A 66143-nucleotide genomic window follows, 5' to 3' on the forward strand; every position below is an offset into this window, starting at 1 on the left:
TTAATGCCAATCACCCCTGGAGACTTGGCCAAACTGACAGGGGACGATGGGGGGATCTGGGGGACACCACAAAAGGCCTGCCCCACTCAACCCCTTCAAGTATGGGAGGCTGCAATGATCGAGAAGGCATGCTTTCAGCATTCCTCCTAAGCCAGGGAGTTGCCTGGTGGAGCTTGCATTTCCCCTGAGCGCAACTGAGCTTTCCCCAAATAGCCACCAACTTGCTAAGCTGAGAAACTCCAGCGTGGGAACCTATCAAGTTTTGGCGAGAAGGGCCTCTGTGCTCCTCTGTGATTCGGCCGCACATGTGGGCTAGCCACCTGCCATAACGATACTGGTGGCTCCTGGTGGCGGTGGTGGTGGGAACGGGAGGAGTCCCTCTGGAGAATACTGCCTCTCCAAACAGTATGCACAGATTAAGTTTCTACAACACTGATTATACAAGCAATGGAAAAAATAAAAAGGTCGAGGAGACGTTAGTTCACAGCTTCACTACAGGTATCAAGGTTTTTAGCCCAAAAGGAGAAGCTGGATGGATGAGGGAGCGTCAAAGGAACATACACGCAAGAGGCACGAGGAGCTGCTCAGCAATTCGCCTAAGGGACAGACAAACCCACGGGGCATCTCAAGTGGCTGCGTTGGCTTAGGAAGAAGAGCAAAACGGTTGCATCTTTTATCCACAGCCAAGTTTTGAGATCGGAGGGGCCGAGTTTAGCAGGCAACAACACGGCCGACTGCTGTCATGTCCTGATCACCCTCCTCCCCTAAAGACTCTCTGACTCTTGGCGTATTATGCCGTTTTCTGGTAGGGGTGTCGGTCACCCAGAGGCCATTCTGCCACCAGGCGGTCCTGACCCACCTGTCAAAAGTTGGCCTGCAGGGTTGAAGGGATGGATGCTCGCCTCCACTCTAAAAGAGGGCAACGTTCAGGGTTATCTCCACCCTGCCTCACAGCATCCCTATGCCCAAAATGATTTCTCTCTCAAGGAAGTGGATTATGGCGGAACAATTGGCTTATTGTTCATTGGACATTTCAAGTGGGTCTGTCACTGATTTTTACATTCTGTGGCAGAACCCCAATAACTGCTTGCTCTGGGAAGCGGTTTTACTGCTTAATTATATATTTTAACCCACTGCCCTGCTTTTTCCTGTGATTTGCATGCTCCTCCTAGCCAATGTTCTTTCCAACAGGCTCAAGAATTCAAGGAGATCTCTTTGGGCGCTCAACGCTGCGCTCTCTCTGGTCCGTCAATTCAGGGGAGCGACTCAAGGCCGACCACCCCTTCCATGTCCTCTTTTGCTAGCGAATGAGGAGAGGGGTTTCCGGTGGCCAGGGCTCGAAGGCCCATCAGGATGACGACCAAGGGTTAGTTCCAATGCTTGTGACAATCAGAGCAGACCCACTGAAATCTGGGGCACGACTAACTCACGCCCATTTGGAAAAGCAGGACTGGCACGTAATTCCAACTCTACAATTCTATGACAATGTCCGCTTTGCACCTGTAAGAAATCGGAACTCCCTCCCTACAAGTTCCCCGAGTCCCTAAGTTTTTTGTTTAGGCGAAAGCATTACACATACAAGTTGATGCTCATTTTACTCTGTAATGTCGTCTTAGAAAGAATACTTTCAGCTGTCAATTTTCACAGAACTGTAGAGTTGGAAGGGACACCTATCTGGGTCCAACCCCCTGCAATGCAGGAATTTTATTCATTTTGCTTTTTTTTAATTAACCTGCTTTCAAAGTTGATTTTTACTGAAAATTCTAGTGAGCATTTTATACTCTTTGTAAGCAGCTTGTTTTATTTGCAGTTCAGCAGGATACAAATTTTGTTAAAACAGATAAACTAAAATTTAAACGGGTCTACTCGGAGAGTAGAACTTAACTGGGTACAACCCCAACACGGGAGCGAGAATTGCTGGCAGCACCTCATGCCCTGAAGAAAGCAGCTATAGTGGACAGAAAAAGACACAGCAAAACAGATTGAAATTGGTTATTTTCCTATTCAGTTTTTATTATTTTATGGCGGTTCTCTCATCCATGTCTCTGCTTTGGAGCTTCTGAAACAACCAAAGTAAGCAGAAATCCAAGATTCTGGCCACAGCCTTGTCAGTTTCAAGCGGGGGTGGGGTGGGGGGGGGCTCAAGCAATGTACACAACACATTGCAGTGACACCTGAATGCAATTTCACAGAAACCCACTTCAAAGGCAAAATGGGTCTCTGCTGAATTGCATCCTTTTTTTTTTACACAGAAAATACCAGGCTTCGTTTTTGTTTGCCTCGAGAGTCTCAGTTTGCAAGGCAGCCAAATGTTCCAACTCAAAAAAAATGGGGAAAGGGGGGGAATGTTAAAATGGAGCTTAAAAAACATTTAAAAGCTAAGGAGCGAAATTAAGTAAGGCACAACAACACCAACAACTTAAAAAAAGTGGGAATGTATCAAATGCATGGCAAAGGAAATATAAATTGCAAAAGGTAAAATGAAGCTAAAAGCTGGCAGGGGAAGGGGAGGGCAAGGAATCGAGACACCCATGAAGGGGACAGAAGCAACATTGTCACTCCAACTGAAGAGTTCTTAAAAAAAAAAGTCATGACATGCCAAAGGGAGAAACCAAAAGGGGAGGATCTGTGCTATTGTGAGGTCGACCCAAGTAGAGACAAAAGCTTAGTGGGAGATTTCACATTTTGAATTTTTCGCTGTTGGGAGTGACAGCAGACCAGCAAAACCTTTGCGCTTGTAAGCAAAGGAAGAGGGCAGCGGTTTATAAAAGTTTGCACCCATGTCTCTTCTAAGTCAGGGAACCTGTGGCGATGGGGAATCGGGGGGGTCCAGCAATGTCCGGGGAGCGGCAGCTTCCCCCCTTGCTTTAAGTCACCCACTTAAGAACTACATCGGGCTGCCCATTCATCCCCCCCCCTCATTTTATCGCATTCCAGTTCAGAGAAAAGGAAAGGTGTTCGGCATCGTGACGCTTCAGCATTAAAAAAAGTATTTCGTGAGAAGCGACCGGAGAGATAGGCGAGAGCAGAAAGTAACTGGAAGAAGCAAAAGGAAATAATGATAATAATAATAATAATAATAATAATAATATAAATATATATATGAGATATTTAAAAAGTTGGACAGAAGAAGATTTTATTACAAGGCTTCCACTAACCTCGGCGTTCAAATTGCTAACCAGCAGGACGGAGTTCCCGGCCCCGGAAAGGCCGGGAATCGAAATCCGCCCTGCGGCTGCCGCTGCGGCCGCTGCTGACGGGATACCCAAAGGAGCAAGAGCTCCGTGTACATTGGGGACTGAGAGGCCTGGAAAAATTAAAGCGTATTAACCAGTGAATGGAAGTGTCCACAGCACACCCTCTGCCGACTCGCCGTGGGGCTGACCCACGGGTGCTTCTTTGGAAAGGGGTTTGCGTCTCGGTGCCCCCATCCTCCCTCAACGCATTGGGCGAAAAAAAGGGGGCACAGAGGCTCTCCAGTTCCGGCATTTGCGCTCTCGGGCTACTGGCAAGAGTTTGGGGGGGGAGTAAGGAAAGACAATTTTTTCTCTCTCCTTGGGTGCTGCTTGGGGGGGGGGGGCAACCAGACAAGCTCTAGGTGTGCCTGGTTTTCGAACCGGATCTGGCAACATTCCACAGGCTTATCTAAAGCAAATAAATAAATAAATAAAATTCCACCACTGGGGAGAAAAGCAGGGGAAAGGGGAGGGGGGGGAAACACACACACAAAAGCTGTGCATTCCTAAGGGATCTTTTCCACCAATGCATGCCTGAAAGTGCCTCATTCCGTCGGATCATGCACATACCAAACCACAGCTGTGTGCATTCCAGGCATTTAAAATATATATATATATGTGCACATATATTCTACAAGGGTTTCGTTTTCAGAAGGGCGCCTTTCAAAAGCAGGCACCTGAATGCCGGCTTGTTTGAAATGCCCCCTTGCGTGTTACCACTCGTCAAAATTCCTCGCTCGAAACACCGAATGGCACGTTTTACCTCTTGTACGCCACAGCAGACAGATAAAGAGAGGAGGGGGGCTGGTTCTGCTGTTTTTCCATGGGATTATTACACCACGGGCAGTTGAGAGACGGGCACAGGGGCCGAGCATTATCAATATATGCGCCCGGACACACGAACCCCCGCCCCCCACCGACTGCTGTTATGTGCAGCAAGCTTCAGAAACAAAAAGAACCTCACCCTAGATTGCTATAGGGAGGCCTGCCTAGACACTTACACCTACTGCTACTGGGGTCCTTACCCCCCAAAAGCAGCAGTAAATCTCAGGACGGTCTTGTGACCCTTCCCACCCTCCAAAACTCTCCCCTCGATAACCCTGTAAAGTGCTTCGTCCAAACTTCCTTCGGCCAAATATCTGTTTGCTGCCGAAACCGTGCAACCTGTACAAAAGCCGAACCCTTAGCGGTTGGCAGAGTACGGGCAGGATCGTACCCACAAGGACGCTGGCATGCTTGGGGGAATCTCCCAGATTCTGCAAGCGGTACAAAAAGGACTTTGGGGAAATAGATGGGAGCCCCTGGCTATGGAATGCTGAGCATCTGTTGGGGAAATACAGATTTTTTTGGGGGGGTATCCTGGAATATGCTAGCTGGCACCCCTAAAAAGGAACACCCCATGCCACAGCATTTTGCCCTGGCTTCCCCCTGGAGCTTCCTTAGTTTGTGTTGAGCGTCATTCTAGCTATCTCTCCTTGCTCATTTTGGATGCCAGCTTAAGTATTCACTGGGCTTAAGTCTTCACTTCTGCACGGCTCCTACCTACCTCCTCTTTGTGAGATCAGTGTTGGGACATAGAAAGAGAGGAAACCAGCACTAATAACCAAAGAGGAAATTTGTCCCATGGGGATCTTCAAGGATGACAATTAAGTGTAACCGGATTGGAGTGGAAGCGTTAAGTTTTTTTTAAAAAAACAACAACAACGCCAGGGGCTCAAATGCTGAAGCCCCGAGGTCTGCCTAACGCAGATTATGCTCAAGGACTTTGTAATCTCTTCCTTTCCTCAGCTCCCCATACGGGTCGCCCCATATCTGCTGCCTGCGTTTTGGACTCTTACAGACCGCAAGGGCGAAGGGGAAGGAGCTGGCGGCGTCCGTACGGCAGAACCGTGCGAGTGGCGTTTGGGAAAAGGCAGCAACCTTGAGAAGGAACAGTACCTGCAGCTTGAGGAATCGCAAAAGCGGGCGGGAAGCCGGCCCCTGTGTAAGGATTGGCAGAAATAATCCCCGGAGCACCTACAAAAATAAAAAAAAAGAAACAAGGGGACCTGTTATTTAGATTTGGTACGGATGCGTGCATTAGAAAGGGGCGGCAAGAATGATATCGCAGCATTACAAAGCAGCATTCTGTAAGTGTCATGCAAGCTCAAGGGGGAAACTGCTCCCCCATCAGTTCTGAGTGCCTTCCTTGGGAGATCCAACAAAACGAACCTTGTCTCAAGAGGGCCAGAGGTTAGCCACCCCTGCTGTAAAACACTCAAAGGCATCTTCATGAGGGGGAACAGAAAGGGCCCTTTGGTTGCTTCTAGACAGTTGTATTTGCTGTCTTGTGGTGGGGATCCTTCATCTAGTAGTGGTGCCTTTTTACCACTCCCCCCCCCCTTTGCTAGTTCTCAGATGGCAGAAGCTAAGCTACGTGTGCTTAGGTAGCACAGGAAAACAACAGTTTGCAACTCTCTCTCTCTTGCACTGAGCATAGCCACAACTTTACTTATATAAATAAGGCACATACATGGAGTTTTAATTACAGTCGTACCCTGGAAGTCGAACAGAATCCATTCGACTTCCAAAAGCACAGCTTCTGATTGGCTGCAGGAAGCTCCTGCAGCCAATCGGAAGCCCCGCCAGACGTTTGGCTTCCAAAAATAGTTTGCAAACCAGAAAAGTCACTTCTGGGTTTGCGGCGTTCGGGAGCCAAAACGTTTGAGAACTAAGCTGTTCGAAAACCAAGGTACGACTGTATTCCTAGATTCCTAGTGTCAAAATTAAAGGGCGTTTCGCATTAAAGGGTCATGCTTCCTACAAGGTCTTTTTTGTTGGCTACCATGAGATTAGGATACTGGACAAATCCAGCAGGAGTCGACTCTTCCAAGCCGGACACGGAAAGGGGACTTGCAGCAATAGTCACTTTTCATGCTTTGCTATGGCGATGACTCTGTTCAACCACCCTGCAAGGTAGGACAATTACTACTGCTGCTAAGACACGCAGGGAGAAAAGGGCTGGAGTTGAGAGCAGCTTTCCCAGCCTCTGAATCTACAGCTAAGGGGAGATTTGGAAAACTCTTCCCAGTTCATAGCACGTGCCCTAAGCCAATCCCCACACACCCCATCACACACCCCAACCCGCCCCTCACCGAAAGCAGCTGCCATGGTCTGGTCGAGGGAGGGCTGGCTGTCTCCAGAAGGCAGATCTGGCCGGGTATAGTCCCTGCTCTTGTCGTTGTTGTACTTCACGTTGAGGCTGGTGAGCTTTGAGAAGTCAATGCGGAGTGTGCAGCAAGCGTTGTAGATGTTTTGTCCGTCGAGAGACTGCCGGGGGGGGGGGGGACGAGACGAGAGGGAGAGATAAAGAGCACGGGTTAGGTTCAAGCCAACCAGGGTGGCTTCAGGAAAAGACCGCCACTTGTCCAGGACGCGAAACTTGGGGAAATAATCGAAAGCGAATGCCTGAGGAGCGCATTTGCACTCTCTGTAAAGCAGTGCTTGAGTACATCCCCTTGTCCCCGATGAGGAATTATCCTTGCTAGGTCTCTCTGGGTAGATGATTAGGGAAAAAAGAAACACACCTTTGCAAGGTGGGAGCCCAACTTCATAGCCTGCATCTCTCCCAAAAGACTATGTGCTGTGTGCGAAATGATGAGGCCATTTCCCCCTTCATTCCGTTTTCAACTGAAACCGTAACATTCCACGTCTCATTTACAAATTTGCCTGTGCCATTTAGACCTCTTATCTCCGCCTCTTATAGGTAACTTAGCCGCCACCAGCATCCTGCAGGCTTGCAGTTCACACAAACATATATACATATGCAGAAATCAATGCCTTATCTTTGGCCGGTCCCCATGTTTGCTTCCAGATGGATAGAAGCACAACGGCCCAAGTTTGCTATTAAGATAAAATGACACCGATTCTAAAAAACAAAAGTGATTTATAGTTTCTGAATTTGCATGCGGTCTGTTGAAAACATCTGGTGCGCGTTTTAGTTGCCAATTCAGACCTCGCAATCGACTAAACCTTGGCTCCATGAACCCTTCTTTAACGGGATGCCCGGATTGGGCGAAGCAGCTAGCCAGGGCTCCCAACCTCCTGCCTGCCAATTCAAACTTCATAGAGCTCTTCTCTGGAGACGCAGCGGCGTCTAAGACTGTGCCTGCAACATCTGTGGTGCTGTTGCTAGCATCTGTGCATCTCGAGAGACAACGGAGTGTACCTAGTGACCTCCCCCAGTGTAGTGGGCTGACCAGACAACAAGACCCCCCCCCTTGGCCTCGCTGATGTGGTCCAAAGGAAAGCAGAGCAGGACATTTGTCACTGGCTTGGCTGCAGAAGGAGCCTGAAGGCAGCGTACAAGGCACCGTCCGGACTCCACTCCAGATTTGTGTGTAGTTTACTCCCGGAGCATTTCCGAAGGCAGCGGAGGTTTAAGATAAGCATTCTCCCCCTCCAAGATGGCCTGCCTTCCCAGATTGACAAGCCCCACCTGCCCCTCACTTCCCTCCTGGCCAACTCCCAAGAAACTGCAATCTACTCTCAGAGTTAAAGACTGGCAGTGATCTACCCCCTTTTTTGGGGTTCAGGGCAAAAATGTTGAACTTTTTTTAGGGGAGTCAAACTTGTTGAGCTTCACTGGGGGGCAGTCGGTGATCAACCACAGACGTCCAGCGATCTACCGGTAGATCACAATCTACCTGTTGAACGTGCCTGCTCTACAGCATGTGCAGAAACCGCCTTCTTGCCTGTTGGGCCCACTCTTGGTCTTCTCTGCTCACTCCTCCAGAGCCTGTCTTCGCATGCAGGGGAAGCCCCTAACTCACCGAGGGTTTAAGACCCAATCAGCTCCCCTCATCTGGTTCAGCTGGCCAGTCAAAGCTATTCCCTGGGTGTGGCCGGTTGCATGCTGACAGCTTCCAGGAGCCACGGGTGAGAGCATCCATGCTGCATGCTTTACTCTGCTTCTTCTGAACATGCTTTCCCTTGTGTTGTGGCAGATTCAAGACCGGAAGGAACCGCACAGAGCAGGACTCACCAATTTGGCGTGCTGGGCGCTCATCGGGTCCGCATACTGCAACAGCGCCTGGAACTGGTTGTTCTTTGTGAAGGTGATTATTTTCAGCACGGTGCCAAACTTGGAGAAAATCTGTGCGGGTGCAAAACAGAAAGTTGCCTAAGTAACTCGGGAAGCTGCGTTTTTCATCAGAGACTGAAACTCCCCATTTTGAAAGGGGAAAAGCATGAAAGCAACACAGCAGGAAGGCCGCAGCTGCTATGGATCTGCCAATTTGCCCAAGGCGCTTATTAAGTTTCATAGCAGAAAAGAAAAAAAAATGTAAGGAAAGCTCTCCCAATTTGCCTCACCAGGCAGATCAGAGGCCCCAAAGCCCCAGATTGAGCCTGGCAACTCTAGAGGGCAGCAGAGGCGTGTTGTAGGGAAACCTACAAATCTTTCTGCTTCTGGAGTGTAGTGCCTCTGCCCGGGCATTTCCTCCAGCGCTTATAGTGTCTACAGTGAACAGCTGGAGGCTGGGCTCTGTAGCAAGGGCAGGAAATGCAGAGCACGTCACCCACAGAGGCTTTTGTGACTTTTTAAAACAAGAGGACCACCCAGAGCAGGAAGAGACCTAATGGCAAATGGGGCCAGGGAAAGGAAAGGGGGGTGAGTCGTTTCCCATCTGACAGGAAAGGGAGTTTTTGCATATAAGCAATGTCAAGTGCGTGCAGCTGAGATGGGAGCCCTTTGCACCCTATCTGGGAGAGCTGAGCGAAGAAGCCAAACTTTGCGCAAGGAGTTATTGCGTCACAAGCAGCTTCAAGCACGGTTAACTTTTGAAAACGCGTTTCGACCTTCAGACTGGCGCTTTCAGAAGCCTACACCTTGCTTCCCCCCCCCCAAAAAAGACACAGCCAGAGAATGCAAGCTCAACTCCCTCTGTTCTGTGTCCTGAAAAGAAAGCAGAACTCTAGGACTTTGCACCCAGCGTTAGTCGCAAAAAATCAGCTGAAATTAAAGGGCACGCCTTACTTAGGCTCGTACACGTCAACGGGCCTCGTTGGAGACAAATTTAGTTGGGTGCCAGGCTCATGCGGTCATGCACAGGCCTCTACGCAGATAGCAAGACTTGCAGGCCATGGGAAACAGGCCCACAAACAAAAACTCAAAAGTGGGCAGACAAAAAAAGAGCTTTCTTCGCCCCGCAGCCACATTTTCTCTTCAACTCTCTTCCCTTGTGAGCCCCTACATGGCCAGAACACCAGGTGATCTTTTGGCCAGCAACCATCTAAGCCTATTTCATATGAGCTGTCGGGAGGAATTTTTTTAAACCCCGGAATCTCTCACCTGATGCAGGACATCCAGGGTGACGGGATAAAAGAGGTTTTCCACAATGATCCTCAGGACCGGGCTCTGCCCAGCCATGGCCATCCCAGCATCCACAGCTGCAGCGGTGGCAGACAGCGCGAGGTTCCCGGACTGCACGGAGTTCACCGCTTGCAGGGCTGCCTGAGCGCGCTGTGGAGCCAAACGTTTTCAGTACGTTAATAAGCAGAGAGGTGGAAAGAGAAAGATGCGAGCGCTCACTCGGCTTCAGAATCATGTTGCGCCCCCTGTTGAACAGGACACTGAATGACAGACAGACATGCAGGTGGGCCTTGGGAATCTGGCATTTAGCCTGAAGAGAGGAGCGGGGACGATGACAAAGATGTTTTCCTCATCCTGTACACAAAAGGACAGGGACCCTGCAGCACTCGAGATGCTGTTAAGACTCCCAGGAGCCAGCCAATGGCGCGGCTGACGCGAGCTGAAGTCCAAGCAACACCTGGAGGGCCACAGGTTCCCCTGCCCTGCTGCACGTTGAGTGCGAACTCTTCCAACAGCCACAGGTAAGACATTAACACCATCTATTTGTAATTCATTGAAACCGACGGCTTCCAGGGTCGGCATGCCCTGCTGCAACCAGAATGGAACATGCACGTTTATACACTTTACCATGTTGTGAGCCACAGAAAAATAAGCGAGACCTCAGTTCAAGTGTGGGTTCGATTCAGCTAGGTTTCACTGAAATTAATGACTGCAACTAACTTAGGTGCATTAATTTAAATGGGTAAACGTATTGTTGGACAGAATCCTTTGCTTCCATTATAAACTCACTAGGTCACCCTAGGCAAGCTACTTTCAGCTATATTATACCATTTCTGTATTTAGGTAGGAGTGCAATGTTGATCTAACCTACAGGGTTTTTTTTGTAATGCAATGTGGTGGGTTTTGAGCACCCTACAACACTAGAAAATGTGAAGGAGCATCATGAAATGATAGGTAAGGTTAAAAAAAAGGTAAAGGACCCCTGGATGGTTAAGTCCAGTCAAAGGCGACTATGGGGCTGTGGCGCTCATCTCGCTTTCAGGCCGAGGGAGCCGGTGTTTGTCCACGGACAGCTTTCTGGGTCATGTGGCCAGCAGGACTAAGCGCTTCTGGCACAACAGGACACTGTGGTTGGAAACCAGAGTGCACGGAAACGCCATTTACCTCCCCCCTGCAGTGGTACCCATTTATCTACTTGCACTGGCGGCTTTCGAACTGCTAGGTTGGCAAGAGCTGGGACAAAGCAATGGGAGCACACTCTGTCGTACGCATTTGAACCGCCGACCTTCCGATCGGCAAGCCCAAGAGGCTCCGTGGTTTACACCACAGCGCCACCTGCGTCCCTGCTAGGTAAGGACTTCAATCTGATCCAGAGTGAGTATTCTTAGTACACTCTTCCCTGCCTTACTTTACTTCACTGGGCTACAAAAATCATGTACACCTCTTCTCAGCAACGCAGCCGTCGTCTCTTTCCTCGGCAAATTTAAATACAGCCGAGGACACAGAACATTACCCCAAAGCCCACCGTTGCTTGAACTCCCTGCTCACCGCCTGGTTTGGAGAGTTGTCCGTCTTCAGCTCTTTGTGGTGGAGAACTGGATGTAGATGGCCTGGCTCCGAAGGACAGGAGTTACTGTGGTGTAGTAGCTAACCATGGTGTTAGCTGCTTCCTCCGTGTTCATTTCTATGAAAGCCTAATTGAGATCGACAGATGTAAAACACGTGCTGCATCAGCCTTAAGTAATCTTAGCCCAAAGGATGCAGTCAGGTTTCTGAACAAGTCATTCCTTCATACAGACAGAGCCCTTAAATACCAAATCACAATCTACTCTAATTTGGGCATATTTAAAGGGACATTAAAGTTGTGTTTTTTTTAAGGACCTGGTAGGCCTCATAGCCGTCCTACTTTCAGCAGTGCTTTCTGACTTGAGGCAGCTGTTGTAATCTCTGATTCAAGTAGAACTTCGAGACCCAGCAATTAGGATCCAGTTGCCATCAATTGACAAGAAAGATCCCTAACCCGTTTTTTTAAATGAGTGAGGATAGTGGCAGGTTAGTCTTCAACCAAAAAATGAAGCGAGGTCCACAGGCTGCATGTGGCTACCATTACCATTGCCTTTGCAAATCGTGTCTGAATTAAGCATGAGCCAAAAAAAAAAAAGGCACCCAGGCATCATGAGGTAGCCTCGCACAGCTGCTGCCTCCAAGCCCAGCCTCCACCTCAGCGCTCTCCTTCCTGATCTGCCCTCTTCCACAACCAGCAATGCATAGCTTTTATTATTTATAAATTGCTCTTCAGCGTTTCCATTTTCTGGGCAGCTTGCAAAACCAACCCGGTGGGCGAGAGCATTTACGTGAGCCTAGGCAAGACATTTTACCCAAGAGCTTCAAACTAGGGACGTCAACAACTAAGCAAACAACTTATACATGCAAGGGATGTGACTGACTTCCAGTCCCAAGGAAGTCAATACAGTCTCTTATCGAGTATCTCAAATTATCAGGTTACTGTTTGCCACTCACGGGAGAGAAAACCACAAGCCTGGGTTCAGACATAATGTTAAGCTAAGCCATAGCTTAGCCCCAGGTAAAAGGACTAGAGTAAAGAGTGCTGTGGCCAAGATTTTTGCTCCGAGAATCTGCATGTCTGCTCATTCCCTAGGCTATTATGCCTTCCACTTTACAGCCAGTTGAAACTTGGTGGCCTGCATTTGAAACTAGCTCCTTTATGTTAACCCAACCGGAATACGGTCCCTAAAATTGATATAAGCCCGTTTCTAGGCCTGCTTAGGAAGGAAAATGCCGGCCATCTACGCAAACGGTTTCACTCCTCCAAGCAGCTGCAAATCAAGCTATCGATTTGAAGGCTGAAACTGAAGCTTCTGCAGCTGAAAGTAAAGACTCCTATGGCGCAAGCTAATCACTTCTGCCCAAGTTAAATGGCTCCACGTGCACATACATACCTGATTCTTCCCTTTCAACATCAGTAGGTTAGTGACCTTGCCAAAAGGCAGCCCCAAGGAAATCACTTCGGCTTCCGTGACGTCACTGGGCAGCTTGCGGATGTGGATCACTCGCGACGGGATTCCTGCAGTTCTGCTGTCACCTTTGAACTTCTTGCTGTCGTTTCCATTGGCTGGAAGAGAGATCCGGCAGGGGCACGTTAGGTCTGGGGCAGTCCCTGGCAATTTCCTCGCCCATGGCAGTCAGATTGAGGAGTCGGGAAATGATGTCACTTCCTAGCCAGTTTATAACACTTTTCCGGTCACCATTTAGACCAGTGTGTATTAGAACCAGACTGCCCCAGTGGCTGTCTAGTATGGCTAGCTACTCCAGCAAGGCTGGGCAACGTAAGCATAAAGTTTAGCAGGCACACCAAGAGTAATCCAAGGAGGCCCTACCTCCTCTGGGGCTAAAAGGTAGTAAGTGAGCACAGGAGACACCTCTGAGACTTTCAGAGCTATTACACTGATGCTGTGGCCATGCAAAACTGCCCCACCCAACCCCCAGTTTAAGCCAACCCCTAGAACTCCACCCACCGCATGGGTTGAGCGTAGCTTCTTGCTGGCAGAAGCGATATAACCAGTGCAGCCAGTTGTGCCTTTGAAGATGGCTGTGCACAGCCTGAGAAACGTGCAAGCCAGCTGGTTACACAACCAGGAAAAACTTTTATGAATCCTTTCATATCTTCGCGTTCTTAAAACGCACAGCTAGCCTGCATTGTGACCCCTTCCCCTTCCAAATGCAGCTAGAAGAGGGGACTTGCTCAGCGGTGGACGCCACATTGCAGAGATGATACAATCTGGACTGACTGTGGCTCATGTAAATTTCAATTGCCTGCCATGCAGATTAGTTGCCAGAGGCCTGACAAATGCCAAATTAGGTTTGGTGGACTAGCAAACTCCTTGTGCTAACCGGCTTGGAGGCTACTCGAAACAGTGTCCCTAGGACATGGCATATTCCCCTAAGCCCCTGCTGTGACATCTAACATAGTGCCACGGTATGCTTCTTGCAAATGGCAGTGTTCGCACCAGTGTCAGGAATGAACGACGTGGCGCGTGTGGTTCTGCACATCACAGCAGTGGGTGGGAGAAGGACGCCTCTTTTCAAGTTGGCTCTGTGCTCTCAGCAACTTGCGGCGGCCAATCCTTTTAAAATTCCCACCCTTGCAAATGTGATGCGGTCACCGAAATGGGATTTTAAAGCAACACTGAGATCCTGAAATTTGCTACGGTAAATTTGGGCCCGTGGAGTGCCAAGAAGGGCTTTTGAGTTGCACCCTTGCAACGCTACGCCGACTGGCTAACCACAAACTTTAACCGCTTCGCTAAGGCTTTCAAATCCACAGGCGACCTGCCCAGAAGCCTAAGGACACAGAGCGGGACAGTGGGAAAGCAATAATACAAGGAAAGGAAGCTTCTGTTTAAAACCGAGGCCTCGTGGTCTGCCAGCTGGTTTGCCAAACGCCAGCGCAACAAGCATCGACGGCTTCTGCAAAATGCTCAGGCAAGTGTTCCAACACGCCACTGAATACTCTTCTACACTCATCTGACATTCAAATACTGCATGGGAGTTTTAATGTTAAAGAGGTGGGGGCTCAGAGTCAGTCGTGACTGTGGGCGCAACAGTGAGGGGCCAACAGAAAAAAGGCCAGGATCAAAAGCCAGCTCACCCCCGAATAAAGAGGCATCATTCAGTTCCCAGCTGTCAAGAAGCACCCTGTGTAGTGATCCTAGCAGCATGCCTGAAACAGCAGACCCAAAAAAACAGACCCCTTGTTAAACGCCAAAATATCAGGGTGTTTTGAAATGTATGCTTTGCAATCTTATCTCCTGCTGGTAACTGTCCTCTGCCCTTACCTGTGCGGGACGCTTTGCTAGTATAAACACATCTTTAATGAGATGCTCCGGGGCAGGTTAAGTCAAGGAATTCATTCTGGGGGTTGAAGGGGGGGAGGCTGCATGTCTGTTTAAACTCGTACAGTAAATCTAACAAGGCAGCAAAGGTTCCTTCCTCGGGGGCAGGGCTGCTCCTTTAATCTTTTCAAGGTGAATGAAGGAATAAGCATATGGGGGTGGGTGGGAGGGGGAATATAAGGAAGAGGGCTAACTTTCGCTGACAACTGGGCCCTTCAAGTAAGCGCTGGACTCCTCGGGCTAGCAATGTTTACCTGCAGAAGCAGAGTTGCTGCTCATGATAAAAGGTCCGTTAGTGACACAAGTAGAGAAAAGTTCGTCAGATCCCCGCTGGAAGAGAAAGAGAGAAGGAGAAAAAAAAAAAAAGGTAAGTTGACAGCACTTTTCTAAATTCTACACAGTAACTGCGAGAACAGGAGGACAACCCAGAGCTGAAGTGGTAGAGAAACCGAGCAGAAGGGCGGGGAAAGGGGGGAGCTTGGATTTCCAAGCCCTTGCCCTTCTTTCAACCACATGAAACGGAATCAGCAGAAGTCTGACGTTAAGAAACCTAGTAAGTAAAAGGGCAGAGCTACCCTGGTAAGTTCGCCTAACCAAGGGTAAAGCTTATTTTCTCAAAGGCAGCTTGCTATCCTTGCAGTTACAATATGTTGGACACCTCCTCAGACACGGTCAAGGCAAGGAAAGGCTATGAAGGCAGACTTGAAAGCCTATCCACACCATTTTAATGTGCTGCTGAACAGGTTGAAGTTGTGAAGTTGAAGAACACTCAACCAAACCTACCCAAATGGAGAACACACTTGCCACTGCAAGCAGCTGTTTGGAGGATTTGCTCACCCTCAAGCAGATAAGCCCTTCTTGCTGGCACTTTTATGTTTCTCGAAAACCTACCGTCGGCCTCCAAACATTCAGTGTATATGGTAACTAAGCACACACCCCAGAACAAGAAGCATGAATGCTACAGACGCACACTCTTCACAGCGCGCAAAAACTCACAAGGCAGGAGGGCATGGATTTGCTTCTCCACAACTGTGAAATGATCCCAATGAGACACTGAATCGGTTTGTGGCCAAACTGGCTCTGCAGTTAGAGCAGTCTTCTGCAATCTGGTGGCCTCTGGATGGCTTACGAATCCCCATTAGCCCCGGCTAACATGGCTGTGTCGTAGTCCAAACAACATGGAGGGCACCAGCTTGGGCAGGCATAGGCAAACTCGGCACTCCAGGTGTTTTGGGACTACAACTCCCATGATCCCTAGCTAACAGGACCAGTGGTCAGGGATGGTGGGAATTGTAGTCCCAAAACGTCTGGAGGGCCGAGTTTGCCTATGCCTGAGCTTGGGGAAAGTAGTTAAGAGCACTGACACTTTTGACCAGAGCAGTTCATAACCAGCAAATAGTCGTACCTTGGTTGTCAAATGCCTTGGTAATTGGGACGTTTTGGCCCCCAAACGCTGCAAACGCGGAAGCGAGTGTTCCAGTTTGTGAACACTTTTTGGAAACAGAAACGCCCGACACGGCTTCTGATTGAGTGCAGAAAGCTCCTGCAGCCAATCAGAAGCTGAGCCTTGGTTTTTTAACCATTCCGGGAGTCGAACTGACTAACTGATTAAGTTCGACAACCAAGGGTACCACTGTACATAGTCTGCTTAAGAGCCTCTAGCTTTCCATCCTCTCAAGGCAAACGCTGCAACGTGAAGGCAGAAAGTCAAGGACAGAAGCAGGGGTTCAATTTGCATTGAAGCGACAGTAGCAGGACTTCCAAGAAGGATGCAACTGACATTTGGGATAGGGAAGCCATGGACCTCTGGAGCTCATATGCAGACAAACTCAAGCACATGAACTGGAACTTTTTCCATGAACACACTTCTTCCAAAACAAATGGCCCAAGCTGAACTTCAGTGAAGATATGAGCTCCTACCCACTTGGACCGAGAGGTTTGGGAGAAATTTTCAAGAGCATGTCTGAGCTGGTCTTAAGGCCAATTATGCTTTATATAGACAGCATTCTATGTTCTAAGACAGTGAACCCAAAAGGCAATTGCTCTCAGGACTGTTTTTAGAACTGCCTACTAGCTTATCACATAGGAGGCTTCTCTTGCCTACTAAAATCAGCTACGATAAATCAGTTTCAGCTCAGCAGCTCTATGGGGGATGGCCAAACTTTTGTTTTCCCTTCAGCAAATTTAAAAGGCCAGAAAACGTACCTTCTCAGGGAACAAGAGAACTTGGAAAGTTGCGTTATTCAAAGCCAAGCGGTCATGAAACTGTAAAATCTAGTGTTAGGTTTAACGTTATTTGAGAGAAAATGTTATTTCATTAAATATATCACATATTCTTCTCAATCCAAGTTGCTTTAGGCCAGTTGGACAAACGCTGAAAACACCTATAAAGCAGGGTAATTTACTTTGGAGAGTTTTCTGGTGCCCTAGATGGAGGGGTCTAATTCAGCATGGTATTTTACTTGTGTTTAATAACTGAAGCTAAAAGCCTCAAAACTGCCAAGTTTCCCTAATATTCATTTGCAATTGGCATCCATTCATTATTACTACAGGCAACTCCCCATATTTATTTCGGGTCATTGCGTGCTTGTGTGAAATCGTGTATAACCGGATGCCAATTTAAAAACCCTGCAAACATCCCATTCCACCCCTTTTTGTGACTTTTTGGGTTAACTCCGTGTTTAGCGCGATACGGTCACACACACATCAGACGTGCGTGCCTAAAAGGGCCCCACTGCCTGTATATGAAACGAAAAATGTTGTGGGAAAATAAAGCACCGGGGAATTTTCCATCCCACATAGCTGGTTTCCTTTATTTCTACAGCAGTCTTCGGGGAAACAATCTGTGAAGATGACAGGTTCTGAGGGATTGTGTTCTTCTGGGTTGCTGAACCCAAAATAAACACCAACATTTGCTTCTAGAGAACTGTCAATAAGTCCTTGCGTTTCCTGGCCACAGGAGTGGCAAAATGAAGGTGGTTTTGAGTCCCTCTTCAAAGGCATTGCCTTCTTCCATTCAGCCTTCACTCACACATGTATGCTCTTCATCATCTCGGAGTCAGGTGTGACTAGGCAGTTCCACCTCGGAGCAGAGACTTGGAAGAGAACGATGCCTATTAACATTTCCGTGCAAGTCAGGAGACACACCCAGAACAGCAACAGTAGAGCTCCTTTCAGCACCTTATGCTTAACTGATGGCATTTATTATCTTCCAAGCTCCAACTGAAAACATCTAATGAAACCACAACTAGTAGCTTGTTCAGAGTTCCTTTGCCTTTTTTTGCTTACCATAAGTGTTTTTGCTGGAGATAACAAAGTTAAAGATTTGATACCTGGCATTGAAGTAATTTGCCCCCAACTAAGAATGTGCAGGGCAAATATACAGGAATCTGCGGCAGGAAGCAGTTAAGTAGTATTCCAACCCCCCAACATCCTTCAGCTGCTAAGGAAGAGCTGGTTTTTAACCTCAGAAGTGGCTGGAATAGCAACCGCAATCTGCACTACAGCCGCACCTTGGATCTCAGGCGCCTTGTCTACCGAACCAATTGGCTCCCGAATGATCGAAACCTGGAAGTGAGTGTTCCGGTTTTCGAACGACTTTTGGAAGCCGAACGTCTGGCGCAGCTTCTGATTGGCCACAGGAGCTTCCTGCGGCCAATCAGAAGCTGTGCTTTGGTTTTGGAAGTCGAATGGACTTCCGGAACGGATTCCGTCCGACTTGCAAGGTACGACTGTATAAACCTTAAACCAGCTTTTGACCCCTGTTCGAGTGTATCCATCAGGAGTCCTGCTGGGTTGTTCTCGGCAGCCCTGGGAGGTTTCTAAAACGGAGATCACAATAGCGCAGTTATGGCCATTGGATCTAAGTACCCCAAGACTAACAGACCCCTACTGGTGTAGGTAAATGAAATGGGTATAGCAGCACGTTTTAAATCAGAATGGGCCCCTCTCCCACCCCCCAAATTCTACGGCTCCGTTCTACGATTATCTTGTCCTAGATTTTCCAACTGGCCACACAATGGGGCCCTTGTTAACAAAGCTTGGTTGCTCTTCCCTTTCAGACTCCCCCGAAGCCGGACTGGGTGTCCCCTTTCCTATACAGCAGGAAAAGAAAGCTTTCTGTAGCTGAAACGCTACCTATTAGGTGCAGAACACAGCTGGCATTCCCAGCAGTTGCTGCTAGGTAAGCAGCCATTCAACACCTCCTACCTCTCACCATTACTTCACACCTCAAACCGGTTAAAATAGGCATGCAAGCAAGCTTCTTCGCCTTGATTTCCTTTGCCCAAAGCAAGCAGCAGGGCAATAGCCTCCGGGCAAAATCTCTGCTCCAGTTCTGAGCATGTACATTCTCTGTGGGCCATTCAGGCTTGCCATTTTGCCCCTATGGTTGCAGGCTGCACTATTCTCTACCAAGGACAGGTTAATTCCTGTATTTCCTGTGGGTGGCCGAATTGCAGGGGTCAAACATCACCGTGAACGATGGCTTGCCTTGGTCCTAGGCTGGAAGACAAGTGTTTCCAAACAGACAGCCAAACACACGTTTTTTAAAACTGATTCTCTGCTTTCCCCTAAGTGCTCAGCAACCCCAATTAAGACCTGCAAATCCACTTTCATATTTCATTTCCACGCCACTCCCATAGCAGCTGCCCGCCAGAGGAAGAGTGATAGCTTCAACTATGTCTCACCAAATGCATGCATCACAACAAACCATTGCTAAATACAATGCCTGAACTAAGGCAGCCATGTATAGTTTCGGAATGCATCGTAATTTCTTTACCCCATTCCAGATAAAAAAATCTTCTGCATTCAGCATGGGGGGAACACAGATCTCCACCAATGAGACTGCACATCCACTATAGACATAAAGCACTGTACTAGAATACTGTATTGCTGTTTCAAATGGTACGAAGGCCTATGATGTTTTGGTTTTTTAATGCCAGAGTAGGCAACAGCATATGCCTATTTCTTAAAAGTTCTGTTCACAACTACAGAGGAGCAAAGAGAAATAATGGTCTTACTCTGCTCTCCCTCCATGCCCCAGCCAGACTCCTTCCAGCTACTATGGAGACACGCCATGAAACAAACCTGCCCTTTGAGAGAGTCTGAGGGGTGTGGCTATTGTTATTAACCGCTCAGAATTCCTGAGCTCAGAGTAACCAAAGTTATGCAGTCATGCTTGTCTGATAGGGCACTCCACACCAAGCTAGCTGCCGCCAGCATTTACAATTAGGAGGGCAAGGCATGGTTCCGACCTAAATCAAATTTTAAAGCGCTTCTTAAAGCTGGCAAAACTCAGCTGCTGCACACCGAAAGGTGGGATCAGAAGTTCTAGGCAGGGTTGTTGAATCAAAGGGCCTGCATCAACTAAGTTCTGCTCAGAGTAAACCCAGGGAAATGAATGGGCTCAGTTACTCACGTCCTTCATTTATACAAGCTTACTCTGAGCCACGACTAACATGGCTGCAACCAAAGGTTAACATTTTAGCGTTATGTTGAAACCTCCCGCAAACTCACCTTGCCATCACACAATTAGGTGAACTTGCCAAAAAGCAGCTAGAGGGGAAACGTCACATCAGACATGATTCTAGGGCCCAGGCTGTGTAAGAATTGGGATGGCCCGATATTTAAAGGGCACGGACCACATCTGCACCTTTGCTATGGAGAAAGAGTATGATGATAGGGCAAAGGAGGAAGCAACTCGGCCCTTCGGGTCTATAGCGGGCCCAACTGGCCTGCCACACAGCTAGTTGCCAACCTGTGTTACAGGAGGGCTACAAACACGCCTCCCCCCCTTTGAAACGGAACAACAGAATCACGTTTTAGAACTATCACAGCACACTGTAGTGATTTAAAGTCTTCACCAAAGAACCAAGATGGACATTTGAAACTAGCCTGCTCGAGGCAAGTAGCGATACTAAGCTTATGGTAAAGGTAAAGGTAAAGGGACCCCTGACCGTTAGGTCCAGTCGTGGACGACTCTGGGGTTGCGGCGCTCATCTCACGTTACTGGCCGAGGGAGCCGGCGTCCAGCTTCCGGGTCACGTGGCCAGCAGGACTAAGCCGCTTCTGGCGAACCAGAGCAGCGCACGGAAACGCCGTTTACCTTCCCGCCGGGGCAGTACCTATTTATCTACTCTCACTTTTGACATGCTTTTGAACTGCTAGGTGGGCAGGAGCTGGGACCGAGCGACGGGAGCTCACCCCGTCAGTGCGGGGATTCGAACCGCCGACCTTCTGATCGGCAAGCCCTAGGCTCTGTGGTTTAACCCACAGCGCCACCCGCTCATGGTAACATGCCCCAAACTGTGCAGCACCCAAGCTCTGTGGCAAACGCAGGAGAAACCTGTGTCAGCTTCTGTTCCCAATAGCCCAGGCAGTCTTTAAAGGAGGACGGCCACCCAATAAAAGCTCAGGAATCCAAATAAAGCTTGCAGATCGAGCCCCAGCCAGAGTTGAGGCCAAGGTCACGGCAGAGAAGTGGGTTGCTTGAAAACCTTGGGACATGCTAGCAAGACAGGTTTAGCGATGAAGAAAACATGTGCCGAGCACATGGCATACACACAGTCAGGATGCTTCCTGCCTCAACTGATGCCAACAGAACTTGGGAACAAAATTACCACCTAACAGAGCCAGGGCAACTTGGGGTCTTCAGTTCTTACATGGTGCACCTAATTGCAATGCAAGTCCCTGCTTAGCTTTGCAAACTTCCTAGCCGTTTCCTTGCTCCACCGCTAGGTTTATTCAGAACCAATAGGACACTAGATAGAGCAATGGTCCGTCTCAGTATAAGGTGGCATTCCAAGTCACTTGGTACTTCTTCCACATGCTAAAAGGCCACTATTTTAAGGGGCCTTTCTACAGGGAAGGGAAGATCTGTACTGACTTGATGGCTGCAGCCTCACCCAAGGTAAAGCTCATGCTGAAGTGGAGTGAAAAGCTAAAGTACACAGTAGGCAGGATTGTTTGTCTGGAAGCTACACCAAATTGGAGCCAGGTACAAAAACACAAAACAAGATGACAAAGCAAAATGAACCACTTCAGGCTGAAGGTAAGGGCTATTATTTAAATTGCTCCCTTTACATCGACACACATACTGCAAATGGAAAGCCAGGCTGTTGTTGCATTACAAAACACAACTTTCTAGACCTTTCTGACTGCAAGTGGCTAGTTTTCCACTTGCAGGGAGTGTTGCATTTTACACAAGATGTAGCATCAAACATACACACACACACACCTGCAATTTGTGGAGGTAAGACCTTGCCTACCTTAACGTTTCCCAAATACTAGCACAGATGTAAATTAGGAAAATTCCTATTCCCAGTCACTCGAGTCATCTGTTCCCAGCAACGATTTCACTGAGAAAGCTGTGCCAGATATTTCAGAACCAAGGAAATGGGAGTTTCTCCATTTGCAGCACAGATGGGCATCTCCACACATATACAGCAACATTAACTGCATACCCTACGCGCTTCCCATATTTTTAGACTGCCAAGAAAAGGTCTGCGTGAGTCAATATCCCTTTGTGTCAGCACATGTGGCTCCCATCTGTGGCCAAGCCCGCTTCAGCGAGGCCTACCAAGAGCCAGCTTGTTGCAGCCTTTGAACTGAAGCCGTAAATTGAGGGGCCAGAATTCCTTCGCTCGCATTCTTGGCCTGTGGCCCGAAGCCGTAATTGCTGTTCCCATGGCAAAGATCCTGGCTTCCCTACAAAACCAGGTCTATCCGGCCAGGCGGAGCTAATTGCTCTCAAGCGCGGCTCGCAGAGGAGGGGACAATGAAGCGCGTTACAGAGCCTGTGCCATTTGTATAGTGGGACACAGGCAGTTCAGTCATCGTGGCAAGGGGGAGCCTTGGAAAACGCCATGGTTCCCCCCCACACACCCACCCAAGGCTCGGTGGTCCGCCATGAGGCATGACTTCACTTCTCTTTCCTGGATTAAGAGCAAGCTAGTGATTAAAAAAAAACATTCCTATTTCCTATGTTAGGTACCAGCCGGTGACTGAACAGCCACGGGCTCATTACTCAGTGATGGGCCAGGACTGAGAAAATGGAGGCACCAGCAGGCTTCAGTGTTTGATCACCTAGGATTTCAACAGGCCTGCACAGCTCATTATCTATCGAAAGTCAACAGTGCTTCCTGGTTCCCACCTCCCTTCCAAGTTGTGATTACAGCAGGCTGAACATTCACCCCCCCCCCTTGCCTTCAGGTGCGATTTTAACCAGCTTTTAGTAAACCAGTGGTCTTTTGCTGGGCAGGATTTTCTTTAGATTTCAAACTTAAAAGACAGGAGCCTGTTGCAAACTAGGTGCCACTCCTCTCAACTAAGTAAGGAACACATCTTTACACTCCTGTAAGTCTTGTCTTTTTACTACCTATCTTTCACAGTTAGCACATCCTATCCTTTACTTTCCTTGAGGTTTGCTGTCTCAGCTTTTATGCTGCTGCCAGTGCTGTTCCTACCACTGTCATTCTCTGTAGATAAAAGCTTTACTTCAAGGCTGGGTCGAAACCAGCAGGATAAAAGGCCAAGTGTTATTGCGCTCCCAGGATACAGGTGACGGTTTAATCGCAAACCAACTTTACAATACAGGCTTGGGGTGTGCACAAAGACAGCTGGACCATCCCTAAAATTAGGGACTGGTTCTTTCTCAGGCAGAAGTATGTCCAGATCTCTCCCCGGACATTTAATAGCAACGTTGATTTATATTTTCAATCACTAAGCTATCTACAAATTGTCAAGGACATCCTGCATACAACAGAACATTCAAGGACCACTCTAAGTGGTCAAAGTGGATGCGTGACTTGTGGTTAGGAGGAAATTGGCAAGGATTTCTGACTTTTAACACTAGCAACAAAACACTCTCTCATATTATACAGCTGAAATTAAGGAAGCTGCGTGTGTGAGTTAACCAGAAGTGGATTTTTCTGTAGAAAGACTGAGTACCATTATGTTCTGCTGCTTTGAACATATTCCTGTGCTTAGAATTCTATATTTCTAAGTGTATGTCTTTTGAACCTTTTGATGGATCTTGGGGTTCTAGCAAAAGCACAAATTGCTCAACATAAGCCTTAAGTCTGCCCACACCACAACTCTGCACACGCTGAACTGTGTGCCTGAAAACACACCGGACATTTCCCTACCATCGCGTGTTCCAGTTCCAACACAAGAGACATGCAGAAACGACTATATAAGCCTCATACCAGGTAACACAAGTCACAAAAAACCATTTTAAAAGCAGCTTGTTTCTGCAAGAATGCAGTGGTTTACAGGACAACATACATCTGCTGAAGCAATGAAAGAAAGGAAGAAGAATGCCTACCTTTGTACCAACTGTTATATCTTGGACAATGCTGTAAGAGAAGGAGAAGAAGTTAAAATATTACATTGGTTTTCAAATACAAGTGGTATAAAAACAACAACTATGCAATTCTTTGCAAGAAAAACTCTGTATGCTTAAAATAGTGACGAGGGACCAAGCACCAAAGGTATTCAGAAAATTACGAGGCAGGAAACTATTTCTTCCAACAGCAAAGTGCAAGCATATTTCTATTTCTAAGAATACAACACAACAGAACACAACTTCCAAGTCAAAGGGCAGTCACCACACCTCAGTTTGTAAGTCATAGTGGCAATTCACCCCCAAAAGGAGAATTGCTAGTTTGTTAATTTCTGTGAAGAAAACAAGAACTGTTTCAAATTGTACTCTTAACCTTCCACCCAGCTCTGTCCAGCTTAGCGAAGCAAGGTTTTTTGCAGTTAATGATGCATACAATAGTAAGTTGCTCTTTAAGGGACGTTGAGATCTTATCACCTTTTGCAGACACCCTTGTTATGAATACCTGTCTAGAATCAGGTCCTCTAATCTCACTGAGTCCATCTTTTTCCATTGTGTGTATCAAAGGGGAAAAACTACTCAAGAAACTTCCCAGCCCTGACTATAGAGCTTGGGCTCCCTACGCAATGGGGTCCGTACTTGTCCCAACAAATTATTTGGGTTCCCTCACCCCTTCCCCCCGCCCAGCATATCAAGACAGCAGTGCTGGGGGTAGAGGGAAAAGAGACAGAAGGAAAATGAGCAGGGCTGCACTGCAGGTTTTAAGGTCCCTCAGAGACGCGTGATCACAAAATGATCACTCCAAACAGCTAGGTCTCTCAGAATGGAGATCATGGCTGCAGTTGGTTAAGAGTGTGGTGCTGACAATGCCAAGGTTGTAGGTTCCATCCCCACATGGGACAGCTGCATATTCAGGTTGCACCAGGTGATCCTCGGGGTCCCTTCCAACTCTACGTGTCTATGAATTTAAATGGGTCTACCCCCTGGTTGTTTTGCCGCTGCACTAAGCCACCGTCTGGCTCAGGATGCTGAGTGCACCCAAACCACAAGCTGCAAACCACAGGACAAATCTTGGTTGCCGCTCATGGGGTCATGTGGAGAGTGCTCAGCCACAAGCCTGGGTTTGGACAACGCAGTAGCCAAACCATGGCTCAGCAGCACGTGGCTCCTTGCTCAAACCAAACCATGGTTTGGATTAGCATTTATGCGTGAAGGGGGCCAGACAGCCAACCCGTATTGCCATACACCTGGAGTTTTAAGACAAAAAGCTTACTTCACCACTCCCCTTGCTCACTTCAGTCAACTGATCCCATTTGGCAATTTCAAAGAAACCAGGCAGACTGCCTCTTATGTTTAACCCCAGCAAACCACTGGGCTCCCTTGCCCCAACTGCCTGCGCATTTCTTCTTCAGAAGGCAACTTCTGACTCCTCACCCCCAGCAGCTCACAGCTGGTGTTACATTTGATTCAGGACTGGCTGCCAGTGGTACTTACAAGCTAGCAGGAATTGCCATTGCGAACCACTGACTTTTTTTTTTTAAAGAAGAAAAAGCTCAGTGAGGGAACGCAGGATTTTTACAATCCCACTGGTGTTTAGAATTGCCAGCGGAGACAGATGGGTTTTGTTGGGATCTTGAATGCCTAGTTCAAGTGGACTAATTAAACCCATCTGTGAAATCAGTAGAGAAGCCCAACCAAAGAGATGCTTTTCACTGTTTCATCATGCGAATTGTGTAAGGGCTAAAAAAAATTAAAAAAATAAAAATACAGGGTTATTGGAAAGGCATTTTGCTTCTGTTCATCTATAGGAGGAAATTCCCAAGACAGACTAACTCTCAAAAGTCATTCTGAGAGCAATGACTCTTATTTCCTGCTTCTCTGGGGAAGGGCTCATTCAAGGATTATTTTTTTTTATACAACTGAGACAATGGTTTTAAACTGATCATAACCGAGCAACTGTTAGGTTCTGGAAAACCTCAGTAATACCGAATGAGAAATTGTAATTAGCTGCTTAGAAACTATTTTATGTAGTTTTTGCGTGCTCTTTGAGTCAAATCAACAAGCTCCATGAGAACATACTGAAGGAGTTATTTCCCGTGGAAGAGTCAAGGCTGGGGGTGGAATGGTGGGATACTTACAGGAAACTTAACATATGGAGTTACAGGTAGGTAGCCGTGTTGGTCTGCAAAATTAAAAAATCCTTCCAGTAGCACCTTAGAGACCCAACTAAGTTGTTCTTGGTATGAACTTTCGTGTGCATGCACACTTCTTCAGATACACTGAAACAGAATATATAAGGGTCTGGTGACTTCTGCTTCAGTGTATCTGAAGAAGTGTGCATGCACACAAAAGCTCATACCAAGAACAAACTTAGTTTGTCTCCAAGGTGCTACTGGAAGGATTTTTTTATTTTGTTTTAACTTATGACTTGGCCAGTCAAAGGAACTTTCTATCAGGACCAATTCTGAGGCTCAGCATTTTAACGGACAGATTCCTACCAAAGGAAATCCAACATTTTGCCTCCCACAGGAAACTTATTTTTTTATTTTTTGCAAAACCTACATCTATCAGTGGTAGTCAGCTATTCCGGTCTTTATCACTTCTTAAAGACAGAATTGCATCAAACAGAATGCATGTTTTGGGTCATCTGAGGGTCTGGATGCCATCACTATGCCCATACCCAGTTCTATTTCCTTTTATTCACCTGGTGCCACAGTGAGGCCGTGGAAATCCTCAATGAGTTGCCTAGATACACTCATTTATTTGATTTGGTCCAATAAGCTGAGGTTCATTCCTAACAAGGTAGAGGCTCTGTTGGAGAACAGACAGTGTGATCCAGGATTGGGAGTACAGCTGGTTCTGAATGGTGCTGCTCTCCTGCTGAGTAAAGGACTTCATGGGAGCTCAAGATGGAGAAGGGTTACTGATCATAGTTTAAGGAACCTATTCCCATTTATCTGAAAATATCCCTTGTTTCTACTGGATATTCCTTCCACATTCACCACAGACTACAACTTAAGGGTTGAAAAAGCATTAGTTTCCAAACATATAACACTTTACAGGGCTGGGGGTGTGTGTGGAAAAACATTCACCCCATCAATAGGAAATAGAAGTTGAAATCAACTGACAATTGACAGAGATTAATTCATTTTTGTGACGTGGCACAGGGGTCAAATACTTTCATGTACCCAGTCACACTGGAATTTAAACAAAATAGGAAATTCTATCCAGTAGCACCTTAGAGACCAACTGAGTTGTTCTTGGTATGAGCTTCCGTGTATCTGAAGAAGTGTGCATGCACACGAAAGCTCATACCAAGAACAAACTCAGTTGGTCTCTAAGGTGCTACTGAAAAGAATTCCTATTTGTTTCGACTATGGCAGACCAACACGGCTACCCACCTGTAACTGGAATTTTAAAGTGGCACTCACATGCGATGGTTCTTTTTTTTCAGTTATATACAGGGCTAGTGCCCAAAAAGTTTTATTTCTGGCTCAGAAATATTACTTCCCCTTGTTCAAGCTCTGAACCAAAAGCTCGCGTGGTTTTGTGGGGATGACTGAACAGTTTCGGTGGACAGGAACTGCCAGGACAATATACTGAAAAGTTCAGGCATGGACAAACTGCCCTCCAGATGTTTTGGGACTACAACTCCCATCATCCCTAGCTAACAGGACCAGTGGTCAGGGATGATGGGAGTTGTAGTCCCAAAACAACTGGAGAGCCGAGTTTGTCTATGCCTGGACTAGTTTATCATCACACAGTTTCTTATATTGGCTGTTAAGTTATACTTCCACCAGATAGTTATACTTTCACAGGGTTGTTTGCTACACAAACCGCCCCCACATAAGCACAATCTCCTGCCACCCACTTTCTTTGCATTCCCCCCCCCATTCTCAAGGTCACCTTTAAAAGGTGACTTCAAAAGAAAAGCAGAAGTCCCAGCCATACATTGCTCTCCACACCTAGGCAACAATCTCCACCCAGCTACGCCTGCAGGGAAACTTAAGATTCTCATGCAAATTGTAGGAGGAAGCATTTTCTAGGAGGTAAATGGAAGGAAGGGTGTGGCAGAAATAGGACCTTCCCAGCATGCCCTTTTGCAATGCATAGAAAAACAGGTGGGAAGCTTCCTGACACACTCACAAGTGGGAGGAAGCGCGAGGGAGCAGCCTTTGGGACACTGAATGGGCACCCACACAACAGAATGTGAAGCCACATGATGGACCAACTACTAGAAAACTAGAATTAAGTAGCAGGCAGGGAAGCAGTGAAACTGCACAAAAACTTTCATTTGCAAATAAGGCAGGGTTAAAATGGAGTATCGCTTTTCCCAAAAGCAAAGCAAAGGAGTACATAAGGGTGTCTCAGTGTGGAAGGAGGAGAAACACACACAGCGGAAATGGAAATGGAATTAACTTTTGACTAAGGCAGAGGATTTTGAACTGTGGTCTGAGTTCCATTTGGGTAGCCGGTGGAAAGGCTGCAACACAGTCAAATTATCTGTACTCAGCCCTGCACTTAACTTTCCTGCGGATGGAGGAGGACTGTGCGTGAGTCAGCTGGCTCAATGGAGATGTCAGTCGCCAGCCTGACACCCTGAAATCTCCATGTTGTCGCAACTGGACCCATGTCAATAGCAAAAAATGCCTGGGGAATTTTTATTAGGAGTATATTACTCCTGTTTGCTAGACTTCAGGATTCTAGGAGGTTTTTAATAGGTTTTTTAAAAAAGGTATCTTGCAAGCCAGCCTGCCCATGTTACAAAGTACTGCAACCAGGTTGCCTAGACAGTTACGTGCTTGCCACCAAGGCAATGAGAAAAACTATCTACAAAGTTGACCAAGGTCAATCAATGATCTCCAGGAAAGTATGCCGATAGTGGAACTCTGTGAGGGAGAGAGTTTAAAGTTCTCATCTATCCTGGCAGTAAGGAAGAAGCGAACGTGTTTTTAGTACATTCTTTCACCAGTGCGCAGTCAAGAGACCGAGGCAAGAGGGCCACAACCAAACACTTCAGGTACTCAGGGAGAAGGCGTTGGAGAAGGGTAGTTTCAGAAGCAAGATATCCAGATAAGGATAGTAAGTGGAGAAGCACACCACAGGCTTCATAAATGTAAGTTGAGAGGAGGAGGAGGCAGCTACCCTGACCCATAGAAGGCAGCAAAGCCTGCAAAGAAGATGGGACCTAGAGTACTGAGAATATGGGAACCAGTGGGACCCAGGTGGCGCTGTGGGTTAAACCACAGAGTCTAGGGCTTGCTGATCAGGAGAATATGGGAACCATGGGGGCGTGGGGAATGAAAGGTATACTCTGCATCAGGCTAACTAAGATAATCCAAATCACTAATTGTTCTGTAAGTACATTAAAGGGTGCCTCCATTAAAGGATTTCCTTCTTCATCCTTTCAGTTTTGCACCTCCTCATTTCTTCTTCCACACCCACCACTCAGTTCACATAGCTTTATTCCCAGTCACCATTGCTTCCTTTCTAACATAGCAGTGGGGTGGGGTGTGAGCCGTTTTATTTGTTCGCTTTGTTTACTCCTTTAAACTGCCCTGAGAACTCTCTGCATGCAAAAAGTCCCCAAAGTTCAACCTCTGGCATCTCCAGGATGGGTTGCGAGAGGCTCCCTGCCTGGGAAAGTGTGTGTGCATTCACTGCCCTGGTTTACTCAGGACTAAGCTGGTAAAAAAGGAGAAGGGAGGACAGAAGAGTAAGGACCATTAAGCATGTTCGTGCTGTTTTGGGAAGAGCCATTGCTCAACAGTAGAGAGTCTGCTTCCCATGCAGAAAGTCCCAGGATCAACCCCAAACATCTCCTTGTAGGCCTGGAAAAATCCCATCTGGAACCCAGGAAATTGTATCTGCTAATCACTGTAGATAACGCTGAGATAGATGGACCAGCCCTTCATTCAGAATCAGGAGGACTGCCATTTTAATTTTATTTTTTAAAGGAAGGCACAAAACTCGGTGCAGAAGCTCCCAGGTCTAGTCGCTGGCATCCCCAGGCAAGGCTGAGAATACCCTGTCTCTGAAAGTCTTAATCTGTTATGGGGTGGCGAGAATCACAGATCTGTTGGAAGGGACCACGAGGGTCATCTAGCCGAACCCTCTGCAGTGCTCGAATCTGTTGCCCAAGCGCCCACTGCCCTTTGCTAGACTTGTGGCTTCTCCACACTCCACAACTTCTCTTTTTAACCCACGTGCAAGACTGCACACATGGACTTCCCTTTTTCTTTTAGCTCCCTCGAAGGCCTTCCACCACCGCCTCATGTGATTTTGGGTTCATTCATGAGATAGGGCAAATATTCTTGCAACAGAAGGCCGAACCTGAGTGCATCACAGTTCAGCAGGATTTAACCCCTAGTTAAGGATCCCTGCATCCTTAAGAGACATATGCAGACCCTCCAAGTGTCCTTATTTTCCAGGGAATGTCCTGGATTCACAGAAGCCCTCCCAGTTGATCCCAGAACGTCCCGCTTTTCCTTAGGACGCCCCTATTTTCACGGGAGAAACGTTGGAGGGTATGCATATGTAAGCCCACCCCCGGGGGGGGAAAAAAGGCTTGGAGGGGGGCAGAGTAAGAAAGAGGAAGGGGGGGAATTAGGAGGAAAGGAAGAGGAGAGAGAGAGAGAGAGAAGAGGGCGTGGCTAAGAGAAGACTTAGCAGAGACAGACACTCGGGAACAAAGTTTCAGGGGTGGGTTTGAAATACAGACGGAGCGAGCATCCACGGGTGGGGGGGGCGTTAGATGGGTGTTGAAGCGCATGCGCCTTCTTCCGACGATTTCTCCCCCCCCCCTTTACACACAACGCCCCCTTAATTCGGCGGAGGAGGAGGAGGAGGAGCGAGAAGAACTTTAGTTTAGAACGTTTGAGCCTGGGCGGTCGCGCGCGCGAATCGAACGTTGCCGGAGGAGCCGCGGGAGCGCGCTCGCTCTCCCCCCCCCACCCCCACCCACGCTCGGAGCTTCAGAACGTTCACCGAACGGGAGCGGGTGGGGGAGGGGGCGCGCAGTAGCGGGCGCGCGCGCCGGTTAGAACTTTCGCGTGGGGGGGGGAGGGGAAAAGGGGAGTGCATATGCGCGCGCATATAGAACTTCTTTCAAAGGAGAGGAAGAGGAGGAGGAGGGAGGGGGAGACGGGAGAGGGGGGTGGCGCGCGCGCGCGCGTGCCCGCTCCTCTTCTCTTCTCTCCCCCTCCCTCCCCCCCAACTTTCTACTTCAGAAAGCCATTCGCCTCAACTTTCAGGGGGGGGGAAAGCGGGGCCTAGTTTTCACGCACACACACACACGCCCGCCTCACGGAACCCGATACCAACTCCCCTCAGGCGGGACTTTCCCCCCTCACGAGTCCCTCCTCGACGCCGTCAGGTAAGCTCCGCGCTTCGCTTTTCCCCTCTCAACCGCCCCTCCCCCCCTTCTCTCTCTCTCTTTCTCTGAGGTGATTTCCCCTCACAAACCGCTCCCCTTCCCTTCCGCTCACCCGTCCATGGCACACGAAGGCGACCCGAAAGGGAAGCGGAGTTGGGACGCGCTGGAACAGCAGGAGCGGACTCAACGGCTACGTGTTATATAGACTCACAAAATGGCGGCGCGGGGCGGGACCCGCCCTCGTCCCCTTTTTAGGCGCCGGGGCCCCATTGGCTAGGCGCCGCTGTCACATTGACGAGGCGGGCGGCGGGCTCCTCCCGGTTCGTGGCTTCCCATTGGCTGGGGCTAGGTGACGGGGGCGGGCTCCGGCTCCGGCGCGCGTTGCGATTCGCTCGCCCGAGCGGCGCGCGGGGTGAGGGGGAGGATGACGACGACGTCTCGAGCTCCGGGCGGGAGGCCATTTTGGGGGCGGGCTCCCCATCGCTGTCCGCTGTGTCTTCCAGAGTGAGTGGGCCCGTCGGCGGCCATTTTGGGTATGGGCAAAGGAATTGCGAGCGCGTGGATGGTCTTGGAAGCGAACGTGGCTGGCGTCGGAAGCCTGGCACTTGAGGCTGCCGCGGCCATTTTGAGAGGGGGCAAATAAAAAATATATGTTTCAGTTACAGGTAGGTAGCCGTGTTGGTCTGCCATAGTCAAAACAAAATAAAAAATAAAAAAATTCCTTCCAGTAGCACCTTAGAGAGCAGCTAAGTTTGTTCTTGGTATGAGCTTTTATGTGCATGCACACTTCTTCAGATAATATATTCGTAGCTGGATCCCGAGTTCAGGTGGTGACAATTTAACAACAAAACAAGCACACGGTGCTGCAGTTAGGGAATTTTAGACCCTGGGTTTCATAGTCTCTCTTGAGTCCCCTCAAAAAAAAAGGATGTTGAGTAGGAAAAATTCAGGAAAGAATTCTTTGGTTTGTTCAACTATGGAACTCCCTGCCACAAGGAAGTCGTTGTGGTAAAGGATTTATCAATTCCAAAAGAGGAGCTAGATATCAATAGAAAATGCGCTCCATAAAATGTGTGTGTGTGTGTGGGGGGGGGTTTACTGGGCTATTTTAATTTTGATTATGCATTTTGTGTTTTTATCCTGGGAGCCGCCGTGAGACTTGCAGGTATAGGCCGATATACAAATTTAATTAATAATAATAATTGGTTATGCCAAGCTCTTCCACCACCATTTTGGGGGCCATTGAGACCCATCTCGGGTGGGCCCTAGAGAAATTTTCAGCTGAATTTGGGGGAACCACTGTTGTGTTGAGCTATTCCAATTGGCCTTGTTCAATTTGCTCATTGCAGACAGCGGAAAGGCTGCAAATTTTGGTAATAAACCTGGTTTGCAATGGGGGTTGAATAATTCCCATGGCAACCATAGCTATTGTCAACCGTGGAGGGAGAACTTAAGGCGCAAGAGGCAGAAACCAGGAGACAGGACTACATGGTAGTTGGGGAAGGAGACCCCGGGGGGGGGGGTGGAGAAGAATAAGTGGGGGGTGGCGGGTGTAAGGAAGAATGAGAAAGCAAGAAAGGCGTTTTAAATTAAAACAAAATAAAATAAAAAATTCCTTCCAGTAGCACCTTAGAGACCAACCAGGTTTGTTCTTGGTATGAGCTTTCGTGTGCATGCACACTTCTTCAGATATTTTAAATAAGTTACAGGTAGGTAGCCGTGTTGGTCTGCCGTAGTCAAAACAAAATAATTAATAATTTTAAAATCCTTCCAGTAGCACCTTAGAGACCAACTAAGTTTGTTCTTGGTATGAGCTTTCGTGTGCACGCACACTTCTTCAGATACACACATCTGAATGCATGCACACAAAAGCTCATAGCAATAACAAACTTAGTTGGTCTCTATGGTGCTACTGGAAGGATTTTTTTTTTCGTTTTAAATTAAGTTTTCTCTGCTTTCATTTCAGGCTTCCATCTCCAGTTCACCACCTGTTTGGGAGCAACAGCGCCGCATGCATATTCTGTTTCACGGCTGTATTGGGTTTCGGCAGGGAGGGATGTAATTTCAATGCCAGGTTGCCTTTCTTTGCCCGTGGCAGGATGAAATTGCCTTCCCCTCCACCCCAACCCTCATTTAGCCAAGAGACTTGTGAACTGCGGGCCTGCCTGGGTGCCAAACTCCAAAGCTTCTGCAAGAGGCAGAAATCTGGGTTCTGCGACTGAATGTCGCCAACCAAGCTTTCCCCCAGAGCAGACCCAGTGATTTTAACGGAACTGAGCTAACCATCGTACGCTGTCCTAATAGATCTCCTTTGTAAAACTTAGGTGAATTCCTTTGTCATAGCCCCAAAGATCAGTTTGATCCCTTTGCTGCCAGAAAAAATGTCCTCCATGAAGCCTACAAAGACCCACGCCATATCTTCATAGCACTTGGCTCCCCCAAAGGATCCTGGGAACTTTAGTCCCCCCCCCCTTACAGGTGGCCACAATTCACGGCATTCTTGTTGTTGTTATTTAGTCATTTAGTCGTGTTCGATTCTTGGTGACCCCCTGGACCAGAGCACGCCAGGCACACCTATCCTTCACTGCCTCCCGCAGTTTGGTCAGACTCATGTTGGCAGCTTCGAGAATACTGTCCCACCATCTCATCCTCTGTCGTCCCCTTCTCCTTGTGCCCTCCATCTTTCCCAACATCAGGGTCTTTTCCAGGGAGTCTTCTCTTCTCACGAGGTGGCCAAAGGATTGGAGCCTCAGCTTCAGGATCTGCCCTTCCAGTGAACACTCAGGGCTGATTTCTTTAAGGATGGATAAGTTTGATCTTCTTGCAGTCCATGTGACTCTCAAGAGTCTCCTCCAGCACCAGAATTCAAAAGCATCAATTCTTCGGCGATCAGCCTTCTTTATGGTCCAGCTCTCACTTCCGTACATCACTACTGGGAAAACCATGGCTTGAACTAGACGGACAACCATCGTAAGTTGTCCTAAAAGATCTCCTTTGTAAAACTTAGGTGAATTCCTCTGTCATAGCATCCAAAGATCAATTTGATCCCTCTGCTGCCAGAATAAATGCCCTCCAGGAAGTCCACAATGACCCATGGCTCCCCCCAAAGGATCCTGGGAACGGTAGTTCCCCCCCTTACAAGTGGCCACAATTAGTGGCATTCTTAACAAACCACAGTTCCCAGGATTCTTTAGACGATGTAACGTGCTTTAAATGTATGGTGAGGAACGGACCCTTTCTGCCTCCCACCCCCTGCAATTGATGTTTGGGGATAGACTGCCTTGGAATCGGGAGTTTCTTTCTATTTAGCAAGCATTCGTCCCTTTTAAAATAACCCAAGACTGCACACACAGCGCTCACTTAAAGCACATTTAAGACTCCCTTCCCTCAAAAAAAAAAAACACCCTCAGAACTGTAGTTTAACTGTGCCGGGAAGTGTAGCCCTGTGCGGGGGCAAACTACAATTCCCAGGAAGCCAAATCCTTTAAATGTATGGTGCATATGATTTCTCTAACCTTTCTGATGTGTGTGCTTCTGAATAAGCAACGAGAACTAATTCAAAAAAAAACCCCAAAGGGAAGGAACAATTATTAGCAGATTCCCTCCGCACCCTGCCGAATCTTCCAAAAATTTACTGCAATTGGACGGGGCTGCGTCTTGTTTTGGCATTTGCCGTTCATATAATTTCGACACTTTTCCTGCTTCGGGCGGCTCCTTTCTGATTACTCATTTCCTCGTATACACTGTGAAAAGGAAGAGAGAGAGAGAGGGGATCTACCCCAGCCATTTCCTGCCTATTGTGGTCCGGAATTTTGTTGAAACCACAAACGCTGGCTTTCTGAGACAGAAAGGCCTCTGTTTGTGCGCCGCGTGTCCTGCCCGACGGCTTCATTAACTACGAACCCCAAAATCTGGGGTCCTCTCCAAACCAGTGCCAAAGTTTTGCGGTCGTTTTGCAGCGGCTTCCAAACTTGAGCGACCGATATACACCCTAGGTATCGCCCCCAAAACCCGGCGCTGTCCCAATTCACTCCAGTTGAATCAATATATCACCCAAAAACCGGTTTGAAGTCCATGTCGAGAGACCAGTTTCGTAATTTCTGGCCTGCCAATATATTGCAGATCATGAAGAAGAAGAAGAGTTTGGATTTGATATCCCGCATTATCACTACCCTAAGGAGTCTCAAAGCTGCTAACAATCTCCTTTTCCTTCCTCTCCCATAACAATCACTCTGTGAGGTGAGTGGGGCTGAGAGACTTCAGAGAAGTGTGGCTAGCCCAAGGTCACCCAGCAGCTGCATGTGGAGGAGAGGAGATGCGAACCCCGTTCACCAGATTATGAGTCTACCGCTCTTAATCACTACACCACACAACCTGGGTGCCGCCACCCAAAAGGATCTGCTATCTTCGGCTCCGTAATGCAGCTTTTCTGCAGAAGGTAGAAATTCCAGCGGCTCGCTTGCTGCATGCTTGTATCAAGGCTGTGTATGCACATAACTATCCATACACTTCTCGTGTCTTCTCTTTTCCAGGCTAAACATACCCAGATCCTTCAACCGTTCCTCCTGAGATGTTTTTAAGAGTGTTTTTAACTGTTGTAGCAATTGCTTTTTTTGCTTTGCTGCCCTTGGGGAGGGTGGGCGAGGTGTAAATCCAAGAAATAACAGTGTACGATTGAGCAGGTTGTTTGGAAGTGAACAAAGACCCAAGATTCCCTTCCTTTATTCTTTTAAAAACGAGGCTCGTTCTGGCTCCTGCATTATAAAGCTCAGCGTTGGCTGGCGTATATACCTGGGGGCGACAGAGATGGCAGAAACATCAAGGCTGTTGATGAGGGACGAAGGGCTCATTCCCCCCCCCCTTCGAACGCCACAAGGTCCATCGCTAAATAATTCAGGGCAGGGATGGTTTATTCATGCTCTCCAGCTTCTTTCATCTCATCTGAGTGTCATGGAAACTTCCCATCGGAGCAAACACGGACGGAAACGGCCCGGAGTGGTTTCGGAAAAGCCACCCTTAAATTCCAGCTTGTCTACAGCATCCGAATAACCCTTTAAATAAACAAAGGTGAAAATCGCACACAAATTTGCATCCGTTGTTAGTCCTTAAACAGGTAGAAATTAACGGAGACGGCTGTTAATTTCAGCGGGCCGGAGCAGGGAAGGGGCTCCAGTTCGCATCTGAAAGCGGATCTGCTTAATTCCCAAATGCGCGAATGAAACGCGGTGCTTGTCTGAATTGGGCTTTTCTCCTTGTTCTGCACTGCTGTTCTTCATCCAACAGCTCAGCTGGAAAAATATAAAACAGCGAAAATAACCAATAGTATTGATCAGGGGCTTCTTTTTTCTTTCCCAGCCAGAACCCGCTGGATCTCGGTTCCAGCACCTCTACGTTTCGGCTCCCGAACGCCGCAAACCCCGAAATCAGCGTTCCGGTTTTGCGAACGTTCTTTGGAACCCGAACGTCCGACGCGGCTTCCGATGGGCTGCAGGAGCTCCCCGCAGCCCATCGGAAGCTGCGCCTCGGTTCCCGAACCTTTTTCAGAAGTCGAACGGACTTCCGGAACGGTTTACGTCCAGCTTCCGAGGTACGACTGTATAAGAGAACCGGGGGGACAGGGGATGGACGGATGTTCACAGTGAGTTCTGGAGCCTCTACCCCAAGAAAAACAGCGCTGGTAATTATATCAGGGACGGTTGCTTGCAAAAACGGAAGAAAAATAATGGGTCCATTTGGCGGAACGTGTGTTCAGAAGTTAGGAGAACTTCTCAATGACAAGTTTTCCATCAGCACTGAAGAAGAGCCTTCGTAACAATGTGGGCACAGTAAGGTCTGCGACAGAGGGTTCCAGGAAGCCGAAATGTCTGTTTCTTAAACTTTACCGCTTCCAGTTGTAGGGACTGGCTTGTGTGTCAGGAGGGCATTGCTGGTAACTAACCACCACCCCATAAACGCAGGTTGCCCCTCCACCCCTCCACCCAGTGCTCACCCCCTTCCCTCCCACCCACCGAAGGATCCTGGGAACTGTGGTCTGTTCAGGGTGCCGGGAACTGTAGCACAGCGAGGGGTAATGCCGCAGTTCCCAAAAATATTTTTTGGGGAATCCATATCCTTTTTGGATATAGGGACGCGGGTGGCGCTGTGGTTTAAACCACTTAGCCTCTAGGGCTTGCCGATTGGAAGGTCGGCAGTTCGAATCCCCGCAATGACGGGGTGAGCTCCCGTTGCTCGGTCCCTGCTCCTAGCAGTTCGAAAGCATGAAGTGCAAGTAGATAAATAGGTACCGCTCTGGTGGGAAGGCAAACGGCGTTTCCGTGCGCTGCTCTGGTTCGCCAGAAGCGGCTTAGTCGTGCTGGCTACATGACCCGGAAAAACTGTCTGTGGACAAACACCGGCTCCCTCGGCCAGTAAAGCGAGATTAGCGCCGCAACCCCAGAGTCGTCTGCGACTGGACTTAACTGTCAGGGGTCCTTTACCCTTTACCTTTATATCCTTTAAAACGTGCTGTGGATATATGGTGTGTCTGCAGGCAGCTGGAGCCAAGGGCTTGCCTTGCAGTGGAGGCAAATTCCTTAGGAAACACGGACGGTGCAAAAACTCCAGGAAACTTGGTCTTGTCTAACTGGTTGCAGCCCCGGCATTAGGGTAGGGAAACCATGACCAAATCTCCACGCCGCGCCTGAGAAAACTCCCCTTAAATAGCTAGAAATGGGTGCAAGTATCTTTCCCCCTATTAAAAAAATATAGCCCCTTTCTCTGGCCTCTGCTTCTTCTCCTCTAACTGGTTTTTCCTCTGGATTCTTTGCATTCTTCCACTCCATCAAGAAATTGCCTGTCTTATTTAGACAAACAGCCCCCTTTGCTTCGGGCAAGAGGAAAGAACCGCTAGACTCCTCGGATGGCCTCTCCGAGAAATGCAGACTGTTTTCTGTGCATCACACACCCACCTTTTTTTGCGGCGGCCAAAATTTTATCTGCCCAGCTGCTCACACTCCTGAGTTCTATCATGCTATCCCAGGATTCCCCCCACTCCCCGGGTCCTTCTGTGATTCTGGGATTGTCCCTGGATAACCGGGACACTCAGAGGGGATGCTCAAACACTCACAGACCACTACAGCTGTACCTTGGTTGTCGAACGCCTTGGTACTCAAGCAATTTGGAACCCAAACACTGCAAACCCGGAAGGAAGTGTTCCGGTTTGCGAACTTTTTTCGGAAGCCGAACGTGATCCATTTTGAGTGCTATGAAATATGAAATATTTTATGGTCACTTGTACATCATGTATACAGTGAGATTACACCAATCTCTGTCTGTTTTTGCTATTTATTTTGCATTTTTCTTTTTGCGGCTATCCCCCCCCCCCTTGTTTTTGTGACTGTGTGGAACCCAGTTCAGCTACTGATTGATTGCGTGACTGCGGTACATTGTTTATCGCTTTCATTTTATGGATCAGTGGTCTCGTTTAGATAGTAAAATTCATGCTAATTGGTGTTTTAAGGGGTTGCTTTTAAAATCCTGGAACGGATCGATCCGTTTTGCATGACTTTCTATGGGAAAGAAGCACGCCTTGGTTTTGGAACGGACTTCCGGAACGGATTAAATTTGAGAACCAAGGGACCACTGAATCGGCCTCCTGTGATTTCTCCGAACCTGGAAGCTTTTGCACAGCAATTGGCTGGGTGGAAGGAGCTGGTTTTTTTGCAGGAGCAAAACTGGAAGCCGTGTCCAGCCGAAAGATTGCAGAAGCAGAGCGGAGGCAGCCAGATAAGTGGTTCGCATTCCTTTAAGGCTTGCAGAAATAACAGTGAGAAATGAAGCCATGCAGGAAAACAACAACATGTTGCACCTGGAAAGAGCAAATTGACCTTTCTCTGCCTCTTCAAGTACAGAGTCCCTTCTAGCTGTCTAAGACGTCCCTTGCTTCTGGTCGGTGGTCAAGAGTCTTGCCAGAATGATATATAAACTTGCATATAACCTTACAGGATGAATAACTTAAGCTCAGTAGTGCAGACCCTCCAAGTGCCCCTATTTTCCAGTCCCGGATTTACAGAAGCTGTCCCGGTTTCTGATTTGATCCCGGAATGTCCCGCTTTCCCTTAAAAGGTAAAGGGACCCCTGACCCGTTAGGTCCAGTCGTGGACGACTCTGGGGTTGCGGCGCTCATCTCACTTTACTGGCCCAGTTTGCTGGCGTCCAGCTTCCGGGTCATGTGGCCAGCATGACTAAGCCGCTTCTGGCGAACCAGAGCAGCGCACATAAACTCCGTTTACCTTCCCGCCGGAGCGGTCCCTATTTATCTACTTGCACTTTGATGTGCTTTCGAACTGCTAGGTGGGCAGGAGCAGGGACCGAGCAACGGGAGCTCACACCATCGCGGGGATTCGAACCGCCGACCTTCTGATCGGCAAGCCCAAGCGACACAGTGGTTTGACCCACAGCGCCACCCGCGTCCCTCGCTTTCCCTTAGACTGGACCTAATGGTCAGGGGTCCCTTTACCTTTAGCTATAGATATAGCAGAGGGTAATGGGGCCCAGCTCACACAGAACAGCCGGCGGCTGAGCAGAGACCTCCGAGGATACTTATCGCAGCTCCTAAATCCAGAGGAGATCATGCATAATTTCTCAGGGCTCTCCGTTTCTCACCTGCCGGGTGCTGGAAACCGGAGTGCCAGAGTCCTGGGCTCAGCCACTTGACCGCCTCCCGCCCAGCTGCCGTTTCTTTTTCATTAAGGCCAGGCAGGACTGGGAATGCCCCGTTCCTGAAATGCTGGGGCAGCTGCTGCCTGCCAGTGCGGGCAGTGCTGAGCTACGTGCGCCAAGGCCAGGCAGGAGACAGGTTTCTCGCTGTTGCTATAACGAAACGAGCCCTTTATCGAAGCAGCATTTGGAGCCACATCTGTAACATCTGCAGGGTCTTCGCGCCCTCTGGTGGAAGCCGGGAGGCGTTGCAGCGTAGTTCGACTTCCAGTCAAGCTAGCATTCGTTTTTTTAAAAACGGCAACAGCAGCAACAAAGTGATGACCCCCCCAAAAAAGGTGTGTGTGTGGATAAAATTAACAGAGATGAAGGTCATGTTGGGTTGCAGAGGGCAATCTACTTTAAAAGAGAGTTTCCAAGCAGATAAGGACTGTAATTTACTTTTAAATATATAATCTCAGCCTGTGTGGTTTTTTTGCCTGGCACAACAGCACTCACACCCACGCTATATATTTCAAACGCACGGCTGCCCGGCACAAAGGGTCCTGGGAACTCTAGTTTGCTATTGGGTGCTCTGTGAGGGGTGAGCTGCAGTTCCCAATATTTTTGGGAGGGAGCCACGTCCTTTAAAGGTGTGGTCATAGATTCACGCGGGGATCGAACCTGCAACCTTGGCGTTACCAGCACCGCGCTCTGACCAACTGAGCTACGGCTTATGAGCTTTCTTTCTTTCCTTCTCCCCACCAGCCCGTTTTCCTTTCGTGCCGTGTCTTTTTTTTTTTTTTTTTTTTTACACTGCGGTCCATTGGGGTTGCCCGTTTCTGAACAGTTTCGCAGCTTGTCCAGATGTAAGGTAGAGAGAGCTGTGCCTGTCTAGAAACCAGCTTGCCGTGCGAAGGTTAAATTCATCCATTTGGGACTCCGCCCACTTTTGACTGGCCCCTCCCGCTGCCACCATGTGGCCCCCGGAAAGTTGCCCAGAAGGGAATGCGGCCCTCTGGCTGCAAAATGTTTCCCCCGTCTCTGACATAACCAGGGCCGGATTTAGGTTTGATGCGGCCCTCAGCTCCTGAAGGTAACGGGGCCCTTTCTATGTCCAGCTACCTTTTGCCAACAAGAAATTGTCACTGTTTTTTGTGTCGAATATATACTATAAGGTCATTTATGGACCGAATAGGTATCTAAAGCCATTTGCACATAACAAAATATGTATTTTATCGAAGTAATGGTTGAACTGAAATACAATTAAAAAGTATATTAATAGTGAAATGCAATGTCTTGGGGTTGTTTTTAAAAACCTGGAACGGATTAATCCATTTTGCATTACTTTCTATGGGAAAGCACACCTTGGTTTTGGAACAGTCTTCCGGAATGTATTAAGTTTGAGAACCGAGGGACCCTATATATAGAAATTAGCAAACCGGTCATATTTTAGGGAGCAGGCTAGCAGACAGACTTACATGCTAGTAGCCAACGCAACACAAAACACAGTTGCTGTATGTAGGTTTTATTTTGTTTGTTTTTTATCTTATATTTTGGAAATGTACATCCAGGTTTTTTCCCCTTTGATTTTTTTTGGGGCCCCCCAAGAGAGTGGGGCCCTAAGCTATAGCTTGTTTAGCTTTTACGTAAATCCGGCACTGGACTTTAACATTTGCAAAAGGACGGAGACGAAACGATTTATTCCTCTTTCTTGATCGTATATAAATTATACACATATACATATATGACCCCGTTGTGACCATGCAGGAACCAAACGAGAGAGAAAGTGCTGGGTCCCAGGGGCCTCTCGAGATTTGAGGGTCAGGCACCCCAACTGATGCTACGTGCATGGATCCGGGCCACCTCCTTAGCCAGGAAACAAACAGAACCCGCCCTCTACAAGGATGCTGGAAATTTAGCAGAAAGGAAGTTAAGATTTGGACGTTGGAGCTCTGCGTTCCAAGTCCCAGCGGGGCAGTGAGGGTTCCTACCCTATCAAGGGTACCCTGTCTGGCCAGAGTGGTGCATGCTCTGGTTATCTCCCGCTTGGACTACTGCCATGCGCTCTCCGCGGGGCTACCTTTGAAGGTGACCCGGAAACTGAAACTGATCCAGAATGCGGCAGCCAGACTGAGGACTGGGAGCGGCCACTGAGACCATATAACACCGGTCCTGAAAGACCTACATTGGCTCCCAGGATATTTATTCAAAGTGCTGACCTTGGAAACCCTAAATGGCCTCGGCCCAGCAGACCTGAAGGAGTGTCTCCACCCCGGACACCGGGGTCCATCTCCCGAGGGCCTTCTGGTGGTTCCCTCCCTGCGAGAAGCGAGGTTACAGGGAACCAGGCAGAGGGCCTTCTCGGTGGTGGCACCCTCCCGTCAGATGTCAAGGAAATAAGCAACTATCTGACTTTTAGAAGACATCTGAAGGCGGCCCTGTTTAGGGAAGTTTTAAATCTTGGTTTTTAATATTCTGTTGGGAGCCACCCAGAGAGGCTGTGGAAACTCAGCTAGAAGGGCGGGGTGTAAATTAAAAATTATTGTTATTGTTATTTGGACCCACCAGCCACAAAAACGGCAGAAGGTGCTGCCACCACCCAGCCCCAACTGCCTCTGCTCAGGAAGGAAGGAAACCCACACTATATTAAGACTCCATCTAGCTCAGAATATCTGGGCACGGACTGGCAGCAGCTCTCTCGGGCTGCCGCCTCTCTCCCAGGCCTACCTTGAGATGTCAAGGTTCAAATCTGGGAGCTTCTGCGTCCAAAAGCGGCGGCTCTGCTCCCAAGCCCTAGTCCTTTCCTTTTAAAAAAAGGGAGGGGACGAAGATTCTAGTCCTCATGAACTGATTTAAAGGGGGAAGTGGGAAGCTGCCCTATACTGAGACCATCTGCCTGAGTACTGGTTGGCAGTGCCAGGGACTGGACTCGAGGGGCCTTCGGCACTGCCACTGACCTCCCCCTAAAAGGAAAGTTAAGATGCTAGTCCTCAGGACTGGATCTCGGGGCTCTTTCTCCTGCGAGCGGCAGCTGTTTGCCGTCAGATGCAAAGGCAAGGGGGCGGGCGGTGTCTCTCTTACCTACAGTAGTGTCTGGTTGCCCCCCACCTCCCCACATTGCAACCCGGAGCCCGTGAAATCGGCAGGACCAATTCTGGGCCGTCTCTCTCGCAATCAAAGCAACGCAGAGTTTTAATTGGGCATAGATGGGTCAGCGGGATCGAACAGAAAAACAACAACACAGAGAATTAAAAGGGGAGGGGGAACCAAAGGAAAGCCCCGCAGGTGGGCGCCAACCCCGGCTTTGGGAAATCTAGTTCCTCTCAAAGGATCAGTCGCTGTCGTCGCCGGCCCCGCGGATCTGGCCCGTCTCCCAAAGCTGAGCCAGGAGTCCCCTCTGGCAGACGACTTTGGTGGATTTCACAACCTGCAAAAGGAATCGGCGGCTCAGATAAGAGAACAAGGGTTCTTTTGCAGCCCCGGGGTCCACCTTGCCTGGCAGACGAGTTCCCGGGGGCCGCGTGCCCGTGGCGAAATAAAATTTTGGTGTAGGCTGCCTTGAGTCCCTGCCAGGGAAAACAGTGGGCTATAATAATAATAATAATAATAATAATAATAATAATAATAATAATACAGTGGTAACTTTGTTTTCGAGCGTCTTGGAAGCCGAACATTTCAGTTACCGAATGCCGAAAACCCGGAAGTAATTGCTTCCGTTTTCGAAGGCGCCTCGGAAGTTGAGCGGCTTCCGCTGCGCGTTTTTCAATTTCATAGAATCCTAGAGTTGGAAGAGACCCCAGGGGCCATCCAGTCCAACCCCCTGCCAAGCAGGAAACACCATCAAAGCATTCCTGACAGATGGCTGTCAAGCCTCCGCTTCAAGACCTCCAAAGAAGGAGACTCCACCACACTCCTTGGCAGCAAATCCCACTGTCCAACAGCTCTCACTGTCAGGAAGTTCTTCCTAATGTTTAGGTGGAATCTTCTTTCTTGTAGTTTGAATCCATTGCTCCGTGTCCGCTTCTCTGGAGCAGCAAAAAACAACCTTTCTCCCTCCTCTATATGACATCCTTTGATATATTTGAAGATGGCTATCATATCACCCCTTAACCGTCTCTTCTCCAGGCTAAACATACCCAGCTCCCTAAGCCGTTCCTCATAAGGCATTGTTTCCAGGCCTTTGACCATTTTGGTTGCCCTCCTCTGGACACCTTCCAGCTTGTCAGTATCCTTCTTGAACTGTGGTGCCCAGAACTGGACACAGTATTCCAGGTGAGGTCTGACCAGAGCAGAATATAGTGGTACTATTACTTCCCTTGATCTAGACGCTATACTCCTATTGATGCAGCCCAGAATTGCATTGGCTTTTTTAGCTGCTGCATCACACTGTTGACTCATGTCAAGTTTGTGGTCTACCAAGACTCCTAGATCCTTTTCACATGTACTGCTCTCAAGCCAGGTGTCACCCATCCTGTATTTGTGCCTTTCATTATTTTTTTGCCCAAGTGTAGTACTTTACATTTTTCCTTGTTAAAATTCATCTTGTTTGCTTTGGCCCAGTTCTCTAATCAGTTAATTTTCTCCGTTGGCTTTGGAGACCGCCCTTTTGCGCCTCGGTTGTCGACCGTTTCGGAAGTCGAATGGTCTTCCGGAATGGATTATGTTTGACAACCGAGGCACCACTGTAATAAGAACTGTGAGAATGATCGGGAACGAACCGGAGCGTAAATCCTATTGAACTCAGTGGGGCTTCCTTCTGAGTAAAAAAAATGCCCAGGATTGGAGTGCAAGGCTGCAGTCTTGACCTGGTTAACTGGGGGCCAGCTCCGTTGATTACAGAGGGGTTTACTTCTGAGTCAGACAGTGAGCTCCCGTTGCTCGGTCCCTGCTCCTGCCAGCCTAGCAGTTGGTGCCCGGGTTCCGAGACGCTCGGAAACTGAGGTTCTGCTGCAAAGAACAGGCCCCTCTGTGTATCTTTCGGCACCCTGCTTTCCCCTCCTGTAGGTCTTACCTCAGAGTCGATTTCGTCGTGCAGATCGATGCCAGCATACTGGGGGGGAAAGAGGGAAGGAAAATAAGAGAACAGGAAATCTGGCAGGGAGGGGATGTTCCGTGGGAACAGCTGAACTGCACGCCCTCCAGTGTTTTGCAAATTAGGAGCACAGGAAAGGTGTCTTGTGCTGAGTCACAACTCTCAGCTCGGTGTCAGCCAGCCGCAACTCAGACTTTTTCAGCTCCGACTGGAGACACCGGGGATCGAACCTGGGGGAAACACCTGCGCAGGTGCTCTGCTGCTCAATTCCCCGGAGGATAATGCAAGATTCTAGTCCTCTTGATACTAAATAAAGGCCAGATTTTAATAGGAAGCTGCCTGGGCCAGGGCTCCATCTAGTTCAGCATTGCTTACACGGACAGGCAGTAGTGGCTCTCTAGGGCATGGGTAGGCAAACTAAGGCCCGGGGGCCGGATCAGGCCCAATTGCCTTCTCAATCCGGCCCGGGGACAGTCCGGGAATCAGCTTGTTTTTACATGAGTAGAATGTGTGCTTTTATTTAAAATGCATCTCTGGGTTATTTGCGGGGCATAGGAATTCATTCACCCCCCCCAAATATAGTCCGGCCCCCCACAAGGTCAGAGGGACAGTGGACCGGCCCCTACTGAAAAAGTATGCTGACCCCTGCTTTGGGGTTTCTTCTCCTGGAGATGTCAGGGATAGAATCTGGGGATTTCTGCATGCAAACCCCTCCGTTGGTTAGAGCATGGTGCTGAAAACGCCAAGGTTGCAGGTTCAATCCCCGTAGGGGACAGCTGAGTATTCATTCCTGCGTTACAGGGGGGGTTGGACTAGATAACTCACGGGGTCCCTTCCAACTCTACGATTCTAGGATCCTCCTCCTGTCTAAGGCAGCAACCTCCGCCCCCCGTTGCAGCGGATGCTGGCAAGTCCCTACCTTTCCTCCCTCCCTGTGCCTCTTGGTCTTCTCCTCTTCCGCCGAGGGACGCTCCGAGGATGGTCTCCCCGCATAGGCTTGCCGCGGGGACGCCGAGGGAGATGACCTCGCAGGGGAATCGGGAGCAGCCGCGGCCGATACGCAGTAGCTGTCGGAAATCCCCGAAGCAGCTGGTGGAGGGAATCAGAAGAGAGGAGAGTTGGCAGGTTTTCTTTTAAATTAAAAAAAGAAACAAACCAACCACAGAGCTATCTGGCTTGATCTCAGGGCCTTCTCGGTGGTGGCGCCCTCCCACCAGATGTCGAGGAAATAAACAACTATCTGACTTTTAGAAGACACCTGAAGGCAGCCCTGTTTAGGGAAGTTTTTAATGTTCTATTATATCCCTGAATGAGCGTCTCCACCCCAGACACTGGAGTCCATCTCCCGAGGGTCTTCTGGCAGTTCCCTCCCTGGGAGGTTACAGGGAACCAGGCAGAGGGCCTTCTTGGTGGTGGCGCCCGCCCTATGGAATGCCCTCCCGTCAGATGTCAAGGAAATAAACAACTATCTGACTTTTAGAAGACATCTGAAGGCAGCCCTGTATAGGGATGTTTTTAATGTTTAATGTTCTATTAAATCCCTGGAGGAGCGTCTCCACCCCGGACACCGGGGTCCATCTCCCGAGGGTCTTCTGGCAGTTCCCTCCCTGGGAGGTTACAGGGAACCAGGTAGAGGGCCTTCTCGGTGGTGGCGCCCTCCCATCAGATGTCAAGGAAATAAACAACTATCTGACTTTTAGAAGCCATCTGAAGGCAGCCCTGTTTAGGGAAGTTTTTGATGTTTGATATTTTGTCATGTTTTTAGTATTCTGTTGGGAGCCGCCCAGAGTGGCTGTGGCGGCCCGGCCAGATGGGCGGGGTATAAGTAATAAATAATAATAATAATAATAATAATAATAATAATTTAGTTGGCAACTCCGTCAGATGGGTTATTATTACTAAGACACCCCTATTTTATTCAGGGGAAAGTTGGAGGGTACGGTTTTATTCATTGTTTCTGACCGCCTTTCCTTACGGTTGCAATTCTGCAAACCTTTTCGTGCTGCCAACCGCCTGGAGCGGGGTTCTAGCTATGTAAAGGCGGTGTGCGAATAAAATGACAGCTCTGGTGATGCGATTCTCCACGGCATGTGAAGCGGCCGGCATCGATCCCCCCACCCTGCCCTTCTCACCCGAGCTCTGCGACGACGTCCGAGAGGGCGCCTTCGACCCCGTCGCTGTCCCGGCTCTTCTCCTCTGCTCCTGGAGCTCCACTTCCCTCTGCAAAGCGTCCCGGATCTCCTGGTCGATCAGGGCCGACATCCGGGGTCTCTGCGTCTTCACGGTGTACAGCTCCTCCCGGGGAGCGGCCCACTCCGGGCTGCCCTCTTTCCTCCGGGAGGTCAGGGGTTCCCGGTCGACGGGGGACGAGAACCTGAGTTTCCTCACCGGGATGGCGAAATGTCCCTCCCGCAAAATCGCAGGCTCCGAGTCTCCCAGAACCCGAGCGCCAGAGGAATCCACCCGCTGGCCGAAAACAGTGTCGTTCTGGTCGAAAGGGGGCGAGTCGCCCCTTTGCTTTCTTCTGCTGGGTAAAGAAGGCTGGTAGGCCTCTGAGCTCCACTTCACGTCCTGGCCGGCCGTCCTTTTCCCGGGGTCACCATTCCGGGCCTCCTCTCTCTCCCCCAGCATCCTTGCCGTCATGGGGGCCTCCTCGTCCCTTTCGAACACTTTCCGGCGTTCCGAGATCTCCCGGCAGACCCCCCTGTCGTACGTCCCGGACAGCCTCCCTTCCTTCTGCAGGTCCTCCTCTCGCCTGGTTTCCTGCTCGATCTCCCTCTGCACGAAGAAGGAAACGCCGTGTTTGTCTTTTCCTTTCCTGGAGGAAGCTGGCGGCGTGTCGGCGGACAGCAGCAGAGGCTTGGTCTGGATCTCCACCAGCTCATCCCGGCTGTCGACCCGGTGGATCCCCCTCTCTTTGCGGTGGGCGTCCTCCCTTTCCATCGACAGCCGGATTTCCCGCTCAATGGGCGTCTCGTCCGAGGACCCCAGATCTTCTTCCGCAAGGCCTTGGCCACCGGCCTCCCAGTCCAGAGGTTCTCCCAGCTCCTCTTTGATGTAGACCCTTCTTCCATCAGGCGCCACAACGTTTGTGTTCTGGGGCATTTCTGCCAGACCGTAATCTGAGTTTTGACAAATAGGGGCTTGCTTGGGACATGTGGGCTCTGTTCTTTGGGGAACCCGACTCTCTGCCCGCTCACTAGACCAACCCACTCTTCTCTGGCCGTAGACATCAGGAATCTGCTCCTGAATCTGCTCCGCTTCCGTCCCCTGAATGTTTTGCGTTGTCCGCGAGCTGGGTGCCGGTTTCCTCGGCCCCAGAAGCAGCTTGGGGTTTGTCTTCTCCAGTTCCAAAAACTGTTGCCGAGCCATGGCGAAGTTGATCTTCTCCGTGTCTATGTTTTGAGGGTCGACGGGGGTGCTCTCCCAGCGGGAAGACGGGCTGTCGAAACAGACGGCGAAGCCGGTGGAATAACTCCTCGTCCCCGGGGCGGCTTCTCGGCCGGCGGAGGAAGCGTTGATGTCCTCCAGCTCCTCCGCAGAGCTCCACTTTTCGGCCATGGTGGTGCTCTTCCTCACCACTTGGCTGCGGATAATCTCCCGCCGTTCCTCCTCGAGCTCCTCGGCTTTCTCCGGCGAGGCCTCCTCGGGGCGGATCCTGTACCTCAGCTCCTCTTCGTCCTCGTCGTAAAGCCTCGAAGGCTTCATCTCGCCTTTGTACGCCCGGATGTCGTACAGCGAGCCGGATTTGACCACCTCCAGCTTGGACTCTCTGCCCGGCGGTGCCGCCCAAAAGTCCTTCCTCCCATTGATGGCCTTTGACCCGTTTTCGTTGGGGTCAGCCATCACCCACCCATCCCCAGCCCTCTCCTCGCGGTGGTGCCCCAAGTCAAAATATTCGTCGCCCGCCGCCTCTTCAAACTTCAGCTCCCTTCGCGAACCGGACCGGGGGCTGCTCGGTTCTTCGTCTTCGGGGTCCATGGTCGGAGACGAGGTGAAGACAAGCCTACGGATGTACATTTCCGTTTTCGAAAGGAGGTTCCTCAGAGACTTCCCCTTAGGAGGCGAGGAGATGTTCTCTAGGTGTTTTCCACAGGTTGAGTGTTCCAGTGGCGCCGTGCAGCCTTCACATCAGGAACAGGGCTTTGCGGTTCCTGGGTAGCAAGAGGAAATATATATATTCATATATACAGTACATAGCAAGCTGCCTTCTGCTGGGTTAGACTGGCTGCTCATATAGCCCAGTATCGCCCACTCTGACTGACTGCTACTTTTGAAGGTGACCCAGAAACTGCAACCAGTCCAGAATGCGGCAGCTGGACTGGGGACTGGGAGTGGAGACCATATCACACCGGTCCTGAAAGACCTACATTGGCTCCCAGGACGTTTCCGAGCACAACTCAAAGGGTTGGTGCTGACCTTTAAAGCCCTAAACGGCCTCGGCCCAGTATACCTGAAGGAGCGTCTCCACCCCCATCGTTCTGCCCGGACACCGGGGTCCATCTCCCGAGGGCCTTCTGTCGGTTCCCTCCCTGCGGGAAGCGAGGTTACAGGGAACCAGTCAGAGGGCCTTCTCGGTGGTGGCGCCCTCCCTTCAGATGTCAAGGAAATAAACAAGTACCCGACTTTTAGAAGACATCTGAAAGCAGCCCTGTTTAGGGAAGTTTTTAATATTTGACGTTTTATCACGTTTTTAATATTTTGTTGGGAGCCGCCCAGAGTGGCTGGGGAGACCCAACCAGATGGGCAGGGTATAAATAATAAATTATTATTATTATTATTATTATTATTATTATTATTATTATCATCATCATCATCATCATCATCATTATCAATTATTTCCAGGGTTCCAGGCAGAGATATGATTTCCAGGGCGGTTTAGCAATCAAATCCCTCTTTGCAGGGAACTCTTGTAGTTCTCTAAGGAGAACCGGGATTCCCTAACCCTTGGAACCCTTAACAAACTACACTTCCCAAGATTCTTTGGGGGAAAGTCACAACAGCTTTTTGGAGCCCCCCCCCCAACAAGAAAATAATCCTGGCTACGCCCATGGTCCCTTCTGCAGTTGTCTGATTCTGTTTTTCTAAGGCAGACCTGTTTTATATTAGAGGCCTCCCCTGTAGAATAGCAAAGCACCGATTGCCCTCTGCTGGGAGAAATGAGAATTTATCACTCACTTCGCCAGGGAGGAGAGATAAAGGTGGCTGGGGTGCTCATAGTTTTGTTCGCAGAACCATAAACCGCCTCCCTGGTGGACTCCAATCCCGCCCCCCCCCCCTCGCCTTTCTGGTTTTGCGGGAGAGAGAATTAACAGAATGCCGCAGGTCATAAATGGGAGTTTCGCAAGCCGTAAACGGCAGCAGACATTGACCCCAGCACTGTGCAAAAAACTCCGCTGAACTCCAGCAAACCCTCCCACTCCCAAACCTCTTGGCTCAGATAACAACTGGCTGCCGAGGACTGTAGGGAGCTGAATTCTGCTGCTGCTGCTGCTGCAATTAGCCCCATATTGCCCACACTGGGTTAAGGCAGATCCTGAAGTTGAGACTCCAGTACTTTGGCCACCTCATGAGAAGAGAAGACTCCCTGGAAAAGACCCTGATGTTGGGAAAGATGGAGGGCACAAGGAGAAGGGGACGACAGAGGATGAGATGGTGGGACAGTGTTCTCGAGGCTACTGACATGGGTTTGGCCAAACTGCGGGAGGCAGTGGAGGATAGGGGTGCCTGGCGTGCTCTGGTCCATGGGGTCACCAAGAGTCGGACACGACTCAAGGACTAAACAACAACAACAAGAATGATTGATCTGGTGCAGGACACTTAACTCTTGGCTTCGCCTAAACTCATATCCCCCCCCCCCCGCTCTAATATCCCTAGCGCTACAAGACTGTCACAAGAGCACCTGGACTAAAATTGTCTATCAAAAACTTCGCTTTTGCGGTTTATCACCGCAACAGCTACTCACTTTGGGGTTTCGTAAAGCAAACAGTCTAATTTGTCAGCGCGGTTGTAAAGAACCTTGGGGTGGTTAAGATAAAACAACAAAGTCATTTGATGATGATGATAATAATAAAATCACAACCCTGCTTTAAAACATACAAAAGTTCAAATGCTAAAACAGATTAAAAACACCTCAACTTCCTAAGCGTACGGGTCTAAACAGGAATGTTTTTCAACAGGAGCCGAAGAGAAAAAAGATCTCCGAGTTGGAGAGGGAAGTTCTCCCCATGTCTACCTTTCCCCCAATATTTTCCCATTACTTTGTGGTTATTATAATTATTATTATTACAGTCTTATCTTGGTTGACTAACACCTTGCAACTCGACCGTTTCGGCTCCTGAGCGCCGCAAACCCGGAAGTCAGTGTTCCGGTTTGCGAACGTTCTCTGGAACCCGAACGTCCGACGCGGCTTCCGATTAGCCGCAGGAGCTCCCTGCAGCCAATCGGGAGCTGCGCCTTGGTTTCCGAACGTTTTCGGAAGTCGAACGGACTTCCGGCATGGTTTCCATTCGGCTTCCAACTGTATAAGAGAACAATGGGAGGGCGTTCAGAGTGAGTTCTGGCACCTCTTTCCCAAGAAAAACAGCACTGGTCATTATATCGGGGACAGTCGCTTGAAAAAACGGAAAAAATAATGGGTCCATCCAGCAGAACGTGTGTTGAGAAGTTAGGAGAACTTCTCAATCACAAGTTGTCCTTCAGTGCCGAAGAAGAGCTCCCCTCTTTATTTCCTTCGGCATGCCAAGGTCTGCAACGGAGGGTTCCAGGAAGCCAGAACTTATTGGCGTTCTCATCCTGTATCCAAGACCGCGAGCTTAAATCGTCACTCGGCAATCAGGGAGGCTGGTATTTCGGTGGCAGAGCCACCCACCAGGGAGGACAGCTTCACTCCTTTCATCCACCTGGTCCCAGCAGGGCCCTGAAACATGCCCAGGAAGGGAGATCAGAGAATGAAACCACGCGGTAGAGTTACCTACTGCGAGCCACTGTTTTCTCCCACCGGGGAGAACAATGCGGCCCTTGTTTCCTTCTCCTCTCACTCTGTGTGTGTGTGTGTGTGTGTGTGTGTGTGTGTGTGTGTCTGTCTGTCTGTCTGTCTGTCTGAACTGGGATGCGGGTGGTGCTGTGGGTTAAACCACTGAGCCTAGGAGGGCTTGCCGATCGGAAGGTCAGCGGTTCAAATCCCCGCAATGACGGGGTGAGCTCCCGTTGCTCGGTCCCTGCTCCTGCCCACCTAGCAGTCCGAAAGCACGTCAAAAGTGCAAGTAGATAAATAGGTACCGCTCCGGCGGGAAGGTAAACGGTGTTTCCGTGCGCTGCTCTGGTTCGCCAGGAGCGGCTTAGTCCTGCCGGCCACATGACCCGGAAGCTGGACGCCGGCTCCATCGGCCAGTAAAGCGAGATGAGCGCCGCAACCCCAGAGTCGTCTGCGAACTGGACCTAACGGTCAGGGGTCCCTTTACCTATGTCTGAATTAGTTTGCACTTCCAGGGTTTCTCTGCCTGGTGGTGGAGAATGCCAGCTTGCTTCCTCGTCCTCTTCGGAGAAGCCAAGCGAGTTGATGCAGCGGCCCGAAAGGCGAATGCTATTCTAGGTTGCGTCAACATTCTGACCCTAAAATGCATTCGTGGCTTCAAGTTCCAAGGAAGGAGATCCCGGCTCGACATTAGGAAAAACTTTCTGGCATTGAGAGCCGTTTGGCCGTGGGACGGAAGGTGGCGGGCCAGTGTGGTGTAGTGGTTAAGAGCGGTGGACTCATAATCCGGTGAACCGGGTTCGCGTCTCCGCTCCTCCACGTGCAACTGCTGGGTGACCTTGGGCTAGTCACACTTCTCTGAAGTCTTCCTTCTCAGGGGAGGAAGGGAAAGGAGAATGTGAGCCACTTTGAGACTCCTTCGGGTAGAGATAAAGCGGGATATCAAATCCAAACTCCTCTTCTTCTTTCTTTCCCCTCCTCTCTCTCTCTCTCTCCTTTCTTTCTTTGAGAGCCGGTGTGGTGTAGTGGTTAAGAGCGGTAGACTTGTAATCTGGTGAACGGGGTTCGCGTCTCCGCTCCTCCACATGCAGCTTTGAGACTCCTTCAGGTAGTGAAAAGCAGGATATCAAATCCAAACTCTTCTTCTCCTTCTCCTTCTCCTTCTTCTTCTTCTTCCTTTGAGGTTTTTAAGTAGAGGTCGGGTGGCCATTCCTGCACTGCAAGAGGGTTGGGCTGGATGGCCCCTGGGGAGGTGAAAGGAGATGAACAACTACCTCACATTCAGAAAATACCCGAAGGCAGCCCTGTTTAGGGAAGTTTTTAATCTGTGACATTTTAATGTATTTTAATATTTGTTGGAAGCCGCCCAGAGTAGCTGTGGAGACCCAGCCAGATGGGTGGAGTACAAATAAATACTTATTATTAATATTATTTTGTGCGCTTGCATCTATCTTCCAACAACATGCTCCGAATTCTTCCTCCTGGCACCAACAGAGCTCTCCAAATCCGGGACCGCTGTCAGGTCGGTAGGGCGGATTTTGACAGCGATGTCACCTGCGAGGCTGGCATTCCACGGCTGCTGCTCCCCACGCCAAGGACTTTTGACTTCTCGGCTAGAGATAAGCTCTGTGGGGTGGGCAAAGGTCGGGGAGGGGGCAAGGGGAGAGCAAACTGCTGATGGAATGAGTACACCTTAAAGGAATTTGGCAAAAGTGGAAGACAGGTTCTGGGCGAGGTCAGGAATTCCTGTGTTGGCATGGCCCCCTCTCTTATCGGCGGGAGGGACTGAAATGGTGAATCGGCGGCGCAGGGAACCTTTAAAGGTATAGTTTGCTGGTATAGTCGCCAATGGCGAGCCGGGATTAACACCCAAGCGACCTGCGTACGTGTGCCAGGAAGTCTTCCCGGTCGTCAAACGAGCGATTTGATTCCCAGGGAGGGAGGGGGGTCAGTTTTCATCCCCATCGCGTGTTTGGGCAGCTTAGGATCGTAGAGCCGGGAGGGACCCGAGGGTCATCTAGTCCAACCCCCTGCAATGCAGGGGTCTCGGCTAAAGCATCCGTGACAGATGGCCATCCAAATCTCTGCTGAAGATCCCCCAAGGAAGGAGAGTCCGCAACCTCCTGAGGTGTCCAACAGCTTTGTCTAAAAGGGTCTGAATCTCCTTTCTTGTCACTTGAAGCCGTGGGTTCGAGTCCTGCCCTCCGGAGCAGGAGAAAACCAGCGTGCTCCTTCTTCCATGTTCAGCCCTTTAGATATCTGAAGGTAGCCTATCTCCTCTCAGTCTCCTCTTTCCCAGGCTGAACATACCCAGCTCCTTCGACCGCTCCTCATCAGCCTTGCTTTCCAGACCCCTTGATCATCTCGGTCGCCCTCCTTTGCCCACATCCCAGCTTGTCAACGTCCTTCTTAAATTGTGCTGCCCAGAACTGGACACAGAATATTACTTCCCTTCCTCCTTCCTTGTCACTTCACACCACGGGTTCGAGTCCTCTCCCTCTGGAGCAGGAATCCCCCTCTCCCCATTTTATCCTCCCAACAACCCTGCGAGGTAGGTTGGTCCGAGAGAGACGGGGACCGGCCCTAGGCCATTTGCAAGGCAGGCAGAAAGTTGATAAAACAACTGCACATTGGCAGAGATCCCCGAGTTGCAGGGGGTTGGTCTAGAAGGCCCCCCGGGGTCCCTCTTTCCCAAACTTTTTCTGAACACCAGGATACACCCGGCCCACCTTTCGCCAAAGCCACGTAGAATCACGGAATTCTAGAGTCGGAGGGGCCACCAAGGACCATCTAGTCCAACCCCCTTGCAATGCAGAAATACGCAGCTGCCCCACACGGGGATCGAACCTGGAACCTTGGGTGTTATCAACTCCATCCTCTAACATGCCAGGGGAGGTGTTAGCAAGAGGGCCTCGGACTCTCATGAGCCCCACACCTGAAGCACTCTCCAGGAGGGCTGGGCACACAACCTGCTTGCAAGACCCCCCCCTTTTTTAATGCATTTTTAAATCGAGCTTTTGTAAGGCCAGCTGCCCTCTTGACCCTCCCAGAGGCACCCCCGCCTTCCCTTCAAATACCACCCAAAGCTCTCCGTCTCCACGGCTGCCCTGCGCTGTGCCCACCACCGAAACCAACCTGCCGAAACCGAAATCCATTCCTCCTATCGCATGGCTGAGCAAAGGCCGTTCCTCTGTTCCTGAACCCGGAGCAAAGAGCAGTTTCCCCAACAGGCAGAAACCACACGGGGCCTTTTCTCTCTCTCTCTGTCTCTCCCCTCGTCTCACCCCCAGAGAGGCCTGTTAGGGGGCACCCTCTCTGTGCGCCGCGCTGCCTGGTTTTGAACGAGGCGCAGGCACACTGGGAGGGCGCAAGGCTGCGCCAGGCTGATAAGAACCTCGACCGGCAGAGGAATTCTAGGAACGAGCGGAGGGCAAAAGAAACTGTCAAGTTTCAAAACAGTTCCGTGGCTCGGTGCCCTTCCCGGGTGCTTCCCCTCCTGCCAGCTTCAGAGAAAGCCACAAAAAAATATATAATCTGGGATCAATGGCCTGGAAGTCGAGGGTCTCTGGCTTAGAGCACCCTGCAAGCAAAGTTGCTGTTTTTCTTTTAAAGTTGGGGAGCGGGAGAGATAGAGGAGATCCATGGAGGTCACCTACAATGGAACCGATCAGGAGGAGATTCGGGACCAGACGAAAGAAAGAAAGAAAGGCTCTTTGCACTGCGCAACGCTAGCCTGTGGAACTCACGGCCACAAGATTTTAGGAGGATACGCAGGGACATCGGAAACCGCTACATACCGAGCCAGATTCTGAGTTCTTAAAGGGACGCCGGGTGGTGATGTGGGCCAAACCGCGGAGCCTCTTGGGGCTTGCCGATCAGAAGGTTGGCGGTTTGAATCCCTGCAATGGAGTGAGCTCCCGCCACTCTTTCCCAGCTCCTGCCAAAAGCACGCCGGCGCAAGTAGATAAATAGGTACTGCTGCGGCGGGAAGGCAAACGGCGTTTCCATGCGCTCTGGTGTCCTGTTGCGCCAGAAGCGGTTTAGTCCTGCTGGCCACATGACCCGGAAAGCTGCCTGCGGACAAACGCCGGCTCCCTCGTCCTGAAAGCGAGATGAGCGCCGCAACCCCATAGTCGCCTTTGACTGGACTTAACCGTCCAGGGGTCCTTTACCTTTACCTCTTAAGTTCTTCGGATACCTGTGTTGCATGTGAGTACGTGTTTATATATCACACCCACCCATGCTACAATGCGATATGATATAATAAAAGCAGTCTGATTTTCCCCGTTTGTATGATAAATTAATGTGGCCCCATCAGCTTCATTCATATATATCAGGGGTGGCCAACTCCCAAGAGACTGCGATCTACTTACAGAGTTAAAAGCTGGCGGTGAGCTACCACAAGACGTCCAGTGATCTACTGGTAGATCAGGATCTACCTGTTGGACGTGCCTGATATATGAGAGAGAATTGTGTGCACGCGAACGTTTAATCCAGGGCAGCATTCTCTCCAAACCCTGCTCAGAGACGCCAGGGACTGGACCCGGGGACCTTTGCAAAGCAGATGTTCTACCAGCGAACTATGGTCACTTATGAAAGGATCGCAACAAACCATCGATGATAGAAGCAAGATGGGTCGGTCAAGGAAGAGGAGAGGTGTACGGCCCTATTTTCATCGGAGAAATGGAGGACATGGAATAGGACGTCCCTATTTTCAGGGCAGAAATGTTGGAGGGGATGGAATAGGACGTCCCTATTTTCAGGGGAGAAATGTTGGAGGGTCTGGAGTCATGCAACCACCAAGCCAAGGAGATATAACTACAACCTTTAGAAGACAGCTGAAGGCGGCCATGAAGGAAGTTTACAAAAAAAAAAAAGTTTCATGTTTCATTCTGTTTTTATAAATGTTGGAAGCCACCCAGAGTGGCTGGGGCAACCCAGCCAGTTGGGCCAGTTATAAATATTAAAGTTGTTGTTGTTGTTGTTGTTGTTATTTACAATATCCCTATTTTCATTGGAAGGTATGCCATGATAGCCACAATTTCAATTAAATAATAACGATCAACTCCCTCTCCCCAAAGATCTCTGCGAATTAATAGCTTCCGGAAGAGAATAGGGGTCTTCTTACCACCCGTGTGCGGCTCCGACTCCTCGTTCTCGATCCAGGAAGGTCTCTTTTTTCTCTCAGGGATGGAGGCAACTCAGCATCGAATGTCAGGACCCGAAAAACCGCTCTTAAAAGCATGTCCGAAAAGCAAAGTCCACGGCTTCTGACGCCAGAGCCACGCCCTCGACGTGGCCACATTCCCACAGGGCAATAGAAACTTGAATTCTTTTGCTTCGTATCCCGGCAATTATGGGCTATTAAAAAAAGGGATTCTCACGGGACGGGCGCCGAATGCTCACCTTCCCAAGGACAGTTTATTGCCACTTCATTCCAGGACTGGTTCCCCTGCCCTTCTTCTCTTCCGATGGCAACTTGGTGTTGGAGAAGCTGCCATGGAGCTTTCCCTGATCTTACGCATGAGATGATGGAGAGAGATGACGTCCTTGATTTGGGCAATGTCATCCCCTCCAACATTTCTCCCCTGAAAATAGGGACGTCCTGTTCCATCCCCTCCAACATTTCTCCCCTGAAAATAGGGATGTCCTATTCCACCTCCTCAAACGTTTCTCCCCTGAAAATAGGGACGTCCTATTAGGTCCCCTCCAACGTTTCTCCCCTGAATATAGGGACGTATTGACGGTTGGTGGAGAAATTTGGTTCAGTTCTCATCCAAAGGCGAACCTAACCCATTTGTGCTTTCTGAAACAACGTGCGAAAGGAAACACACCTTTCGGAATCTGCGACGCGGTGCTCCGTCCAAGGAATGTGCTCAAAAATGCATATGATCCAGTCATATAAATGCACGTGTTCATGAAAATTACATACAGGGTGCATCGTATCAGGCAAAACGGCTTTGAAAATATGCGTGCATCTGGCAAAACTGCGCTGCAAGCGTGTGGGTTTAGGAGAAATTCGCACTGAAAGGCCGTTGAATTTTTTGTGTGAATTTTCATTAAAATTAAAATAAACTGATGCGGGAATGGGGAGAAGTGGGGAAACGGAAAACTGGGAGAAACCACGAATGGCCGATTCACCTATCCGTTGAAACTGGATTCAGGAGCTAAACTGGCTTTCATTGTTGTTGTTGTTCGTTGTCGTCTAAACTGGCTTTCGTTGTTGTTGCTTCTGCTGCTGATTAATTCATTAAATTTCTATAACGTCCTTCATTCAAGGATCAGAATGTGCTTTGCAACACACACACACACACACACACACACACACACGTAATAAACAAAAACAATACCCCCTCCCGTGATTTAAAAGGCCACAGATTGTTGAATTTGTCAGAGGCCACGTTTTTTTAAAAGCCTACCTCGCAGGGCTGTGGCAAAGCTGAAATGAGAAAGCTACGTGTACGCAGTTTTGGAGTTACAATTTTTTTGGATGAACGATCCCCCTCCCCTTACCTGCACCTTCAGAAGTCTGGGGTCGCACACAAAGAACCTGCCAGTGGGGAGTTTTATCTAAGCATCCTTTGCTCTGGAACGCTGAAGCCGACCTGGGCCTCGGACGGAGCTTCGGGGAAAAAAACCAGGAGAAGCCGCCGGGATTCGGAGCCAAACCTGAGGAGGAAGAGGAAAGCCGAAAGCGGCCGGGAGTACACCTGAACAGGTATAAGCTACCTTGTCCATCAACGCACAGCCAACCCTCCGGGGTAAAGAGGCGTTCTGCGAGGAAGATAAGATCGGCGACGGGCTTGGAATGTGGGTTAGAAGCAAGCAGGAGGAGTGTCTGCTTTCGGCACGGCTAAAATTTGAGGGTGTGGAGCGTCCTTCTCAAGAGAGCAAAAGGGACAAGGACAAGGAAGCGCAGGTTAATTCCGTGTCCAGGGAAGCTGTTTATCAGCTCCATCTGGGACGCAGGATGAGACCCTCCCTGCCCACAGACTGTCTTGCCAGAGTGGTGCATGCTCTGGTTATCTCCCGCTTGGACTACTGCAATGTGCTCTACGTGGGGCTACCCTTGAAGGTGACCCGGAAACTGCAATTAATCCAGAATGCGGCAGCTAGACTGGGGACTGGGAGCGGCCGCCGAGACCACATAACACCGGTCCTGAGAGATCTGCATTGGCTCCCAGGACATTTCCAAGCACAATTCAAAGTGTTGGTGCTGACCTTGAAAGCCCTAAACGGCCTCGGTCCTGAAGGAGCGTCTCCACCCCACATCGTTCAGCCCGGACACTGAGATCCAGCGCCGAGGGCCTTCTGGCGGTTCCCTCCCTGAGAGAAGCAAAGCTACAGGGAACCAGGCAGAGGGCCTTCTCGGTGGTGGCACCCTCCCATCAGGGGTCAGAGAGATAAACAACTACCTGTCATTTAGAAAATACCTGAAGGCAGCCCTGTTTAGGGAAGTTTTTCATCTGTGACTTTGTATTGTATTTTAATATTTGTTGGAGGCCGCCCAGAGTGGCCGGGGAGACCCAGCCAGATGGGCGGGGTATAAATAATAAATTATTATTATTATTATTATTATTAGTCATATTGTGACATTTCTCTGCGTTGGGTGTGTGTTTGTATGTGTGTGGAATTGCAGACAGCTCACCCCCCCCCCATTCGATTACATCTGTCTCTTCAAGAATTTTCCGAAATTTTAACGCGTACAAATTTTTGTTACCTTTACCTATCGGACACACGAAACCTTACATCTTGTTTCGTTTTTATTCGGGTGACATTGTGTGAAGGGTGGGGCAGCGGGGACGAATCTCAGTTATCCCTCCAGTTACTTATACCCCCCAGCTATAGCTTTCGTTTCACCCATTGCTGTTAATTAATAATAATAATAAATTTTGTTTCGCTTTTGTTAAGTTCTCCATAGTCAATTTTTTCTTTTGTTTTGTCGACTTCCTACCCATAGCTGTCAACTTTTGCCCTTCCTTGCGAGGAATCCTATTCAGAATAAGGGAATTTCCCTTTTAAAAAAGGGAAAAGTTGACAGCTATGTTCCTACCCCATTTCCTATGGTGTATTTATTTCTCTCTCTCTGATACACCCCATCTTTCCTCTCTTAATACCACCATGACAATACTTTAATCTCTTGATTTCTCCTGTCGCTCGTGATCCAAATCCTGCTCGTGAGTTCGTCGTATTACAATATTTCTTCAAGTTGTCCGAAAAAGGCTTCCATTCTAGGTTTTCGTGGTTGTTGCTGTTTTATTTATTTTTTAAGGACAGCTCCATCGCCGGTTCGATCCCCGCGCGGGACAGCTACATATTCCTGCATCGCAGCGGGTTGGTCTAGAGGACCCTCGGAGGTCCCTCCCTCCCAAGTCTACGATTCCACGATGCTCGGTTGTAGAGCCCTCTCTGCTTGGCATGCAGAATGTCTCAGGTTCTGCCCCCAGGTAGGGCCGAGGATTTCCCCCACCCCCACCCCAGAGTCACACTTTGCCTACTGGCTTCTCAATCCCTTTCCCCAGGGAACAGCTCTCTGTAACAAAACCACCCTTCCCAGGATCCTTTGGGGCGGAGGGGGGGGGAGCCAGAGTGGGGCATGCTCTGGTTATCTCCCGCTTGGACTACTGCCATGCGCTCTCCGTGGGGCTCCCTTTGAAGGTGACCCGGAAACTGCAACTAATCCAGAATGCGGCAGCCAGACTGGGGACTGGGAGCGGCCGCTGAGACCACATGATACCGGTCTTGAAAGACTGACATTGGCTCCCAGGATGTTTCCGAGCACAGTTCAAAGTGTTGGTGCTGACCTTGAAAGCCCTAAACGGACTCGGCCCAGTATACCTGAAGGAGCGTCTCCACCCCCATAGTTCATCCCGGACGCCGGGGTCTATCTCCCGAGAGCCTTCTGGTGGTTCCCTCCCTGCGAGAAGTGAGGTTACAGGGAACCAGGCAGAGGGCCTTCTCGGTGGTGGCGCCCTCCCACCAGATGTCAAGGAAATAAACAACTAGACCTGAAGGAGCATCTCCACCCCCATCATTCTGCCCGGACACGGAGGTCCAGCTCCAAGGGCCTTCTGGCGGTTCCCTCCCTGCGAGAAGCAAGGTTACAAGGAACCAGGCAAAGGGCCTTCTCAGTGGTGGCGCCCTCCCATCAGATGTCAAGGAAATAAACAACTATCTGACTTTTAGAAGACATCTGAAGGCGGCCCTGTTTAGGAAAGCTTTTAATGTTTGATGTTTTATCGTGTTTTTAATGTTCTGTTGGGAGCCGCCCAGAGTGGCTGGGGAAACCCATCCAGATGGGCGGGGTATAAATAAGTTGTTGTTGTTGTTGTTAAATAAGTTGTTGTTGTTGTTGTTACAACAGCTTCCCCAACCGTGGGTTTATCAGCTGACCTGAATATGGCCATTCTCACCTCTCCGCACCGGGAGCAAAGCAGAGCTGGGCGATCCGCAGTGGGGAGCAGGAGAGACCTGGCTCCTGTGACGCAGGGGTGCAGCAGGAGGACTCCCTTCGCAGGTGGGGTGAATTTAATCCCCCCCCCCCAAGTCAGGAGCACATTCTTCCAAGACTCACCTCCAAGACTGTTTTATCCCTCAACCCTTTCCGAAGGGATCCTGCCGTTCCGACAGCTTGGCTTTATTTTTCGGGAGGTCAGCCGGGCTGCTCTGGCGTTTTCTGGGATTTGCTGGGAACAAAGGACCAAATCCCTGGAAGCTAAGAATAAGCTGGCTGGGGGGTAAAATGCAACCCAGGACATTGTTGGGAAGCTCAAACAAAAGGAGGGGGGCCCATGGGATGCTGACGGGGCGAAATGCAGAGACCGGAATGTTGCTGACCAGGGTGACTTCGGAGCACCCATGGGTGGGGTAGGGGAGGGGGAGAAGCTGGCATGAAGAGCCTCATGCTCCTCTGACCGAGCTATCAGTCCGGCTTTCTGGTTTTTCTCCCCCCCAGATCTACCCAGTTGTTGAGCTTTTTTGGGGGGACCCAAAGTTGTTGACCGGTTGGTATAATTTGATGCCCCACCCCCCGGCTCTGAGAAGGAAACGATAATCAGACTTTTGTGTCGACCCACAGTCAGGAAGCTTAGAGAACAGCTGGAGATAGTCGAGCAGAGAGGCTAGGTACTCCTGCCCTTTTCTTTGACGGGGTCCCTGCTTCAGGGTAGTGTATTAACCGGCAACGCTCCTCGCCTGCCTTTCTGCTTGCAAGCGGGAAAGTTGCAGCACGTCGAGTTAAAGCTCCATGTGTCCTGCCAGTTGAACCTTCACCTTGGAGTTCGGTGCAGCTTGCTCTCGGGGGATTGGAGAGCTGATAAATTGTGCTTGGTGCTGGCATTTCAGCTCTCCTGGGGCCACGGCTACGAACCTTCCTTAAGGTTTGTGGCTGCGCACACCCAGAGGCCGTGACTGGGGGATCGATCTCCTTGGGGACATGGCTATGAGAACTGCCGGGATGAATCCCTGCATTTCGGAATATATCCCTTTCTACCGCTGCTCGCTAGCGAATTGCAAAACTGTAAACTCAGGGGCGCAGATCCGTCCCCCCGGACCTCTGGCAAGGGATGAGGAGTGTTGGCTAGCCATCTGGCCCACTTCCCCGTAGAAAGGAGCAACCTAGGTCTCAGATGTGGCCCGCCAGCCCTCTCGATCCGGCCCTCGGAACTGCCCCCAGGCCACGCCCCTCTGTAGCCACACCCCCTCCTCAGGCCACACCCCTCACCAGCTCCGACTTGCATCCTCCTCGAGTTCCCGGCTGCAGTGCACCCTCAAATCCTTGCTTGGGGCTGGAGGGAGTATAGCAAAGGGGTGTGTGCAGCAAATTAGCCCGACTCTCCAAAGGCGAGATTGACTGGCATTTGTTGCCCCGCCTACTTTTCCTGTGGCCCCACCCACTGCTAATATGTGGCCCTCCAGGAGGTGGTCTAAGAGCTGTGTGTGGCCCCTCCAAGTCCCCTCCCAGAGTTCCCAGGGAAAGAGGGATTGACTGTTAAGCCGCCCTGGGAACTGTAGTTCTCTGAGAGGGATAAGAGCCTCTTGGCTACAGTCCCCAGGGTTCTTTGGGGGAAGCAATGAGCCTCCACAGCAGAGAACTCTGGGAAGTGTAGTTCTGCGAGGGGAATAGGGAGCCTCCCAACAAACTACAGTTCCCAGAGTTCTTTGGGGGAAGCAGTGATCCTTCACAGCAGATAACTCTGGGAACTGTAGTTCTCTGAGAGGGATAAGAGCCTCTTGACTACAGTTCCCAGGGTTCTTTGGGGGGAAGAAATGAGTCTTCACAGCAGAGAACTCTGGGAACTATAGTTCTGCAAAGGGAATAGGGAGCCTCCCAACAAACTACAGTTCCCAGAGTTCTTTGGGGGAAGCAATGAGACTTCACAGCAGATAACTCTGGGAAGTGTAGTTCTGCAAGGGGAACAGGGAGCCTCCCAACAAACTACAGTTCCCAGGATCCTCGGTGGCGGCGGGGGGGGAGCCATGGCTGTTTAACGGGGTATTGCGCCAGCGCATCAAACACACAGGTGTGGGGATTGCCGACTGTTTGAACCGGCAGAGGTGCTGAACAAGAGAGAGAGAGAGCCGCAGATCCAAGTTTCGTCCCCCCAGATGATTCACACCTTTTTATTATTATCGTTATTATTTAGCTCTGCTCAGGCAATATTACAAACCAACCGGCGGGGGAAACAGCGGCGAGGTTGGTGGCAGGGAGAGGCGGGACGTGGAAAACAGCTGCCCGTAGGTGGGTGGTCGAGAAAGCTCGGGAGAAACGAGGGGAAGTGCGAGCCAAGGAGGAGCCGAGGGGGGGGGGCAGATCTGTGACGGAGGACCGGGAGCATGAAGGAGGGGTAGGGCAGGATGGGGACCACCACGTCTTACACGCTGGGTGAGACAGAGGAGCGAGCGAAGCGGGTGGACGCGCCAGTCGTGTCTCACTCGAACCCGTGCTGCGTGGCTGAGTCCCCTCCCGTTGTCTTCAAATAAGTCCAGGTTCTCGCCACGTGTATTTCCTTCGAGTTGCGGCCATTTGGCTGGTCCGGGACGCGAACTCAGGGGTGGCACCGAAGACAAGACGAGAGGCCGGCTGGCCGGCGGCGTGGCAGAGACGTCCAGCTGCTCTGGTTTCCTCCCCGATAAGGGTGGCTAAAGGGGGGGGGACCGCTGTCGGTAGACCAGCGGGGACGATGCCCCACGTCTAGCAAGGACACCACGGCGTTGGCGAAAATGTCCGGCGCCCGTTTGAGAAGGCGGGAGAGCAGTTCCTAGCTGGCCTCCTCCACCTGCTCCAGCCCCGATAGCCAGGCCTGGGGAGGGCAAAGGTTCAAAGAAGGGCAGGACGATGGAGTTTGGGGTCCCAGGCCAAAAAAACCCCAGAAAATTAAAGCCCATCGGATCGGAATTTTGGGGAGGTCTTGGCATCCATTCCCCAATGTTGTTTTGCAAGTTTTTTGGGGGGAGGGGGGAGGTCAAACTCTCCCCTTCTGCCCCCATTCTTCAGCTCCTTTTGCCAGGATGTGTAGGCCTTCTCGCCTCTGCCTGGTGGCAGGGATCCAGACTCCACTGACCCAAGGGATCCCAAGGGATTCCCGGAATCTGCTCAATTCCCTCTCCCTACACTCCAAAGCGCACTGCTTGACTACCTGACTTCCAAGCATCTCCTACCGTCCACCGATTTATTCTTTTCTTTAAAGGGTAAAGGGACCCCTGACCGTTAGGTCCAGTCGCGGACGACTCTGGGGTTGCGGCGCTCATCTCGCTTTACTGGCCAAGGGAGCCGGCGTACAGCTTCTGGGTCATGTGGCCAGCAGGACTAAGCCGCTTCTGGCGAACCAGAGCAGCGCACGGAAACGCCGTTTACCTTCCCGCCGGAGCGGTCCCTATTTATCTGCTTGCACTTTGACGTGCTTTCGAAATGCTAGGTTGGCAGGAGCAGGGACCAAGCAACGGGAGCTCACCCCATCATTGCGGGGATTCGAACCGCCGACCTTCCGATCGGCAAGCCCTAGGCTCTGCGGTTTCACCCACAGTGCCACTTGCGTCCCTTAGATATAGATAGTAAATGCAAAAATCCCACACCAGCTTATAAACTTGGCGTCGTTATAACTTCCAAGCCTCTCAGGGCCCAATTAGTCCTCTGGGCTCAACTTTCCCTCCTCAATATTTTCAATTGGCACTGGTTTTTGGGAACCCCCTTTGCCCCCGCCAGCCTCCCCACCCCGCAAAACGGGCTTTGTCTGTGGAAATTTGTGAGGCGTCCCCTGTGAAGACGACATCATTTTCCAACCCTAGAGACGGGGGGGGGGGGGACAGACGGACGGGAGGGAGGGAGGGACGCCGCCCCACTTCCTGTTTCCATTTGGGAGCTGCCGTGTTGGGAGCAGGGATATAACAGACGGGAGGAGTTGCGTCTAGATGAACCTAAATCCCCCTCCAACCTTTCTCCGGTGAAAATAGGGACGTCCTATTTCATAATAAAAATGATGATGTTGATGATTATAATTTTATCATACCCCACCCGTCTGACTCTGGGCAGCTTCCAACATATATAAAAACATAATAAAACATTTATTTTCATGGGAGAAAAGTTGGAGGGGATGGTAGAGGATGTCCCTATTTTCAGGGGAGAAACGTTGGAGGGGATGGAATAGGACGTCCCTATTTCCACAGGAGAAACGGAGGACATGAGATGAGCAGGTTGGGGGTCTTTCAAGGCACATCCTTATGCCCATTTGGACCAAGGGGGTCAGCAGAGGGTGACCTTTCACGCACCACAAAGGCGGCCCGCAAAGGAGACACAGGTTGGCATGAACTTTGCGTCGCTTAACGCAGATGCAAATTGAGGAACAGCTGCTATCGCTAAAGACGTCTCTGCGTAGCTGGGAGGGCGGAAGCGGACTTGGGCACAGCGGCCGCTGCTGGCCGTTGGGACTGGTATCGGTGGGAGTCTGGGAGCCTGCCAGTAGGTGATGCCAGGGCTCGGGGCAGGCAGAGGGGCAGGAAGAGGCAGCTGGTCCAAACAGACATAACATTGACCGATGTAAATCTGATGCAAATTTGTCCATAGCGCACCTTCTGAGCACCCAGCGACACTCCTGTTAGGCAGGCCGTCCCACAATCGCCAAGAGGGTGGCCGATCAGCTCCCAGGGACCGGGAGGCAGGTTGAGCCATAGCTGGTTGCGTAAAAGCACCCCAGATTCTTGCGGCCGGAGAGGGCAGGAACCCTGCTCTGGAGGCACGTGAA

General features: G+C 49.9%; 3 protein-coding genes across 3 annotated transcripts in view; 1 reads left to right on the forward strand and 2 right to left on the reverse strand.

The window, feature by feature from the left end:
* Window positions 1-1304, forward strand: part of LOC117039746 (plasmalemma vesicle-associated protein-like) — an 8984-nt gene extending 7680 nt beyond the window's left edge. The window contains exon 4 of the mRNA XM_033136929.1: window positions 1173-1304. Within this exon, the coding sequence (XP_032992820.1) occupies window positions 1173-1304 (132 nt within the window). The remainder of the gene's footprint in view (window positions 1-1172) is intronic.
* Window positions 1305-3095: 1791 nt separating this feature from the next.
* On the reverse strand, window positions 3096-31451 carry LOC117039747 (polypyrimidine tract-binding protein 1-like; the record flags this gene model as incomplete). Its single annotated transcript, XM_033136930.1, is given in 12 exon segments — window positions 3096-3307; window positions 5175-5252; window positions 6371-6545; window positions 8260-8370; window positions 9568-9738; window positions 11137-11177; window positions 11180-11282; window positions 12549-12721; window positions 14258-14329; window positions 14756-14831; window positions 23827-23857; window positions 31329-31451. Coding segments are annotated over 12 exon segments (1251 nt in total), but the record flags the coding sequence as incomplete, so codon positions are not given.
* An 11617-nt stretch (window positions 31452-43068) lies between these two features.
* On the reverse strand, window positions 43069-49056 carry LOC117039748 (mitotic interactor and substrate of PLK1-like). The gene is made up of 4 exons (XM_033136931.1): window positions 47060-49056; window positions 45847-46016; window positions 44907-44945; window positions 43069-43322 (listed from the first exon to the last, which is right to left on the reverse strand). The coding sequence occupies exons 1-4, from the start codon at window positions 48945-48947 to the stop codon at window positions 43227-43229; spliced, it is 2193 nt and encodes a 730-aa protein (XP_032992822.1). The 5' UTR covers window positions 48948-49056; the 3' UTR covers window positions 43069-43226.
* Between the last annotated feature and the right edge of the window lie 17087 nt (window positions 49057-66143).

Source organism: Lacerta agilis, chromosome 18 (assembly GCF_009819535.1).
Source record: "Lacerta agilis isolate rLacAgi1 chromosome 18, rLacAgi1.pri, whole genome shotgun sequence".
Classification (NCBI taxonomy): domain Eukaryota; kingdom Metazoa; phylum Chordata; class Lepidosauria; order Squamata; family Lacertidae; genus Lacerta; species Lacerta agilis.

Excerpts from the sequence above, each read along its gene's own strand:
- LOC117039748 (XM_033136931.1), bottom strand. The coding sequence starts at position 48,947 with ATGTACATCCGTAGGCTTGTCTTCACCTCGTCTCCGACCATGGACCCC. Across the intron at positions 46,017-47,059 it reads GACGTCGTCGCAGAGCTCGG|CTGCTTCGGGGATTTCCGAC; the intron begins GTGAGAAGGGCA and ends TCCCTCCACCAG. Across the intron at positions 43,323-44,906 it reads ACGACGAAATCGACTCTGAG|GTTGTGAAATCCACCAAAGT; the intron begins GTAAGACCTACA and ends TTCCTTTTGCAG.